We start from the raw sequence: 72,089 nt of genomic DNA, 5'->3' as shown, positions 1-72,089 counted from the left end.
CCTCTTAAAAACTGTGTAACCATTTTTACTGATGGCTCCAAAAACGGAGTGGGCGCAGTACTTATCAGTAAACAACTTCATACCATAATAGTTCCACCCAACTCCGCACAAGTTACTGAACTCGCAGCGGTAATATTAGCCTTTAAATTAGCAGATAATCAGCCATTCAACCTCCTATCTGATAGCTTATATGTTGTCAACGCTTTACATGTTCTTGAAACAGTACCCCTTATTTCTTCCACGTCCACTGTAGCTTTTTATTTTCTCACGTTACAAAACCTTATTCTACAGCATAAACATCCATTCTATGTAGGACATATTAGAGCTCATTCTAATTTACCAGGACCTTTGGCCAATGCTAATGACTTGGTAGATATGGCCACCAAATCAATTTTTGTTTTTTCTATAGAGGAACAAGCAAAACTCTTTCATGAAAAATTCCATGTAAATTCCACTACCTTGAGTAGAAAATTTCCTATCTCTAAATGTATGGCTCGACAAATAGTAAAAAATTGTCAACATTGTGCTCCTTTAATCCCAGTACAATCCTTTGGAGTTAACCCCAGGGGACTGCTACCTAATCATATTTGGCAAATGGATGTAACCCATATTCCTGAATTTGGTACTGTCAAGTATGTACATGTGTCAGTAGACACTGCTTCAGGGGTCATTATGGCTTCTGCTCATTCTGGAAAAAAGGTAAAAGACGTCATTCAACACTGCCTACAAGCATTTGCTGGCTGGGGCATACCTAAAGTTATTAAAACAGATAATGGCCCTGCTTATACTTCCAAAAGCTTTCGGTTGTTTCTACAAACATTTAACATCCAATCAGTCACTGGCATCCCCTATAATCCTCAGGGACAAGGCATTGTAGAAAGAACACATCTTACTTTAAAAAATTGTTTAAATAAACAAAAAGGGGGAATAGGAGCCTCCTACAAGTCTCCTAAAGATAAACTTAATTTAGTTCTCTTTATTCTAAATTTTTTAACCTTGGATAGGGACGGCCACTCTGCAGCTGATCGGCATTATAATCCCCATGATACTCCTCAAGTATGGGTAAAATGGAAAGACATCCTGACAGGTTGTTGGAAAGGACCGGACCCAGTCCTTCGTTGGGTCCGAGGGTCTGTTTGTATCTTCCCACAGGATCAACAGACTCCAGTCTGGATTCCAGAAAGGCTGATCAAGTTGTACAACATGCAAGTGATGCTGCTCCTCCTTGCAGTGATGAGCCTGAGCCTTCCCTCAATAACAAAAACTCAGACGGAAAGGCAAACCCGGGACCTATGGGCTATTGTTAGAACCTGGTCATATCTTTTACTTCTAACTAACATATTTTTTTTTCCTTTCCCCCCCATTTCCCACCATTTCTTCTACAGGTTTGTTAATTCTACCGATAATTTTTCAAATCATACTGTTCTTGATCGCCCAACTCGTGAAAAACTCTTTCGATAACTGGCTATTTTTCATTTCTAGACAAAGATATACCGGTCTACAGCCTTTCTTTGCCTTAACAGGAGGAACCTTTGCACTTTGCAAATGAAATTATGCTGCAGATCAGACCCAGAGTAGGACAACTCGTTCTGCTGACCTTAACTGTACCAGAAATATTGCCTTTCCTCCCATGTCAGCTTGTGTATTTTCTCCTTTTATGTTTCTGCTAACTGGTACTTCTAATAACACAACTTTTAACTGCTCACTAACCGTGTGCTATTTCTCACAATGCTGGAATGGTTCTTTTGCCTCCTGTGCAATTCCGATGCACATTCCTACCTTTCTACCAGTCCCAGTTTCTGTTACAGATACAGAATTGCCAGTGCTATTATCAAGAAACAGAAAAGACTTTGGCATCACAGTAGCTGTGATCATTGCCATTACAGCTTCTGCAGCAGTAGCATTGACACAACCATATAGTAACAACAATTACCTGGCCGAAAATACAGCTGCAGCCTTACAGACTATAGAGATCCTAAACCAGCATCTAACAACAGGCTTACCTCTTGTAAATCAAAGAATGAACTTACTACAAGAACAAGTGGATATCTTGCAAGAACTTTTGGGACTGGGATGCGTTTATTCCTTAAGAACTGTTTGTGTTACCCCTATTGTATATGATAATTCCAGCACCGTGGCTGGGTTATCTAGAAAATTGTCAGCCTATTTTATCGATTTGATGGTCTTATTTCAAAACCGAGAGCTGAAATTGTCAAAGCTAATTCTACTAGGGTGCATATTGTTTCTGTATCTAATATGGCTAAATAGTTTTTTCTATTTGTGGCTTTGTCAAACAATGGGCAGGCTTAGGAGCTATGATAGTGCTCCTCTGCCTTGGCTCCCTTCTCTTCATTTGCTTTGGCATGCACCTACAAGACAGCCAACAGAGGGATCGGATTATCTTTCATCAGGCCATGACCGCCCTAAAGGCCGGCAGCTCCCCACAAGTATGGCTCTCGATGCTGGACCGGTAGTCAGAGACGGGTAATGAAGGAGGTGGCTATGTACCAACCTAAGACAGGAGCTGCAGCATGCTCTGCAGACTCTGATGACGGGTAAGGACATATGCTGACCACTCAACCTAAGACAGACACGGTCCCGAGCCTTAAATTTATAATAAAGAAGGGGGAACTTTCGGGGTACCCGGGACTCCCAGCCTTGGGCACGGTCAAGATGGCGCCTGGCGCTGAGCCAAAAGTGGTTGGCTATACAGTATTAGCTAGTTAACAATGTGATTAGTGCATGCCTCTCTCGTGTGCCTATTCTATACCTACAGCTGTTCGCCGTTTACCTCGTGTACTCTCCCTTGATTGGTTGAAGTGTATATAAGCTTGGTAACTTCCTGGGAGGAGTAGAGTAGAAGCGAGGAAGAAGAGTGCGAGCGAGGGCGAGAGCCGAGTGGGAGAAGCGGAGTGGCCGAAGCAGGTGTGAGCCGAGCAGGAGAAGCAGAGCGACCGGAGCAGGCGAGAGTTAAGCAGAGGGAAAGAGAGCAAGAGAAAGAAAAGAGAGAAGGGGATAGAAAAGAGGGAAAGAAAGGAAGAAGACTGTGCACAATAAACTTCTAAAGCTTCAGACGTTTGTCGTGTCTCTCTCTGCGGGCAGAGGGAACGCGATACTCTCCGAGTGGGGCGTGGACCCTGCACTCGGCCTGAGGAGCTGTGTGGGGAGTGGGCATTGATCTATGCATACGTCCCGCCATCTTGGCATGGCAGGGGCAGGAGCTGGCGCTATTGGGGCTCATCCAGGCTGCGCCCTGTAGCCGGCCGCCTGCTCCCTGGACTCTGGCTCTGGCTGGACGGTGGTGGTCGGACCCCTCAGGACTGAGCTTCCCAGCAGCTCCTCCAGGTCCGTTCCCCTGTGCAGTGCCCAGTCTCACTGTGTTAGCATCCCCATCAGATGAATCCGCTGAGCCACTTGAGATCTTCAAGTAGCCAAGGCGGCCACGGGAGTGACTTTGGCTCTGCCTGCCCACCTCTGGGACTGGTGACCCCTGGGCTGGAGCCTCATCTAAGAACACAGACACGAAGCCCCCCTCTGGCGTGGCTCGCCTGGCTCCTGGGAGGCCTTCATGGCTTCCACGCCAGCTGGAGTGGACTGGCAGGCTGAGAGGTGGCCAGGATGGCTGAACTTTCACTCCAATGTTAGCACAGCCAGGGACCCAGCAGGGAATCTGAGACTCCGACAGCCCACTGATCACTCCTGGTAAGGAGAGCAGATAGAGGAGGACTCAGTGAAGGTGTGGCTTCCAGGGACAAGCTCAGCGTCTTGGTTCCATGAGAAGGATATCGTCATACCTGCCACAGGCAGGCATGGCCCCTGAAAGGACCTGCAGGCCGGGGATCGGGGTCAGGAAGAAGGGGAGGGGCGGGCTGGTCAGTATTAGTCCCTGAGGTGGGGTCCCTAGAGAGGGAGAACTGGGCTCCTGGCTTCCTGTCCACTTCTAGTGTCGACTCAGTCCTGACCGGGAGGGCCACATAAGAAAAGTGAGGCAGCAGGTCACATCTTCTGCATCTGCAACTGGGCCCCTGGCTCTTTATGAATCCTTTATTAATCCTTGGGAGGAGTCTGACATCACCCCTAGTCTGGATGTGAGGAGGCAGCGTCCAAGGGGGGAATACGGTCATCAGGTGCGATGCTGGGGTCTCACCTGGGCTCTTCTGGACTCCAAAGCCTCCGTTTCTAACCTCCGTGACCCCTGTCTGCCCCATCCCTGAGTCAGATGGTTCTGTCTGCTGAACACCTGCCCAACTCCCCACCTCTGCCTGGCCCCTCACCCAGACCACTGAATGGCTCTAGTAAGTCCCCTGCCTCCACCATCCCAGCTCTCGAGTCCATTCTATGTGAAGAGGAGTCACCCTTCAGCACGCCTTGGACCAACATCCCTGGCCCCACAGCGGACAGCCAGGCTCCTCACCTCCCCACGGACCTTGTCGTGGGGTCCAAGCCCACCAGGCAGCCCCTCCCAGACACTGCTCCAGGCTCTCTGAGCCCCCGACCCCTGGCTTCTTCCAGAACACGCGGTTTCAAGCCACGGCACCTCTGCACGTGCTGTGGTTTCTGCTGCGGATCCTCCGTCCCCGTCGTTGCCATGGAGACTTCCCATCCACACCCTGTGCAAAGGCGTGCTCTGCTCCCCATGGAAGCCTCCCCACTCCTGCGAAGCTTCCCGATCCTCCCTGCCTCTTTCTGCTCTCCCGGCTCGGTCATCAAAATGCACAGTAGTGGCACTGTAGACACCCATGTCCCCCTTGACCTGGGCTCCTTAGAACACGAACTCGGTCCAAAATTACTACCCTGTGCAGCCCTGAGCACCACTCACCAGAGGCATATTCGATTCTCCTAGGTCACAGCTGAGGGCAGGGAGGCTGGGGGAGGAGGCACAGCCTGAGAGCGAGGACCTGGGGCGCAACCAGGATTCCTTCCGGCGCCACTCGCTCCTGCCAGTCTGCAGGCCATCCCTCATGCTGCACCTGTCTGGGCCCACTCTGACCGCTGGCTCTGGGAGCCCTTGGCCGGCAGGGTGCTAGAGCTGGTGGGATTAAGGACGAGCTTGCCGGCTCTGTCTGGTGTCCCTGCAGGACCACCGCAGTGTCCCTGCAGGACCGCCGCGGGGCCAGACTGGATCGGGCTCGCTATTGTGCCCTGCAGGCTTTGGGTCACGCACATCTGCCGTCTGTGTGTCTGTGGTTGACACGCCATCCCTGCCCGCCGCTGCCCGTGAGCTCGCCGAGAGGCAGACGGGAGTCTTCTCCAGCTGGGCTCCTGCGCCAGCTGCAGGTCACCTGGCCCGGTGTGTGACAGGAGGCAGCTGCAGGTCACCTGGCCCGGTGTGTGACAGGAGCCAGCTGCAGGTCACTCTGTTCTGCCATCAGCATCAGCAGGAAACAGCTCCAGAGACACAGAACCTAACCTCAGGGAATTCTGTTCCCAGCTGAGGGACAATCCAACTTGACCCGACCCTACCCAAGGGAAAGGCAAGGGGGTGACAAGCAGACACAATGCCCAGAACTGGCAGCACACAACACAGTCCTCGCACCACACAACACACACACACACAACACGTGATGCCTGCACAGCATGACAAACAGCACACACAACACAACACAGTATGCACATAATGCACAATACGACATGCAACATGGTTTGCATACAACACACAAACAATACACATCATGTAAGTAGCACAGTACACAACACACACAAGTACACACAGACCAAAACAGTATAAACCCACAACATACACAGCCTGGTACCCACATAACATACAGAAAAACCACACAACAAATATACAATATATACAATAGTACACACAACACAGTACATGTATAACATGCACACAACATGCACAACACTCGACGCACACAACCCACACACACACACACTAATGACAGTGGTCAGTTCAAGAACACCTACAGGCTCAAGCTGGCCAGGACAGGCAATGAGGATCGGGACAGGACCAACGGCGCCTGGGTACAGGTTCCCGCGAGGCTTTGTCACTGCACTGAGAAACCCTGTCTACACTGTGTTCTGGCTTCAGCGAGTTGGAGGCTCCGTCTTTTGTGACCATGTTAGTAGAAGTGGTCCTGACCAGTCAGAGCCCCTTTTCTGAGCATGATGCAGCTCAGAAAGGAAGGGGTGCTGGAGGGCAGCCTGGGCCGAGGAAGCCACGAGCCTGAGCCACAGGCGGAGAGACGGCCTTTTGGAAAGAGAAACTGCTGATACGAGTGTCTGGGCGTTGCCACAGAGGTACCGTCACCACGGCTGGAACTCCTAACGTTACCTGGATGCGGATGGGATTGCAGCTGAGACCTGGAACCTGTCACAACCTGAGTGTCACTGTGATTGCAAAGCAGGCTCAGGGCCTTAGCGGCGGTGGGTAGCACACACTGGCAGCTGAGGCAGCAGCCTGACCAGAACGTCTTCCGAACACAAGGAGAATGGCACCTACCTCCACAGCCGGCTCCCACCTTAATCCACGCGCTGGAAGGTCAAGCTGACGTGTTCAGCTCTACCTGTCAAACTCGGGTCTGGTTCAGGTCCTGGTCCTGGTCCTGGCTGTCCTGGCAGTTGAGAGATGTGCCATCTCTGACACCCGCACGCCGTTCTCCGCTTCTAAGACAGGTGTCCATAGGAGCCACCCCTCTCAGGCGAAATCCACTCATTCTCCTGCTGCTTTGGAATGTGAGGCATGTGGAAGGGCGTAGGGATCCTCCAACACGACTCCTCCTTTCTGTCTCCGAGGAAATGGGGAGCCAGGATGGATGCGGCAGGGCTCAGAGACAGCATTTAACCTCTGTAGCAGTGCTCCGAGAACCCAGACTCCAGATGGCAGAGCCTCCCCAGCCTCCGTCTCTACGGCAGGTGCTCTGCACTCACCTGATAGCCACCTGCGCTTCAGCCTTGCCAACCAGGCGTCCGAGGTGGCTGTGGTCCAGTAAACCGCCCTCCCAGACTCTGGGCAGCTACAGCAGCTGGGAGACCTGTTCCTGCCAAGGAAATGCAGGTGGAAATTTCCAGGAGAACTTTCTAGAAGCTTGGCGTTTTCAAGCCTTTGCTCTCTGTGCCCTCCTGGGCTCTGTTGGCTTCAGGAAGCTGGTCTGTACTCATGGAGCCAGAGGTTGTTTCTGGATCTCCTGTTACACGTAAAGAACCCCAGCGCCTGCCTGTGGACAGGCTCCTGATTTTTGACACCTTTAATGAGTCTGCTTCGCCTCTGTTTGTTACCAAAGTTCTCTCTTTGGCTTCACATATTTTAGCATAGACTTCTCTTGATTGTCAAATCTGTTGGTTGGACTGCCTCATCTATGACATTCATCTATGACATTGTTTCATTTTCTTTTTGGCTGGATAAAACTTAGTTGCTCTTATATGCCACATTTTGTTTTTCTATTTTTTATTTTTAATTTTAATTCACTTTTATTGTAAACAAAAGGGTTACATGTTGTTTATGTTTGTACATGGAGTAACAGCATACCATTTGTGTAATCATTCCTTTACATATGGTAATGATGTTTGATTCATTCTTATATTTTTTCCTTCCCTGCCACTCCTCCCCCACTCTTTTCCCTTCTATATAGTCCCTCCTTCCTTCAGTCTTGCCCCTTCCACCCCCCGTTATGTGTCATCATCCGCTTATAAGGGAGATCATTCGTCTTTTGGATTTTTCAGATTGGTTTATCTCACTTAACATGATATTCTCCAATTTCATCACTTGCCTGCAAATGCCATAATTTTATTATTCTTTATAGCTGAGTAATATTCCATTGTAAATATATACCACATTTTCTTTATCCATTCATCAATTGAAGGGCATCTAGGTTGGTTCCACAGTGTGAATTGAGCAGCTATGAACATTGATGTGACTGTATCTCTGTAGTATGCTGATTTTAAGTCCTCTGGGCATAGGCTGAGGAGTGGGATAGCTGGGTCAAATGGTAGGTCCATTCCAAGTTTTCTAAGGAATCTCCACACTGCTTTCCAGAGTGGTTGCACTAATTTGCAGCCCCACCAGCAATGTATGAGTATACCTTTTTCCCCACATCCTCTCCAACACCTGTTGTTGCTTGTATTCTTGATAATCGCCGTTCTAATTGGGGTGAGATGGAATCTTAGTGTAGTTTTGATTTGCATTTCTCTTATTACAAAGATGGTGAACATTTTTTCATATGTTTGTTGGTTGCTTGTACATCTTCTTTGTGAAGCATCTGTTCATTTCCTTAGCCCATTTGTTGATTGGCTTATTTGTATTGGTGGTGTAGAGTTTTTTGAGTTCTTTATATAGTCTGGAAATTAGTGCTCTATCTGAAGTATTAGTGGCAAAAATATTCTCCCACTCTGTAGGCTCTCTCTTCACATTGCTGATAGTTCCCTTTGCTGAGAGAAAGCTATTTAGTTTGAATTAATCCCAGTTATTGATTCTTGCTTTTATTTCCTGTGCTATGGGAGTCCTGTTAAGGAAGTCTGATCCTAAGCCAACAAGTTGAAGATTTGGACCTACTTTTTCTTCTATAAGATGCAGGTCTCTGGTCTGATTTCAAGGTCCTTGATCCATTGTGAGTTGTTTTTTATGCAGGGTGAGAGATAGGGGTTTAGTTTCATTCTGTTGCATATGGTTTTCTAGTTTTCCCAGCACCATTTGTTGAAGAGACTATATTTTCTGCGTTGCATATTTTTGGTCCCTTTGTCTAGTATGAGAAAATTGTATTTATTTGGGTTTGTGTCTGTGTCTTCTATTCTGTACCATTGATCTTCCTGTCTATTTTGGTGCCAATACCATGCTGTTTTTGTTACTATTGCTTTGTAGTATAGTTGAAGTTCTGGTATTGTGATACCCCCTGTTTCATTCTTCCTTCTAAGGATTGCTTTAGCTATTCTGGCTTTCTTATTCTTCCAGATGAATTTCTTGATTGCTTTCTCTATTTCTGTAAGGTACATCATTGGGATTTTAATTGGAATTGCATTGAATCTGTAGAGCACTTTTGGTAGTATGGTCATTTTGACAATATTAATTCTGCCTAACCAAGAACATGGGAGATCTTTCCATCTTCTAAGGTCTTCCTCAATTTCTTTCTTCAATGTTTTGAAGTTTTCATTGTAGAGATCTTTTACCTCTTTGGCTAGATTGATTCCGAAGTTTTTTTTTTTTTTTTTTGAGGCTATTGCAAATGGAGTTGTTGTCTTCATTTCCCTTTCAGCTGTTTTGTCGCTTGCATATAAAAATGCTTTAGATTTATGCATGTTGTTTTATAGCCTGCTATTTTGCTGAATTCATTGATGAAGTCTAGAAGTTTTCTGGAGGAGTTTTTTGGATCCTCTAAATATAGAATCATGTCATCAGCAAATAGTGACAGCTTAAGTTCCTCTTTTCATATTTGTATCCCTTTAATTTCTTTAGTCTGTCTAATTGCTCTGGCTAGAGTTTCAAGGACAATGTTGAATAGAAGTGGTGAAAGAGGGCATCCTTGTCTTGTTTCCAATTTTAAAGGGAATGGTTTCAGTTTTTCTCCATTAAGAATGATCTTGGCCATGGGCTTAGCATAAATAGCCTTTACAATGTTCAGGTATGTTCCTACTATCCCTATTTTTTCTAGTGTTTTGAGCATGAAGGTGTTTTGTATTTTGTCGAACACTTTTTCTTCATCAATTGAAATAACCATATGATTCTTATCTTAAGTCTATTGACATGAAGGATTATGTTTATTGATTTACGGATGTTAAACCATCCTTGCATTCCAGGGATGAAGCCCACTTGATCGTGGTGCACAATTTTCTTAATATGTTTTTGGATACGGTTTACCAATGTTTTGTTAAGGATCTTTGCATCTATATTCATCAAGGATATTGGACTAAAATTTTCTTTCCTTGATGTGTCTTTTCCTGGTTTGGGTATGAGGGTGATATTAGCTTCATAGAAAATGAGTTCCTTTTCTATTTCCTGAGAAGTATTGGAATATTCTGAGAAGTATTGGGATGAGTTCTCCTTTGAAGGTCTTGTAGAACTCGGCTGAGAATCTGTCTGGTTCTGGGCTTTTCTTGGATGGTAGGTTTTTAATGGCTTCTTCTATTTCATTGCTTGATATTGATCTGTTTAAATTGTGTATGTCCTCCTGGTTCAGTTTGGGAGAAGCATATGTCTCTAGAAGGGATATACTATTACCCTGATTGCTGCTATGTTTATGAATTAAAAATTTTTTTGTCTCAAAATCTGATGTCTTCTACTAGCATCCAAGTGACGATGGCATTCTTGCTTAACTTGTGAATAGGATAAATTCTCAAACCCTCAACTCTTGACAAATGCCACTCAAATCCCCTCTGCCTCACATTCCACCCCTCATTCAGCCCCGAGTATTGGGCAGTCTTTGGCTCTCTAGGCAGGAACAACCTGACACCATGTTGCTATGCCTGTGTTGTGTACTTCTTTCTTCCTGACCTGGGACTTCTACAATATTCCCTTGCAGCCAGAATCTGCTCAACTTGCATGCATGCACAGCTGGTGTTGCGCAGGAGACCAGCAGGTGGAGCCAGAGCTAAGCAGACATGGATGTTCCTAGTCCAGAATCTTATGTTCTTGCTTGTGAGGATTCCAGGGAACAGGAGACTTAGGGAAAGAAAGAAGTGTTTTAGAAGGGATAGAGCAAGAGAAAATGGGGACACCCCCCAAGAGAAAGAGTGGATCCACTTAGGAAAAGAGGTACATAGGACAGTTTCCAGTGAGTTCCACTAAGGTCCACCTCAACTTCAGACAGACAGTAGGATTGCATCAGACTTCCTACGCCCCACTGGACGTGGTTTGGAGAGTTGACAAGTGAGAAATAAAAAGGCTACAAAGAGGCAGCAAGTTTCCCTCTGAAAATAGAAGACAGTCATGGGCTCAATAGCATAAGTTTTAAAGTCTTAATAACTAAAAAGCAGGGGACATGGAGGATTCTGTGCAACTTGATAGTTTCACAAAGTGGGCCTAGAAAATGATAAAGGAATGAGTTTCCAGCATGGCCATTGAGTCAGCTTTATTGTTGAGGGTAATCTCAGTTTTGTTTTTGCCCTCGACTTTGTGAGTTTGTCTTCCCCTATTTTTATTGGTGAATTATATTTATGAATTTTAGTGGCATTCATTGTTACATACTCTTACATACACATGATATAACAATGTAATTTGGTCAATATTCCTCCCTGGTATTTCCCTTTTCCCTCCCCTATCCCTTCCCCTGGGCCCTGACTTCTATTCGAGTAATCTTCCTTCCTCTCTCTTGAGATCCCCTGCCCCTGTGTTTTTCATTTCCCCCCCTTTTTTTTCTCTAACTTGTATATATGAGACAAAACATATGACCCTTTATTCCCTGAGTCTGGTTTACTTAACAAGGCTTTCAACTTCTATTCATTTTTCTGCCAGTGACACAATTTCATTCTTCTTTACTGCTAAATAAAACTCCACTGTGTATATACACCACATTTTCTTTATCTACTTATCATTGATAGATACATCAGTTTATTCCGTGATTTGGCTATCATGAACTGTGCTTCTATAAACTTGGCATGTGTGTAATGACACAGTATGCTGACTTTAATTTCTTAGAATAAATAACCAAGGGGTCCTTTAGCTAGGTCACATTGTGGTTTCATTCTTAGTCTTTTGAGTAAATCCCACTGATTTCCACAGCAATTATACTAATTAACATTTGCATCAACAGGATAGAAGCGTTCCTTTCCCCCACATCCTCTCCAGCATTTATTTTTGTTGCTACGCTTGATGAAATCTCAGTGTGGTTTTCATTTGCAAACGGCAAATCAAATCTAATCAAATTAATTGCTAAAGATATTGAGCATTCATATATATATGTTAGCCATTTGTATTTCTAATTTTGAGAAGTATCTGTTTAGCTCATTTGCCCATTTATTGATTGGTTTATTTAGCTATTTGGTGGTAAATTTTGGAGTTATTTATATATTCTGAATACTAATCCTCTGTCATATATTTCTGGATATTTTATATGATAAACCATCCTTACATCCTCAGAATGAAACCAATTTGGTCATGATATTCAATCTTCTTCGTATGTCATTGAATATGTTTGCTCGTCTTTTATTGAGAATTTTGACATCTAATTCCATCAGGACATTGTTTTATAGTTTTCATTCCTTGATGTGTCCTGGAAGAATTTAACAGAAAATCCATCTAGACCTGGGTTTTCTTTGTTAGGCTTTTATTACTGCTTCTATCTCATTGCTAGTTACTGGTCTGTTTAGGTTTTTCTATGTCCTCTTCATTGGATTTTGGCAGGTTATATATGTCTACAAATGTATTTACTTCTAGGTTTTCCCACTTACTAGAATATAAATTTTCAAAGTAGTCGCTAATGATTCTCTGGATCCCTGTGACGTCTGTGGTGATTTCTTCTTTTTCATCTCTTCTTTCTTAAATGTGTTTGCTCATCTGTGCAGAGAAACAACTCTGTATTTCATTTATTTCTTTACAATTTTTAAAATTCTCTATTTCATTGATTTGGGGCTCTTATTTTACTTACATCCTTCTACTGGGTTTTTAATTGGTCTGTTGTTGTTTTCCTTGAACATTGAGATCGTTATTGAGATCTTCAGATTTTTTATGTTGGCACTAGATAAAAATTTTCCTCTTAGAGCCACCTTCCTTGGGTCCTAGAAGTTATCACTATTACCGTTTGACTCTAATTTTAAAATTTTTTGCACTGATTTCCTCCATTTCCCATTCATTATTCAAAGTGAATTGTGCAATCTTCATTGTTTTTATAGCTTCTGTAGTTTTTTGGGGTGTTGATCTCTAATTTCATTGCATTATCTGATGGAATGCTAGAAATTGTATCAGTTCTTCTGAATTTACTAAGAGTTACTTTGTAGCCTAAAATATATCTGTTTTGGGAGAGGTTTCCATGAGCATCTGAGAAGAAAGTAAATTCAGCTGTTGTTGGATAAAATATTCCATAGATGTCTGTTCAGTCCATATGAGTTATAATTTTTGAATCTGAGTGGTTTTTCCTGAGTTTCTTTCTGAATGACATATCTATTAAAGCAGGGTTGTGTTGAAATCACCCGACACTATAATGAGGTCAGAGTCTTATTTAGGTTGCATAGTGTCTGCTTTAGCTGTTTAAATACACCAACATTTGGGGGCATAAATATTTACTATTGTTATATCTCCTTGTTGGATTGTTCCCTTTATCATTATGAAGTGACCTTCTTTGTCTCCTGTAATTAATTTTGGCTTGAAGTCCTCTCTTTGGATATGAGAATCATTATTCCTGCTTCTTTGGAGGCTCCATGAGTAGCTATTCCTGCTTGTTGGGGACTCCATTTGATGGGCCTATCAATTTCCATTCTTTCACTTTGAGCCTTATGATTTTTATGCCTGTGAGGTGATTTTGTGCAAACAAAATATAGTTGGCTCTTATTTTTTAATCCATTTTGTCAACCTATGTCTCTTAACTGAAGGATTGATAACATTTATATTTATGATTAAAGAGAGAAGTTTATTAATTTGTGCCATTTTGATTATGTTTAACTTGGTCCTGTTTCTCATTTGTTTAGCTACACTTCAATTGAGATTTGTCCATTTGTGAGCTCTGGAGTTTGGTTTTGATTTCTTCTGTGTGTACTATTTCTTCAATATTATTCATGAAATCTTTCAGTTTCTGCTTATCTTGGAAGTTTTTATTTCATGTTCAAATCTGAAGATAGCTTCTCTAAATGTAGCAATCTTGGTCAACAGCTATTTTCTTTCAGGTCTTGAAACACATCCTTCCAAGTCCTACTGCATTTTAGTGTTTGAGATGAATAATCACAAGTGATTCTGATTGGCCTGCCAATTGAGGCACATTTGGAAGGACACAGTTCTGAGGTTAGGTAAGAAACAAAATGGAGTTGAGAATAGAAAAAGGAAAGAGAGGGATACTATTGAGACTAGCAAAATCTGATAAGAGCATCTTGGTTTTGATGAAAAATGTAACATTTTTGTGTGTAGTCCTAGAGATGGAACCATGGGAAGTCTACTACTCAGCTATAGACCTATTCATTTTTATCTTTTATCCTGAGACAAGGTCTCACTGAGTTACCCATGTCAGCTGGGAACTCGGAAGCCTCAGACTCCTCTGAGTTGCTGGGATTACATGTGTGTGTCACCACACTTGATTTAAAAAATAGTTCTTGAGCACGTAATGTTTTCTAGGCTCTGTGCTAAGAGCTATAAGTGAATTATTTGATTGAGTATAATTATTAGAAAAAATCTAGTCAGAGTGGGACAATTAAATTTAGAGAGGTAGTGTAGCTTACTTAAAGTCACAAAGCTTGAAAACAGAACTAGAGTTAAAACTCAGTGTAACTCCAGAAGCTATATTATTACTACTCATAATAATAACATTATATTATTATTATAATAAATGCTGTATATTCATTTCAACTTTTGGGGAAGACCTCTTGTTTTAGTCAGCTTTTGCACTATAGCAAATAAAGGATGTGACTAGATCAATTGTAGAGGATGAAAAGTTTATTTGAGGGTTTCAGAGGTCTTAGTCCATACAAGGTCAGCTCCATTTCTCAGGACTCTAGCTGAGGTAGAACATCATGTCAGAAGAGTATGGCAGAGAACCAGTCCAAGCAGAATGAGACTCCACTCGCCAAATACAAATATATAACCAAAACCACACCCCAATTCCCACCTCCTCCAACCATACCCTACCACTTCAGTTACCACTCAGCTAATCCCTGTCAGGGGATTAAATCACTGATTGAGTTAAGACTCTTATAACCCAATCATTTCTCCTCTGAAATTTCTTGCATTGTCTCACATATGAACTTTTTGGGGACACCTCATAGCCAAACCATAATGCTTCTCCACTTCTGCTAAGTGGTCAATCACGTACACATTCTACACAGAGTCAGGAAGTTGTGATCCATCCTGATGCTTTATAAGGTTCATGACTGACATTTCAATAACAAAAGACAGGTGAACAAAAGAAATGCATGACAAATTTTACTTAAAGTTTTGTATTACACAGAAGTCTTCAGCTAAAGATCCAAAAACCCATTTTTACCCTTAGGTTCAATGAGCATCGACAGGTGTGTTGGAATGTTATTGGATAGAAGAATATGACACAATGGTAATCCACCCAGGGGGGAATCCCAGCAAGGCCTGTTGTTAGGTCCATTTGGGATGCAGCAGAGAGTCCCTATGTGGGGAAAGAGGTGGGTCTTCCATATAATTCTCTTTTCTGTTTTGAAAAGTTCCCATATAGTCTTTCATTATGGATGTTAGGGCTCAGAAAATGAATCCCAGAGTAAGCTGTGTTAGTATGGTGAGTACTTTGAAGAACAGAAAACCAGAAAGCCCTCAGGAGCAAGATTTATCTGACCTCTCTCACCCTTCTATCCCTGCTTCCCTTCCCATCACAAATCAGTTATAAAAATAAAAACCCCTCTTCCTCAAAATTTAGGCATCCACCCTGGAAATATTATTACTCTAACCTTTAGAACTTAGGTCACTTGTGATTCTACTGGTAGGGGATTAAGGTAGATCTCCTGGTACCCTAATTTAGTTATGAGAGAGCATTATTCTGAAAGGGAAGCTCAGTCCCTCCTGCTTCCTCTGGTTTCCTTTCTCAGTGCCTCAGCCTATGGGTTTCATTTGTTATGTGGGACTGGGGATGGAATCCAGACCTTGCATGCATTAGGCAAGTGCTGTACCACAGAGCTGCATCCCCAGCCTGCCTCACGGTATGATTGCTCCCTATTATGTGTGCTCCCACCATGCTGTGGCTATCCACCATGAGGACTTAACTACTGTCCAGATCTTACATGTCCCCAATGATTTTGATGGACTCCTCATATCCAAAGCACAGTAGGTCATCATTGATGACCCACTGTCCTCCTTTCCTGGGTGCTTTTCTCTTCCTGGTCTTGGGAGGATGCCAGGGCAAGTCCTTCAGTCCTCATGATCCCAAAGTTATTTCAGAATTGCGACCGGAGGGAGACATGTCACAGGCATGACCAGGTTTACCACTGGTATTACCCAGAGGTGAGTATAACAGCTACTATGTACTAGATGCACACAGGACAAGTCACTAGCACATGTGGGGCCTAGGTTACTTCCTAAAGCCTCCTATGTCTCAGTGAGACACGCATATCAGTGAGAAAATGGAAATGATTGGAGGTTCAGAGACTTGCTTGTGGTTGCACAAGTGGGGACCAGGGAAAGAATTTTAAATTCATTCTTTTTCAAGTCCATGTTGTTGGACTCCAGATGATGTTGTTGTTGTTGGTGGTGGTGGTGGTGACCCTAAACTTTATTGGAAGTAATGCTAAGAGAAGCAACTGTGATTCCAGTCTGTTTCCATGAATAGACTGAAATCAACTTAAAGCATGTGTCCATGGAAAAAGTTTGGTTTGGGACTCAGAGAAGCTCAGCAGCAAATGCTGTTCTGCTGTCCCATGTGAGTTATTGGCTAGTTAACTCAACATTTCTAAGGTGCCTGAGTTTTCTCATTTATAAAATGGGACCCATTTTGATTTCCTTCCAAGTTTATCACCAAGAAGATGAGATGTCTATTGAAAATACAACAAGCACTGTGCTTGGTGCATAGTTCTTCTGACTTTGGGGAATATTCCCCTAGTAACATTGGATGCCAGGAACCAGGATTGATTCTTTTCTCAGTCCTAGAAATGTCTCAGAGTGCCAGCCTGTTCAATGCACTCAGTGAATGATTCTTGGCTTTACTAATCCTGAAAAACTTGTCAGCCCACTCCTGGGCTGCTTGTGACTGATTTGGTGCCCATGGCATGAATGGCATGGTGACAGAATATGAGAATACAGGGGTAACTTCATGGTAAAGTGCCTTCCCTGGGGCACATGACTCTACAGGGACAGGAAGAGAACCCATATGCTGGGACCTGGGCTTCCCTTCAGAGCACTTAGTACATAAGGGGAAACACAAAGTGAGGATTTGGAGAAATAATAAAACTGGAAATGTGAACAAAAGTCAAACCAACAGGAGACTTTGAAAGTAGTTTTGTAAAGAAAATCAGTCTTTTCTAAAGCATACATTACTGTAAATTTTAAAAATGTTAAATGAAGCTGGACCCAGTGGTGCACACCCGTAATCCCAACAAATTGGGAGACTGACGAAGGAGGATTCCAAGTCCAAAGCCAGCCTCAGAATTTAGTGAGGCCCTGGCTCAAAACAAAACAAAACAAAAAAAGAAGTTAAATCAATGGAAAACTGAAAACAACTTCACTAACTAACTCATTTGAAGTGAATGGAAGCTGAAAGTCTGCAGATAAGACAAGTGGCAGTTTTAGTAAGAACTGAAGAGCTTTACTTAGGAACAGAAATTGGAAGTGTCTTACAATTTCCTTCTTGCCTTCGGTCTACCATTCTCAGAATACTCAGTTTTTCTCACCCATTTCTAGCTCCTTTTCATTTTTCCTGCTTTTTCAATGTGAAGAAGGGAAAGGGACAGGAGATGATGTAAGGAGGGGACTGAAATGGGCAGGCCCGGCTAATGTTGGTGACCTGAGCCAGGGCTGAGGGTCTAGAAGAGGGGTCCCAACCGAGTGCCACTATTGAGTACAAGCAACATCACAAAGATAGCATTGTAGTATGCTGTACCTCCTTTCTATGAGAAACACACTTTTCCCCTTCATTTTCATAATTAGTAGTTTTTCTTATTTATTTGAAAACATATTTTCACTGTACAAATGTATATTGTAGAGTATTATAATTTGATGCACGTACAATTTATAATGGTCAAAGCTCCTTAAATCAATTTTAAATCATTTAAAATCAATTTTAATGAACAAGTAATAATTTTTCATGTTTATGGGATATGATATTTTAATACAGGCATATGGTAGGTATGGATCAAATTGAGGTGATAAATGCTTCCACCTTTTTTTTTTCTTTCTTTCTTTTTTTTTACTTTTTTGGTACAAGGATTGTACCCAGAGACCCTTAGCCGATGAGCCACATCCTCAACCATCTTTTATTGCAGCTGGGAATTGAACCCAGTACCTTGTCCTTAGGAGGCAAGCACTCTACCAACTGAACTATATCCCCAGCCCCCAACCCTTTTTATTCTTTTTTTGAGACAGGGTCTCACTATGTTGCTAAGGATAGCCTTAAACTTGTGATCCTCCTGCCTGAACTTCCTGAGTCGCTGTGATTACGGGCAGGAGCCACCATGAGGAGCACGTTTCCATCTCTTTATCATTACTTTGTGTTTGGAGCCTTTGAGATCCTCTGAAAAGAGATTTTTGAGGATTCTCACCAAACCCATGGTCATTTCAGCTAGTCCTCACCAGCCCAGCTCATGGTCCCAGAAACCCATGGTGGTTATAAAGTTCTGGTTTTGTTTTGTTTTCTTCTCTGGTGCTGAGGATTGAACCCAGGCCCTTGCACATGTTAGACCAGTTCTTTACCACTGGTTTACATTCCCCAACACTTTTTAATTTTTATTTTGAGGTAGGGTCTCACTGAGTTGCTGTGGCTGGCCTTGAATGTACGATACTCCAGCTTCAGCCTCCTGAATAGATGTGATTGCAAGCATGTGCCATGGTTGTGAATTTTTGAATGGTGGTGTGATTTCATTTCTGACTGCTCATCACCATAAAGTCAGCATGCTGTGTCCCTTGTCCCTGTGATGGTTCTCAAATGGCCACAGGGACAGATGTGTCCTAACCATGCCTGCCACTCCAGATGTGCTTCACCAAGGGCTCCAGGCTGAGGGACTATCATCTTTTCTTGTCACAGGGTATAAGTTCAGTGGAGCATTTGTGTCCAGGGTAGGAGGGGGAAAGTATCTTTGAAGGTCCTTTCCTTTAGACTTCTCTCTCCTTTTTCCATCTGCCAACTGCAATGAAAAAATTTCAGGTTCCTGCTAACCCTCTGTCTCTTACAACTGTTTAGGTGTGACTTTTCAAACGGTTGAAAGTATGGCTGTCATTAAATACAAAGCAAACATGGGGGCTGGGGAGATAGCTCAGTCATGCTTGCATTGTAAGCACAAGACCCTGGGTTTTATCCCCAGCACCGAAAAAAAAAAAAAAAAAAAAAAAAGAAAAAAACAAAGAAACTAACATGGGTGAGAGGTTTCCTCAAGCTCTTCATTGATAAGGAAACCAATAATATGTTCAGGTGAATGCAAAGGAGAATATGAAGAACAGATATATAGACATTAATATGAATATTAGAAGAAATTTATTATAAGTTATTTCATTTCTGTAACATTGTTTTATAATGTACATAAATTTTACATATACAATCATAGTAATACAAGAATATTAATCTTCTAATCATATCAGGGGTATCTATATGGGCCCAAGGTATTGCTATGGACAATAAATATTTCCAAAACTATCAGCTTTCTCCAAGTAGATTTTAAAGTGTTGAGTGGTTTTCATTGTACTCATAGTATATTCATACCACATTTTCCAAAATATTTTTACCACTCCAATATGTAATATATTAAATCATGGATCCCAGGTGAGTGTATGCATATTTGTAAATATCACTAAATCCAATCTTACACTTCACCCTTCTTGGTGGAACACTCTAGAATTCACTCCCCTACCTGATCCTCAGCTGATTCCCAACATATCTCTGTGGACAAGATCCAAGTGGCTCAGGATATGATCTATTTCTCCTTCCCCATTCCCTGGCTACCTTCAATCCTGCTGCTGGACTCTGCTGGGAGTTCTCTTATGCTGCTCCTGGAGTCAGTGAGGTGCATCTGGGGAAGATCTGGAGAACAGGCATTCACGCAAAGTCCCTGGTGAAGTCGCATGAGGGACTCCTGTAATAAAGGGAAATTTCCTCCAGTGGCATGGAGAAGCTACCTTGTAGGCAAAGAAAGCTGAGATTTGGCAGTCCAGCTTTGTCTGCATCTGACCAAATGGTCTCTTCACAAATCTAAGGTCCTACTTCTTCCCCATCAGGGTCCCCATCTTTGCAGAGGAACTGATGAGGTTCAGCATGTCCCCCTTGCAACTATTTTCTGTAGGATCTGAAGAAGACCTTGTGTGTCCTGCGATTATGAAGACAAGGAATTCTTTGAATTTTGCCATTTGGTGAGCTTCACATGAGAATTAATAGTTCATGTTCACTTGTTTCTCTGTAACACTTCCACAGCACATGGGAACAGTCATCTAACTCCACGATCTTATGTGATGTTCACTGTTGCCACAGAGATCATGCTGAACAGCAGCAGGGACCCTGAGGCCTCGTCCTCCATCCACTGCTTCTCCTGCCATCAGTGCTAACAGGGTCCTCCTGCTGCTGTGAAATGGCATGGGCTACTAGCATTCCTTCTGTTCCCTACACAGGCACAGACACGTGCAAAACCCAGCCAGAACGCCACATTGAGGAACTGTGGTCCCTCTTGCTATCAGCCAGCGCTAGGCAGCAAACAGAATCTTTCTCTGAATGTTGGAACTGATGTGCTGTTGATCAGCTGTGAGCAGGATTCAGGAAGCATCTGTATTCTTTTGCTGGGACAGCCCTATCAACGTCCCACAAACCGGGAGGTTTCAACACAGAAGCAGCATTGGAACAGGCTGGACGTCTGAGATCCAGGTTGGTTCCTTGTGAGGGTGCTAGGCAAGAACTCCTCCAGGCCTTTCTCTTAGCTTCTGGCACCTCTTGGCCATATCTCCAATCTGTACGTGGCATTCTCCCTGTAGGTCTGGCTGTTCAAATGTCCCCTTTTTGTAAGAACCCCTATCATACGGAATTAAAACCCACCCTAATAACCTCATTTTCAACTAATTATATCTGTAATGACTCTATTTCCATTAGGTCACATTCTGAGGAACTGGGGTTGAGGACTTCCACACATGGATTTTGGGGGACAAAATGCAATTATACCATCAAGGGTTGGTGAGCCCTCACAAAGGAGTGACAACACGAAACTGTCAGCACCTATGCTGGATGCTCTCCATCCCCTGCTCCAGCTACCCTCTCCAACACTCTCCACCTTGCTCTGTGCTGGAAGGCTGACCTCTGAAAACTGCATCCTGGAGCATCCTGACCTCCCATGAGCTTCTGTCAGACTTGAGTAATAGGAGACATGGGCAGGAGACTGCAGGGTGGGAAGAGAGGAGTCAGGCTGTACTACCCTATGCTCCTCTTCCCATCCCCTCCCAACTAATTTTCAAATTCCTGTCTTTCCATGTGTCTTTCCTATTGAATATTTGACAGATAAAACTGAATAATTTTGGAAGTATGGGTGAATGTGTATGAATTGCATCAGAAGCTCATTCAGGAATATGAGCTGATGTTCACAAGTGCCTTTCCTGCATCTCAGGTGGTTCACTTGGGAGCTTCCCAAATGTGCCTTCAAAGAAATGATGTTTGAGGTGATGGATATGCCAGTTATCCTGATAGTCTCATTACCCATCGTATAAATGTAGTGGAATCTCATTCAGTGCCCCATAAATATGGAGAAGTATGATGTGTGAATTAAAATAAATCTTTAAGAAAGTGTGCTAACAAGTCGGAACATAATTGTTTTTATTTTTCATGCTATTTTTGGGAGATCTCCAAAATGTTCTTTAAAACCCAAACACACTTGGTTTACTGGTTTTCATTAGTGCATTCTGTCCTTCCTGAGATAAAGGGCTGTGGGCTGGTCAACCCGCAGCTTGGAGAGCAAGAGGTCTCTTCCCCAGGTCCTTCCTCCACCTCTTGGAATGAGGTGTGTAGGGGCGACTCCTGCCACCCTGAGCTCTTTCCCAGGAGCTACCACCCTGGGGTTGGAGCCGCACAGCTGCCCAGGGGCTCCCCGCGATCTGTGCGGGCAAGGGAGGGAGGGAGGGGACCTGGCAGCGGGATCGGACCTCCTTCCTCCATTTGGGAACCCTGAGTTGGGCCGCCAGGATGCAGAAACCCGCCCGCACAAGGCGGACGGGGAGGGGGCGGCCTGGGGTCCGGCCGCCATGAGGTTAGGAGGGACGGGGGCGGGGCGGCGTGCGGCTGCGCGGGGTGCCGGAGGCGAGCTCCTCCCACTGCGCTTCCGGAACTGCCAGCGCTGGGCACCTGCGAGTGTGCGGTTCTCGCCCTACCGCTGCCACCGCGTCCTGCCGAGCCAACTGGGCCTGGTGCCGTTGATGGCTGGGGGATGTGAAGCGGCTCCCCACAGTGCAGCCTGATCGCCCCTGATGTGGCTCAAGCCGGAGGAGGTGCTGGTGAAGAACCCTGAAGCTCTGGGTGGCCCAGAAGAGCAGCGGGTACTTCTTGCTACTGCTGCGCCGCCGGCAGGGCGAGGGAATCGGTCACCTCACCGGTAAGCGGGTAGCGGGGGTGGGCCGGGCCTAGTGTCTCGCTCCCTGCAGCACCTGTCGTTCCCAGCCCGGGGTTGGGACCCGGAAATCCGGGATGCGCCTGTGCAGTCGGCGGGGCTGAGAGGGGCTCCGGGGTGCTGCGGACGCTGCCTGGGCGGCCGGGCGGGGTGCGCGGGGCGGGGCCGGTGCGCGGCTGCATGAGGTTTTCTGGGAGCGCTCCTCCTGCTGCGCTTGCGGAAGTGCAAGCGCTGGGCACCCGCAGATCTGCGTTTCCCGCGCAGCCGCTGCCGCCGCTTCCTCCCGAGCGAGCTGGGCCACGTGCGGCATTTGCCCCGCTACGTGAAGCGGGGCACCAGAAGAAAGGGAAACAAGCCCGAGGAGGTGCTGCTGAAGGACGCCCTGAAACTCTGGGTGACGGAGAGGAGCAGCGGCTCCTTCATCCTAGGGCGGCTTGGCGGGCAGTCGAGGGGGGCGGTGGCCTCAGCGGTAAGGAGCTCGCGGGGGGGGGGGGGGGGGGTGGCTGGCCTCAGCCCCCAGCCCGGGGCTGAGTCGCAGGTGGGGATTTCTTGGGAGACACGGGGTCAGGATGGACTTGCCTCGGGTTTGTTTCCTTTCTTCTGCATTTCTCTGGCTTGTCAATGGTGTCTACTCCGCGCCATCCACCCCACCCCACCCAAAAGCCGGCCTTTGCTGGAGTGTTGGAAAGCAGTCCTCATGTCAGAGCATTCTGCCCTGCAGCTCTGCTATGCTTCTTAGTTCCTTAAGTTTTTCTTGATTCTTTCCTTTATTTTTCTAAAGAAAAGCATGTCATCTTTGAACAAAGTTTTATTTCCTTCTCTCTCTGTATACTTTGTCTCCTCTTTTTGTCTTAGCATATTAGCCGGATCTTTCAGTGTGATGTTGAATAGGAGTGATAGGAGAAGTTGTCTTTACCTTGTTCCTGGTTATCAGGAAAGTGTTGAGTTTCTACGTAAGTATGATGTTAATTGTAGGGTTTTGGGGTGAGAAGGTAAATGATTTAATGAAGATAGACAAGTTCTTGATTCCTCGTTTGCCATGTTTTTTTCCTTTAATCATGAATGGTTGTTCCATTTTTGTCAAATGCTTGGTGTATCAATTGGAATTATTTTGTGATTCCCCCCCCTTCTATTTTGATGAATTTTCGAATGCTGGACCATTGTTGCGTACTTGGAGCAAGTTCCACTTGGTCATGAGGTATAATTTCTTTTATATGTTGGTGGATCCTGTTTGCTGGTGTGAACAATTGAAGTCAGGGAGTTGGGCATACTAGGCAAGCACTCTGCCACTGAGCTACATCCCTAGCCCCACCCCTTTCCTTTTCCTTTGTGTGGCTGTGACATGGTTTTCTTGTGGGCCTTGGTTTTCTTTTCTTCCTTTTTTTTCTTAAATCCATTCTGAAAATCCCTGGGTGATTTTGGTTGGTGTATTTAGGCCATTCACATGTAAAGTGTTGTCATTGTTAGATGAATCTGTACCAGGTTGGTAACTGTTTTCTATTCCTTGTTCTGTTCTTTTACTTTTGAACCTCTTTTCCTGACTTCTTTAGCAGTTGAATGCTTGGTGATGCCATTTATCTGTTAGCTTGCCAACAGAAGTTTGAAAAGAATTTGTAGTATATATTTCTGGTTTGGAACATAATTTCCAGATTAGTCTGTGTCTACCTTCAAATATTATGCTGTTTCACATGAAATGTAGATTTTTTTTGTGTGTGTGTGTATTTGGGATTGAACCCAGGGACGCTTAAGCACTGTGCCATATCCCCAGTCCATTTGTAACTTTATTTTGAGACAAGGTCTCAGAGTTGCTGAGGCTGGCCTTAAACTTGTGATCCTCCTGCCTCAGCCTCCTGAGCCACTGGGATTGTAGGTGTGCACCACCATGCTTGGTCGACATGCAGAAATACTAGTATTCCCAGATCCTGTCTCATCTTTTCTGACATTGTCATCCATTTCACTTATTTACATAGTGTAATCACTCAATAAGTTTTTTGTTAACCCTTCAAACATTTCTTTTCAATTGCTTAGGGATAGGAAAAATAAGAAATTTGAATCTACCCTCATTCATTTCCTGAGACACACTTCTTCTCTTTACATAGCTCAGAGCTACTGACCTATGTGTCTTCTTTCTCTGACGAATTTGATAGTTGGTCTGCTGGAAATGGACTTCCTGTTCTTTTTCAAGAAAGTCTTTTTTTTTCAATTTTGAAGGATAATTTCACTGGACACAGCCTGGCATGGTGGTCCTTACTGGTAATCCTACCAATTTGGTAGAAGGAGGCAGTAGGATCACATCTTTGAGGTCAGCCTTAGTAATTTGTTGAATACCTGTCTCTAAACAAACAAACAACTGGGGATGTGGTTCAGTGGTAGAGCACCCCTGATTCAATACCAAGTATCTCCTACCCCCAAAAAATCCTCACTTCATTTAGATTTATTGGTTTGTGATTCGTTTCTTTCAACACCTTATGTCAACTCCCTTGATCGCATGCTTGCAGAAGTCTGCTATAATTATCGTGTTCTTCCTAGGCTGTCTGCTTCACACCCCTCTTCTTTAAAGATTTTCCTTTTGTTTCTGCAATTTGAATATGATATACCTCAGTGTAGGTTTGTAAATATTTTTCCTTTGTTTTTTTTATAATTTTCTGTGTGGTGTTCTCTGTACTTCTTGGATCTGTGATCTGGGGTGTGTCATTAATTTTGGAAAATTCTTGGTCATTATTGCTTCACATGATTGCTTTCCTCTTCTCCTGTTTTTCCAGTTTGGGATCCTTGTATCTTTGAGAATTATCCCCAGCAGTCAGATATTGTATACTTCCTGTGTCTCTGTCTCTCTCTTAGCTTTTCAGTGGGTTTGGGGGTTTCTGTTGATCTGTCTTCAAGTTCACTGATTGTTTTCTTGACTGTCCCATCTACTGATGAGCCATGAAGGGCAATCTTCATTGTTTATTTCTATTTGTTTTGTTTTTCATTTCTTAGAGTTTCCATCTGTCTGCTTTCATGACCTAGTCTTCCATACTCTATACCTTTTCTTTAGAGCCCTTCACCTATAAATCACACTTATTTTAAAAGTTCTCTCAAAGTACCAAGGTCTGTCATATCTGTGTGTCATTTTGATGCATGCTTTATCTTTTCCTTTTTTGGGGGGTTCTGGGGATCAAACCCACGGCCTTGTGCTTATAAGGCAAGCACTCTACCGACTGAGCTATCTCCCCAGCCCTATCTTTTAATCATGTGTATTTTCTGCCTACTGGTATGTTTTTCTACATATATATAGAGAAAACTTATTATGGTATATAAACAACTTATTATTTGTACATGTATATAAATACTAACAAGTGAGGAAATCATCTTCCGTGTGTGTTTTGCAACTCTGCTGGGACTTGGCTCTTTGCAGTTTCCTGTAGCTGAAGGTACCAGAGGCCTCACATTCGTCCATGTCCCTGGTTGTGTCTCCCCTCTGTCCCTGGGTTAAGAACTTCCCAGTCTCCCTGCACTTTGAGCTGTCATGTGCTCTCATTTATCCTGAAGCTTTTGTTGTTGGCAAGGGGGAGGGTCCTAGAATCATCAATCAATCTCAGTCATCAGTGGACATGTGACCCTTACCTGTGACCTTCCCAAGTGTTTTCTAGCCACTTCCTCCCACCCCTCTGGGGACAGGAAAGCCAGAGGGGACACAGGAGCCAGAGAAGGCCTTTTCCCAGCTGGGGTGAGGCCCTGAGGATGCTGCATGGCCTTATTTTTCCCTTGTCCAGAGAGCTGGGCAGGTGTCCCTAGGGTCTTTCAATGGGAACTGGTGGGGTTCTGGTGAGAACACCTGTGCTGCCTTGGGGTCCCTTAAGATTGCAGCACTAGGGCTTTCTTATTCTCTTTCAGTCAGGCCCTCGCACAGTGAGACTCAGGACTGAAGTGTCCTGCAGTTCATGACCTCAGCACTGGGGGAGCAGGTCCCAGCTGTGTTCCTCGGATTACCTGTGAAGCTTTAGCTTTGGGGGTTATGTTTTGACCCGTGACCTCAGTTCTCCGATGAGTCCAAGAAAAGCCTGTGATTTGCAGTCTGCTTGGCCTCTGCTTGTATTTATGGGAGGGGTGCTTCCCAAGCTCTTTGCATGCTGGAACTGAAACTGGAAGTCCCCTGTGGCTTTTTGATTGCTGCCCTGCCCACCTGCCCACCAGTTGAAGGGTCCGGATTGACACAGACCTCCAGACCTTTCCAGAAGCATGTGAGAGAAATCCCCACTCTGCCTCAAAATTCGGCACCCCTCTGTGACTGTCCAGGTGCTGCACACCCTCCCTGTTCTCTTCTTTCCATGTCACCTAGAGTCCCCCAGGCTGCTATTACAACATCTGCATGGGTTCTGTCAGAGATGTCTGAGAAGCGCCTCCTGTGATAGCCTCCTTTCTAGTCTTCCTCGGTGTCTCCACCAGGATTTTTTATCTTTGCTAGACAAACATGGCATTTCACCGGTCTTTTGAAAACTCAGCCTTAAGTGCCTTTACCCCAGCCTGCTGTTTTCTTCCACTGAGCTCTGCTAAGCTGCCTGTGGGTTCTGTATTAAGTGTTAGCTCTCATCCAGCATACAGGACAGCCTTTCTGTCCCCGCTTTGTCATCTGACACCAAATAACAAACCGTTAAAGGGTCAGGGAACTAGCCAAAGAATAATTGCTGTAAAAACACACATGTCCTTCCGTCTGCTGGGGAAAGTCATCCCGTAGGGCACGTGAGGGTGGTGTAGGTGCCGGTCATCTAGGAAGAGGTTGCACAGGGTGAGCAAGGTGTGTCTTGGGTGTGGAGGTTGGCAGCAAGAGAGGCTTGATGTGCAAGTAAATCTATCAAGGGTGGTGGAGGCTGGGCTTCTCTGTTGGAGAAAAGAGCTATGAACAAGGAAAGCAGTAAGAATAAACATGGGGAGTGGGTCGCAGGAGGCATTGGTGTGAACTCAGTATTTCTGTATGTAGATTATGTATACATACACACATTGCATTAGAGATGTGTATGACTCTGTGCAAATACATGAGTCATACGTATACACACAGACCCCGTTACCCATGAGCTTTCAGATACCAGGTTTTTATTTTTATTTTATAGCAGGGATGGAACCTAGGGCCACATACCCACAGATCCACTTCCCCAGCGCTTTTTATTTTTTTTATTTTGAGCCACTATTGTGCTAAGTTGCTTAGGGCCTCGCTAAGTTGCTGAGGCAGTTGTTGAACTCACAATCCTCCTGCCTCAGCCTCCTAAGCCACTGGAATGCCAGGTGACTTTTGTGTAGCAATCCTCTTGAAAAGAAATAGAATTTCTGGGAAAAATGTCCCATTTCGGGGCTGGTGCAGGGAAAGTACAAGACGATGTTGGAATATTTTATTGTGGCAAAGACTATGAAAAACCATGAGTACATATCCAAAGGACACAGAACACAGCTTGAAGGGATTCCTACCAGCCAAACCTGGGACAATTAAATCATCCGAGTAAATAATAGTAATGAATTCTTACACTTTGAAGAAAAGTAGGAAAGATGAGACCATACCAATAAAAGTGAATAAATTGAAAGTTTGATTAATGGGAAATTTACATAACTACATTATTTCTCTGTAGGAGGCTTGTGAGTTACAAGGGAAAAAGGAATAAGTTCATGGTGCAGAGCCCAATCAGCCACTAACTTAAGAGACCAAGTGAACATCACCAGGAGTGGAAAAAGTTGAAATTAGCGTCCACCTGAGAGGATGTGATGCGTAGCATTTCTTCTGTGAGGCTGACCAGAGACTTTAACCTGAATCTAATCAGCATCAGGCAAGCCAAAACTGGGATTTGCTGCTGAAGAACTGGCCACTAATCTTTGAAACCGTCAAGGTCAAGGAAGTCAAAGGTGTGTTGAGAGATGGGACGGCTGAAGGTGATTCTGAACAGGTCCAATATGGTAGAGTCACAAGACAAGCAGTTCTCAACTCCTGTGGGCTGGATTAGTGCCTTTGTTTCTACAGTGGTGCAAAAGCAACCTGTGTTCAGTAGAAACCATACAAGCATTTTTTTTAAATAATGTTTTTGGATGTTAATAGACCTTTATTTTATTTGTTCACTTTCATAGGGTATTGAGGATGCAACCCAGTGCCTCCCACATGCCAAACAGGTTCTGTGCCACTGATCCCCAGCCTGAGTCCCCATATATGCAGTTTTGAATTTGGATCTTTTCCTGGGGATGTGCCCTAGTCCTCTCTGATGTGGGGCAGGCCCCAGCCAGCCTGCGATCATGAGGGCCGTCCAGTGACAGAGTGCCCTGCTGCCAAGGCGGGAGGAACAAGTGGATACATCCCATGCATTTGCGAGTCCTGTGTTTTTATCCCCTTAGGACGGGTTTGTGAGGCACTTGGAAACTGGCGGAATCTGAGGAGCAGAGGGTAGGAATGTCCCAGCGTTAACTTTCTGAGTTGTAGGGTGCGCTATTGTGTTGGCACATGTCCCTGCTGGTGTGAAACATGCTGCACACTCTGGGGTGATGGGGTGGCAACTTGGTGACATAGTCCTTAATGATTCACATTCCTTTAACATTGGGATCTTAAACCAAAATAAACTCCTCACGCCACTCAGGGCCCTCTTGGGGCCTAGTAGTGAAGGAGCATGGGCAAAGGAAGGTGTAGGCCTTCAGCTCCTCCAGGGAGGAGGGAGTGGGTTTGTTCACCTGCCAGTGATTCAGGATGCCATTCATCACAGCAGAATGCCAGTCCTTCACCTGCTACCTGTGCCTTCTTTCCTGCGGGGTCTTGGATGTGTTGTCATATTTCTCAGGGTACCGTTCTGGAGTAGAAAGGGATTATTCTTCCATGTGAGATGTGGATATGATGAGGATCCTAACGGGCAACACTTACCTGGTGCTTGAAGGGCCTGGCAATAGTCTAGGTACTTTGAATGAGGACTTAATTTCCATAATTACCCTTGGAGGCATATCGTGTTTGCTTTATCTTCCAAAGAGACCAGGGCACAGAGAAATCAGGTAACTTTCCTAAGGCCACACAGCTTGAAAGTGGTAGAGCTGGGGTTCCAGTCGGGCAGTCTGACTCCAATAGCAGGTGCTGGGGAAATGGGTGTGAGGAAGCTAGAACTCTGGGCCCCATTGGAGCTCTTACTGTGCAGGGTGTCGGAACTGTGCCTGGGCTTTCACCAGTGACCATGCTGCTTCCGCATGTGGGAGTGGCAGCTGCACACTGGCTGCGGGTCTGCCGGTCCCTGAGCTCACAGGTGTGTTTGCTTCTCTTTTGCCTTGCAGGTGGCCTGGTGGGTGCTCTGGAGGCAGTGCTAGATTCCAACACCAAAGTCGCTTCCTTTCAGTTCTGCTTCAAGTTCCCAGCTCACAGGTGTACTCTCCCATAGCATGTGCAAAGTTCCTGGATGGATCCGACATTCACTGGGCCATAGCCACTGGTTAGTCTTGTTCCTGTTGGAATGTTCCAGACCCTAAGGTCTGAGCATGCGGAGCATCTGCTTGTTGGTGAGCCTGCCTGGGGAGCCTCACCTGCTTTCAGGAGCTCTGTGCTCTCCTCCAGGTGTCTGTCTCTTTCTTAGTGATCAGAAGCAAACTGAGCTGTGAGCATGAGTGAGCCAGGCTTCTGAGGGGTATGTTTTACGCACTCACGTGTTGTTGGGTATGAAGTGGCTGTTTCCTTTACGGTCTTGGTGTCTGATTAACAGGGGTTTTCCCACATGTGTGTATGTGTGGTAATAGCTGGGAGCGAAGTGCAAGGGCTGTGTCTAACTTGGGCAGTCTCCTCCCCATGTCGCGTGTCTGTACCAAGAGACTGCATCACTGGGCTGCCGGGTGCTGAGGAAGTTTAAAACTCCCCTCCTCCTGCACCTGAAGGTTCTGTTCCTTTCGGGCATTAGCTGGTAGCTAGTCATGTTCCTGGAATTGTCACAGCCCAAGAAGCCCGTTCTATTATAAATAAACCCAAAACCATGTCTTCATTTTGCCTACACTTGTAATAAGTGTTCACCTTCCAGAGAGTAAAAGATAGGGAAAAAAATCATCTGTAATCCTTTATCCAGTTTTAAAGTGTTTACCCATCTGTATAAAGTTAAAAAGGGTTTTATTGATTTATTTATCAACTTACTTTATTAGGTACCATAAACTTCCAATATCACCTCCTGTCTATAACAAAATTTCCCCTGGAAAAATACCGAGCATAGGAAGAGGAGATTTTTCATTCCCATCCCCCATCCAGTCCTAATCATTGTTCACCTCTCCCTGTTTCTTTTTCAGTCTATTTTTTTTTCCTTTCATGTTCCATTTTAACTGTTCCATTTTACCTGAGATTCATTGCTACATATTCATACATGCACATAATGTAATGTGGTCAATTTAATTTCCAGTACCTCCCTGTTTTTAATTAGGACAAATCATCTTATTTTTATCTAAAGTGATAAAAAATATGAATGCTCATTGTAAACATAGCAACATTGAAAAGTAGAAAGAAGAAAATATCCAGTCCTGTGTGGTGGGACATACCTGTAATCCCAATGGCTTGGGAGGCTGAGACAGGAGCATCCAAAGTTCAGTGCCAGCCCCAGCAAAGTCGAGGTGTTAAGCAACCCAGTGAGACCCTGTCTCTTATTAAAATATAAATTAGAGCTGGCGATGTGGCTAAGTGATCAAGCACCCCTGAGTTCGATCCCTGGCACCCCACCCCTGCCTACTCCAAATAAAAGAAAATATCTGTTGCCACAAATCCTAACCATCCAAAGTAGCCTCAAGGGTAGTTACAAAGATGGGTAGAGATGCTCTTATATAATGTAACTTGTCTGCCAGTTCTGGTTTATATTAAAAGTATTAGGTTTAGTCAATTTTCAATAAATGGAAAGAAATGGAAGTAAAACAAAATTAAACTTCCAATAAATGTTTAATAGAAGAAAGATTCTTTTTCTAAAAATTTCACATGAGGTCAAGGGAAGAGATTTTTGAAAGCATTATAATGTTAGCATCGCGGTATTTGAGACACAGTGCTTCGGGTTTGACTGTGTTCTTGGACATTCCCATGCTACAGGACCTGGGTACAGCATTCTTATTCTCCTGCTTCGACCACCTCTTACCTTACAAAATTATTTTACATTGTAATTCTCATTCTGTCCTGTAATGGTGTTTTCTGTCACTGTCTCAGCTCTGCATTTACATGTCTTTCATGCTTCTACTCAGGTATGGTTCTCTCAATGCAGAATCTTTTATTTTGGTTCATCTCTTAACTGACTGGATTCCTGTGTTTTTTTTTTTTTTTTTTTCTTAGTGGTGTCATGAGTGTCCTGTTCTCTGAATGTTTTCGCTTGCGCTAATGTCTGCCCCTTGCTTTTGGACTTGAGTGATGCCTTGGCTGGGTGTGGTTGTGGTGGGCTACGCTCTAGAGCTCAGTGGCTGTTGCTCTGGGGTCTTCCAGGATGTGAGCCAGCTACATGGGGATCATCAGGCTGCTCTCTTGGGCCTCCCCCTTCCCTCCAGCTTGTGGCGATGTGCTTTCACTGCATACAACTGCCTTTGTCACTGCCCTTTGGTACCTTGATCAGAATCTGTTACAGCCACAAGCTTGTGTTAACATTTTCTGTGACTGTGCTGTGGCATCCTGCAGTTTGACTTCTTTAATCATTTTCTCATGGGAAATTTCTTACGTCTTTCTGCATGTGTATTATAGTTTACATTCTATTTGTTGGATTCTCCATTTAAAGACATTTTTTGTTGGCTAGCTCTTCTTTGTCTTTGCTTTTCATCTGTACTATCCATTCTGTACATAAATTTATTGAATTAGTAATACAGCTTTCAACATTATTTTCTGTACCTCAGTATTAACTTAGTTACTAGTTTTGTCAGATTGTTTTGATCCTTAGTTCATTGCTCTATATCTTTTCTTCCTTTTTTATCTTTTATTTCCTCATTTCATTTTTGAGTTCTTGTTTGGTTGAATTTATGTTCTTAGTTGATTGCTTTGGAGCACAAAGCATTTGTGAGAATTTCCTTTTCTTCTTGGAGTGTTGACTTCCTTCTAGGTTGTGTCTCATCTTCAAGACATTTTGTCTCATGTTTCTGTTCTCTTGCTGTTCATTGTATGCTTCCTGTGCTGCATGTCCTCATCTTGGCATTTTTATTTCAGACATTATGGAAGCAGGAATGTGGTGGGGGCACATTTTTAACTTGGGGGCAGAGTAGAACTATTTAACTTGGGGGGACTGGTCTACTGCTGGTGTAGGAATGGGGTGTGGTAAGGAAGTGGGATCCTCTCCTTGTGTTTTTCCCAGACCCACTCTTACGTAGGCAAAAGAGTTGATTTTGCTCTGGATTTGGAGCTCTTGATACAAATATGTGAATTTTTGTCTCCTTGCTAGTTTGGCTTCTGGGGAGTTGGCTGGGTGAGGAGTTAGTGCTATCTCTGCTGTGTTCCTAAATCCACCCCTTCAAATGCACAGCCATGCAATGTAGTTCTTGATGGCTGCATAGCATTCAACCCTCTGGCTGTAGGTCGATTGACTCATCTGGTTCTTTAGTAGATACTTAATTGGTTCTGATTTTTCAGTTCTTTCAAAACAACCAAGCATCTATTTACATCAAATTTCCAGGACACTTGCCATCCCCAAAGACCATTCATTTGAAAGGTTTTGTGCCTGCTGAGCATCAGACATCGGCTTGGTGTTGGGGATTTGGTCTTCTTCCTCTCTCTAGCATTACATGTCCATGAAGTAACAAGTCCAGGTGGAAGAGGGCTGGGGAACCCAGAGAGCACAGGACCTTGAAGACAGAGCAGAGAATGAGGAGTGGCTGTGTGGAAGGGCTGTGCACCTGTTGCCAAGGGGACATCAACAGACTGGCAGATTGCCTGTGGGGGTTTGCTCCAGCTTCCCAGGGGCCCACGCCCAACGCACAGCAGTTCTGGGCAGGTTTAGTCCCCAAACTCTTTCTTCTGAGCCAGGCTCTGCTTCCTGCAATTGTCACTTGGCTAGATTTTGGCCTTGGGCCGACAGCCAGGCTTCCTAGTGGCTTGCTTTCTACCATCATCATGCCCACAGAAGATCCTGAATAATGAGTTATTCTTTTTAGAGTTCTCTTCTGGCTTTGAGAATGGGAGCCATAGGTGCATTCTGTTCTAGGGCTTGTGCTGTTGACTGAGATACTTGGACTTGTGCAGGCATTACTCAGGCCATCTTCCATGTCGTTGACTCGCCCTCATTCTTCATTGTGTGCTGAGCATTGAGAAAGGATCCCTGCCCAGGAATTTGGGTCACGGATAAAGTACGAACAAAAAGTGTAGGAAAGGCTCTGGGTGGAACCAGAACAAGGGTAGGAATGGGAAGAGCAGGCTGTGAGGATGATCCTTGTCTTTCCTAGGCTCCTGTGTGACAGGACAGGGAAGTACAGGGGGGCCTTTAAGAGTAGTTTTTTTTTTTTTTTAAACTAGGTGGAGGAGAGAGTTAAACTATTTCATGGGTGAACTGTGTTATTTGGCAAAAGATTTGTGGATAACAGGTTGGAAGGGAGACAAGTTGTTATTACTATTTTAATTTCACATGGACCAAAGTCTCTCCAGGCTTCCTAAAGGTGCCTCGCTTTAGGCAGAGAGAGAAGTTGTGAGCATTGACTGAGTGGCTTGGGGTTGTAGACAGAGGAGCATGCCCAGTCCTTCAGGCTAGAGCTCAGACATCCATTGTGCTGACTCCCTGCTGATGCTCAGATCACTGTCATTTACTTCTTTCTTCCCTGCCTTCTTCATGGAAATAAAAGTTCTACTGTCTCTCTGGCTGCTATCCCTCCTGTGCCCAGGACAGCATTGGGCATGTAGTCAGTGCCCAGTAAAGCATAGTGGGTAGATATCGGGGAAGCATGCAAAAAAGGTGACCGAGGCCCGTTGTTGAAGATTTGTAAGGCGAAGGAAAGTGACGTGTCCAGATGGCCCCCTGACTTGACTTTTCGGTCATGTGGAAGCATAGCCATACAAACCTTGGACTTTTCACTTTGGCATAGTATGCAATAAATTACATGAGCTCTTCAACACTTTATAATACACAGGCTTTGTGTTGGATGGTTTTGCCCAACTGCAGCAACACTTGACCTGCCTCTCTTGTCCTAACATGAACTGTAGTGGTTCTTTTCTCGAGGTGTTTCCCTTACTTGGGAGGAAGGAAATTGATTTCTGCTTTGCTGTTTCCTGAAACAGTTCTGTAGGAGAAGGAAAAATGTCCTCTCCCTAGGTTCTGTAGTTGAGGCCCTAGAAATGACATCGCTATACAGCAGATGAGCAAGAGAGAAAGAGTTGATTTGAATGCACGCAGAGTGTATACACGCGGCAGAAACTCAGCCATGTAACTGGTAGGGTGGTTAGAATCGACCTTGCACAGCACCTTAAGGGAAAGCAACCAGTTGGCTGAGGACTGAAGTGACAGGAAAAGGGTTCCAGCTCTGGGGTGGCTCAGGTTCGGGGAGGAAAACATGGGGGAAACTAATGGAAGGAAGGGTTGTCTCTGTGAGGCTGTGTGAGCCCCTCATGCTGCAGAGATCAAGAGGTCAAAGGTGTCTTCCCAGGACAGAGGGGGACACAGTGTGCAGACGGTGGTGGTGCACAGCACTAGTCTTCTCCAAATCCTGCAGTTGGCTTTACACTGACCTTTGTGAACCTAAAGAAGACATTCCTTGGTGTTTTAAAGAGACTCTTAGGTACTAGTTGCATCGTTCTTTGGGGCTGATGTGAGTTCTCACACCAGAGCTAGTGACTGGGTTTCGTGTCTCTTGTGTTGGTTCGCTTTTCATCGCTGTCACAAATACCTGAGATGACTGACTTAGGGAAGGTTGGTTTGGCTCCCAGTTCTGGAATCTCCAGTCTGTGACTAGTTGGCCACCTTGCTTGTGATCCTGTGATGGGACAGCACATCATAGCAGCGGCTTATGGCAGAGCAAAAGTGTTCACCTCATGTCGAGGCAGGGAGCAGAGAGGAAGGGGCTGGGGTCCCACTGTCCTCTTCAAGGGCACGTCCCCAGTCATCCAAGGACCTCCCGCCAGACCCCACCTTGTGCAGTTCCATCACCTCCCAATACACTAGCTGGGAATCAGGCCTTTAACACATGGACCTTGGGGAGGCATTGAAGATCCAAACTGTAGCATGAGTGTAGGGAGGATTTGGGAAATAATTGTGAATTAAAATTCTCAAAACCTTAGAAGTCAGCTGATTCAGCCACAGCTTCAAGGTCAGTAAGTGACTGAGAGACTTTTCCTTGTGTTTTGCAACCTTGTGATGGTTAATCAATCCCTGCCTCCCCGCCCCCCGCCTCCGCCTATGGCTGTGGCTTTTTCTGGGTAGTGGACAGGGGTGGTTGTCATGGAAGCAGCAGAGATTCGTCAAGTGCCTGGGTGCATCTGTTCTTCCTGCTTCCTGTCGCTTGTGCTCTCTTCCTTCCCTTTGCCCAGCTCCCTGGATGAAGGCCCTGTCTCTTGTGAGTCAGGGTCTGATTGCTTAAGAGAGCAGCAGCAGGCTTGCTGAGCAGGAAGAGGAGTCCAAGAAGTTCTGAGAAGCGGCAGTGACGTTGGAGGCCAGGTTCGTCCTCATCGAGGCAGAGGAGGTGGTCACCTACTGCTCTTGCTGCTGCTGTAAGGGCCGGGTGCTGCGCCAAGGCTGTCTGTACATCAGCATCAACCACCTCTGCTTCTACCCCTTCTCCTGGTCAATGAAGTCATGTGAGGCCAGTATCGGCATGTGCAGTGATTTGGTCCTTCAAGATAAAATTGGCCCTGGGGTTGATTGGCATGGCTCCTTAGAGAAGCCATTAAAGGTTAAATCCCACAGCAAAAGATTTAAGTGGGTGGTTGAGATAACAGCAGGTGATACTGGATTAGTTTCCAAATGATTTGTGCAGATAATTAAGTTTAATTATATGTGCTACAACCAAGGAGCTTGATTTTTATTTATTTATTTATTTTTTTGTTTCTTGGAGACAATTCATGTTTCTGCTATTTTCGGGAGCATATCTGTGTAGCTTATTTAAATAGCTACTCAAGACCTTTTACCACCATAGACCATGTTGAAGGTATAGTATCATATCTGATGGGTGACTATTTCTAAAGGAGTAGCATGTACTTCTTCTTAATGCAGAAGGACATCTTTGAAAACACCCATCCCTGAATATCAGGACTGTTGACTATGCAGAATGCTTTACCTGGGTCCACTTGAGATCCAGAAAGAATTGGTGGACATCGCACCAGCAGATGGCACTGTCCTCGGTACTGGCATTCCCACAGGGAAAGGCAAGGCCACACGTGTCAGTTGTGTGTGGAAAGTTTCAAAAGCTATTGCCATTGAAAACACTTTCAGAAGCCATTTCAAGAGCCTGTGCTGGGTGGCACGGGAGATGCACACGTGTGTGTGGTTTTCTTCATTTATTCTCCAAGTGCAGCCAGTGGGAGGCCTCCTCCTGAATGTCTGCTGTGGCCAGCCTCCTGCACATGCTGTTTTCTCTTTCTGTTTCACCAGCCTTGGTTCTGATGCCTCAGCACTCTGCTCTGTGTGCCCAGTCCTCTCCTGACCTTGCTTGGAATGGTCCCCAGCCTAAGCTTGGCCATCTTTCTTTTCCTTCTTTCTGAAATGCTTTTCAAAATGAACACCCTGCTTTCCTTCTGTCCTTAGCCTCTTTAGAAACTCCTGTTTGTCCTTCAAAACCCAATTCAGATTGGTCACCTCCACCATGCCTTGGACCCCATATAATGCACACCATGTCTGTTTCTGGGCTGGGTTCCATCAAGTTGGTGTTGCTTATTTGCTTGTAGGTTAGTTTTTCCTGTTTGTGCTGCTTAAATGCAGGGCTCTTCACACAGCAGTCACTTAATGAACACAGGTTGGCAGTGTAGACAAAACTAGTGTGGGCAGAAGAGCTGGGATAGCTGGAAAAGAGTAGTTCCAGGCCTGACATAGAAATGAGGCCGTTTAACATTCTAAAAGCCTTGAAAACGCTATTGCTAAATAAGTGGAAGGAAATTTGACAATATGACATTCATTCTCCACTTTGATGTGAAAAGGAAATGTTCTAATTTGGGACACTAAGGATTGTCACTAAACCTAACTGTGTTAGGATGATGATATTTGGGAAAAAGTAATGATTGCTAATATTTGATGATGTTTTTCAAATTGTTATCTGTGTGATGGATCAGCTAACAGAAGATTTTATCTTCTCCCCCTTTCCTCTGCATTAGCCTACTGCCTATCACTGTATCAAAAATAACTCTCTGTTGGGTACTGTGGCACAAGTGTGTAATCCCAGCATCCCAGGAGACTGAGACAGAAGGATGGCAAGTTCAAAGGCAGCCTCAGCAAAGGAGAGGCACTAAGCAACTCAGTGAGACCTGTCTCTGCATGAAATACAGAATTGGGCTGGGGATATGGCTCAGTAACCAAGTACCCTTCACTTGAATCCCTGGAACACCCGCCAAAAAAAAAATCTGGGTCTAGCATATTGGAATAAAAATGTATCACCTGCATTGTATTATATTATTTTTATTAGTAGCAGTAGTACTGGGGATTGAACCCAGGGCTCTTAACTATTGAGCCCTGTCTCCTGCTTTCTGAGACAGGGACTTGCTAAGTTCCCTCCTTGGCAAGGAGGGATCCTCCTGCCTCCTGGGTCACTGGGACTATAGGTGTGTACCACAGCACCTGACTATCTTTCTGGCAGTGCTGGGAATCAAACCCAGCGCTTCACACGTGTTTGGTGAGTGCTCTACTACTGAACTATGTCCCAGCATCTGCTTTCTTTTCCTTAAGTGAAGGGGTCTTGCTTTGTTGCCCAGACTGGCTCTAAAACACTGGTATCAAGACACGCACCTGCCTCAGGCTTGCAGGTAGCTGGGAGTTGCACACACAGTGTGCCTGACTATACTGTATTACCTTAGCATTTCATAAAAATGGCTTATACTGTCTTCTGAGCATAATAAGAGTCATGTAACACTGACTGGATGTTCAGCCCTTTTATGTAAAGGAGACATGAATAACCCCCTTGCACACTTCTTTTTCTTCTACCTTGATGTGTGAGTGTTGTTTTTGAACTAGAGTTTGTGTGATTCAGAAACTTTTGCATGAGTGTTTAAATATTCTTGGAGATGTATGCTGTTGGATTCCAAAATGTTGGTCCTTGAAAGTATGCAGTAGCCAGCACCCTGGGAGATGACACTTAATTCTTTAAGAAAACCATTGACTCATGAGTTGGGTTTCACCAGCAGCTGTCAGGCAGTTGTGTACTCTTCCCCTGCACAGGCTTTGAAGACTTTTGCATTTTAACTGAAAAGAAAAAATAGAATTTTGGATTGTTATTTGCTGATCCTTGAAGTTTGGCTCCCACTTTATGGGGGATCTGAATTTGCATCTTTTCTCTTTCAGTTCAACTTGTAATCCCTTGGGTTGATATCCAGAAATTGGAAAGGACATGCAACTTCTTTCTGGCGAACACCATCCGGATCACCGCGCAGAATAAGGAGCATGAGTCCTCCATGTTTCTGATCCTGGATGCGGTCTTGAAGATCATGGAGCAGCTGGTAGATGTGATGCTGCAGAGGCTGCTGGATAATGAGGTCTGGATGAGGTCTGGAGCCAGATGTGCAGGAGCGAAGCCAGATCACCAAGAGGTAGAACTTCAGTCCCATGGTGTCCCTCAGCTGCTTGACCTTTTCATGCGCTTTGGTTAGCACCTTCTGGTTGAGTTGTGCTAGAAATTGAAACATGTGTCTCACACACTTCAAAGTGAAATTGGACGACTTTCCAGGAGGAAGGGAAGAACGCAGGCCTTTAAGCCCTTCTGGGGCTTTTGTTCTTGTAATTTGAGGTTTCTGGCCTCTGGTTACCAAATGTGCCCAGAGGGAGTGTGGATGCTGGGTGTGGAGCATACCCATCTGCTCTGAGACCACAGAGAGGCCTCAGTTGGTGGCTGAGGTAGTGGGTGAACTGAGAGGAGACTGTTGTTCTCAGTTGCCTCAGACACATGAACACCATATAATTTCAGGACTTGTGTGCAAAATAGATAGCAGTCCTCCTGCCCTTAGTGCTCAGGTCGAGCTACTGGGATTTGTGCTCATTACTGTCTTGGTGTGTCTTGGCCTCCACTTTCTCCTGAGGGGGAAGGGAAATGTCCCACTAGGGAGGAATTCATTGGCACCAGAAACACGCTTGCGCGATGTGTGTAAGGAGTAAGATGTGTGTAATGTGTAAGCTTGACTTTAAGTTCCTCAAACCAGTGTGGCCAGCATGTTTTGGGGACGAGGATGTCAGTTTTCCAACTCATTTTATGTGTATTATGTAAATTAAATTTCTTCTTAACAGATACATAAAAACCTAAGGATTATACATGTCAATGGGGAACCCTAGGGTGTTCTGATGCAGGTACACTTTGTGTGATGTTTAACTCGGGTAAACCTACCTGTCTGCTCAAACATCATTTCTTTAGGATGAAAATAATCAAAATCCTTTCATCTAGCGTTTTGAGTATTCGGTGTGGGATTGGCACCTGTAGTCACCTGCTCTGTGGCAGCACCCCGGAACTTCCTGCTCCTTCTCTCACTGGCTCAGAACCCATTAGGCAACCTCTCTGGCCTCTGGTTTCCACCGTTCTACCTTCAACTGTATGACAGCAACATTTTTAGATTTCAATGTAAACGTGTTGGGTGTACTTGGCTCTCAGCGACCTTGGGGTTCCCCTGAGGGACCTCACCTTCCATTCTTGCAGTATGTGAACTTCTTTTTATTTGTTCTTTGTAGATATACTTGACCGTCATGTGTACTTTGACATGTCCTACATCCATGGAGTACAGCTTCCCTTCTTGTGGTTGTACAAGATGTGGAGCTACACCAGGCATATATTCATATTCGAACGTAGGAAATTGTGTGATTCAGTGTGTGAACCTGCGCAGTGCACTTGGCTTCCCCTGGCTCCCTGGTCCTCCTCTGGAGAAAAGTCAGGCTCCCTTTTGGATATCCACATATGAACAATTAACCTTTTCAATGGGTAGTTCAGGTTTTTACAAGAATCACAGGACCACACAATCATCACCACAGCCACAGAACCTTTTATTACCCTCCAAAGAAGCCTCACGTTCATGAGCAGTCACTCCTTATTTTTGTCTGTCAGCCTTCTATGTGGACATTTCATGTAAATGAACCTGGCACCTTGTGGTCTTTGTGTCTGGCTTCTTTCACTCAGCCTGAGGTTTCCAAACTCTGTCCATGTACACTTTCTGTTGATGGCTGAGTACTATCTACCCTGCTTGAGGGGATGTGCCACATTTGCTGTGTCCATTCATCAATTGGTGGATGTGGGGTAGTTTCCACCTTCGACTGAATCTGTTGCTGTATTTGTGTGCCAGTTAGTGGACGTCAATTCTCAATTGTGTTGTGCACATTCACCTGGGAGGGAATATCTGGGTAAACACTGCGTCCACTTTCAACCTTTGAGGGCTTCTGGCTGTTTGCCAACATGAGTGCGTCATTTGGCCTTCCACGAGCAGCGTGTGAGGGCTCCACCTTCCCCATGTGTCACCCATGCTCACCCCACTTATCATCTGACCTCCACACATGGCCTCTGCTGCCATTTTTGGAGTACTTCTCACAGTTACTCCAACCAGGATGGAATGCTTATTTTAGTTCATGATTTCATGAAATTCTTGCTGGTGGGGACAGCAGAATCTGCTCCTTGCATTTGCTCCCAAGGTCGACCGTGGGTCTGGATGGACCATGGGTTTGACTGGCTCTGGAGGGGCATGACTTCTTATTTCCGTCTCTAAACTATCAGGTTGTGCCAGCGAGTTCAAAAGTGTTTTCCTTTGGAATTTCCTTTCTGTAGACCTTTCCATGTCTTCTTAACCTCTCCAACCTCTCACCAGGGACCTTGAAGCCAGAGCACAGAAGGAGCTTTTCCGAGGCTTCTTCAGGCTGCCAAGAAAGGAGAAGCTGCACGCTGTGGTGGACTGCTCCTCTCGATTCCCTTCAATCACTCCCACACTGCGGGATGAATGTTTACTTCTGACAGCTCCACCTGCTTTGCCAGCAGAGAAGTTGGCTGCTGTAATGTTGTCCTTCTGCTCAGAGAGGTAGACCCTGCCCCTCACCTCTGCTTGACCTGCTGTGCATACTCTGAAGCAGACTTTTGTCATTTAACCCGTTTTGTTCAGTCCATTTTCTGTTGCTAAAACAAAATGCTTGATGTCAGGTTTACTTATTAACCAAGAAGAAAAACAAAAAGGAATAACATGGTGCTGGGTCAGCTCCAGTGAGGCGTTGTGGTGGACAGTGTCCCTGTGGCAGGAGCTGCGTAGATGGAAACATCATGTGTGAAGACAGGAAGCCAGGGAATGGGGAGGGACCACTGTGTTGTAACAACCCCTGTTGTGGGAATGAAGCAGGTCCCATGATCCCTACTGAGGGCTGTTCTTCCAGTGACCCACCCACCTCCTACTAGTCCTCACCTGTTCAGGTTCCACCACCCTTTAGCTGCCCCATTGGGGATCAAGCTTTCAACACAAGTACTTTTGGAGGACACACTCAAACTCTATCTGAACCAGAGCAACTTGGGCTGTGAGATGGGACACATGGGGTGTGGGACATTTGCACTGTTTTGTCCTCTAAAGAGGGACATCTAGATGGTCTGCGTTCAGGAAGGAAGCATGACCTGAATTACACCATTAACCAGTCAGCCTTCATTTTTTCTGTTTTTGCTGTGGCAGCTGAAAGTTGCCTAGAAGTGATTGGTAAGAACAGTATATCCTAACCTCACACTGTTGATAAAGCTGTCATTCATAAGTACATGCCTCGCAATTCAAGCTTTTCCTACAGCTCTTAGGAAGGGATCCTCCCCTTTTGTTGCCAAAAAAAAAAAAAAAAAGAAAAGGCAAAGTATAAAAAGTTTTGCCTTTAGAAAACACGTGGCAAATCGTTTGGCCTTTATACTTCTCTGGAACTTGTGAAAGATTTAAAAATGCCTCCTTTTGTGAGGATCAGGTCTCTCCTATAACTCTGATTCTCTTGTTGGAAATGAGGGGGTGGGCAACCTGAGTTTACTTCTGAATGCAAGCAGCTCAGTCCTTGATCTCAGGCATCTCTGCTGAGGGGGTACCACAGCTGTTACACATCAAGACCTCTGAGGTCTCGCTTCTCTTAGCATAGGTCCTGAGCCTGATTGTTTAGGAACTCAGTGTTTTTCCTCGTATGATTTCCCACCTCCATGCCCTCCTTCTCCAATAGATGTCTTCATTTTGCAAGCATTATTATCAGTGGAGCAAGAAAGCGACATGATGACCTACATACCTAAAAAATTGATTTTGGAATTATGCATAGCATCAATTGACCTTGTAACCATTTTGTAAGTGGAATCCTACAGCATTGTCATTTTGTGACTTGCTTATTGCAACACACAATATCCTTAATGTTGATCCACTTCTTATCTGTTAGAATTCCCTTCCTTTGGAAGTCTGAGTAATATTCCATGGTAGCCTAAACCATAGTTCCCTTATCCATTCATCTGTGCATGGAAGCTTGGGTTACTTCTACCTTTTAATGATTGTGATTGATGCTCCCTTGCACACTCTTCAGCCTTTATACCAGGTCCTTGTTACCATTATTCCATGTTAGATTAACTTCTTAGCATGTTCGTGGAGGTCTGCCTTCCTTCTTTTTTGTGGTCCTTACTGTGATTCAAATCTTTTTATTAGTGCCTTGCAATTAAGCATAGCAGTGGGATTCATTGTTCCATATTGGAACATGCACATAACGCAATTGGTCAGTTCTGTTCTCCAGTACCTCCCCTTCATGTGCCGTCTTTGGCATCAGGCAGTGAGCATGGAGAAGATGGAGGACACCAGTCTGCTGCCCAGCCCCATTCTCATCAGCATCAGGAGCAAGATGGCCTTCCAGTTCATCGAGATCAAGGATAGAGAGACCTTGGTGGAGACCCTGCTTGAGAGACTGAAGCAGGTCCACGCCAACCACCCTGTGCAGTATGACACCTCAACCAATGACAAGGACATGGTAGGAACCTGTGGCATGGTGACTTTCCGTGACGTGACAGTCCCCCCTCACCACCTCTGTGTCAGTGGGCTCCAGAGGGCATGTGTAGGAAGGTGACCCCCTTGGGCGTGAGGACACAATGTGCTAGAGATGATTGGGCCTCCAGTAGTTGGGGGTGTCAGTCCGGTGTCACTTCTGATGGACTGGGTGTCCCGAGTGGGCATTGAACGCAATAGAGGGGCTGGTCGGGAATCACACCACTGCTTGGAGGGGTTGAGCGGGTGCCCCCCCAGGTTCGGGGGACTGGTGGTGTGCTCCCTGGGTGGGTGTGGAGCAGACACGCCCCTCTACGGGCCAGAGGGATTGTCGGGCACCCCCACCTTCCTCACAGGCTGAGGTGCCACCACACCCCAAGGTTGCAGGTGTTGATGCCCTTTGGAACAGACAAAACCCACTGAGAGAGATGCTCCCTCATTCTTAGGGTTCGATGGCTACAGAAAAGGACCTGGGTCTGCTAGGGCCTCACCTTCGAGAACTTTCTTTGACATATACTTTTAAAAACACATTTTAAACTAATACTTAATAATGGTGCATATTTTCCTCTTACTTTTTTTTTGTTTTCTTTTAAAGGCTGGACACACATCACCTGTTTTGTATTTGACAAGCATGTGCAGTGACCACAAGTTTGGGGATTTTGAAATGTTGTCCTGTCACAGCAGCAAGGAGCGTGAAGACAAGAGCCCACCTCTGCACCCCGGACCCCTGACTGTCATCCTCCAGCCTTTGGGCAGCCAGAACCCTGACTCCCGCCTGGTTGGTGAGGCCACTCCTTCCCTGGTGTGCCATGGGCACTGGAGGCTGGGCAGTGACCATGGAGGGTGTGGCACCTGAGCACCAGCTCCTCTGGACCAGGGGGGAGAGGTGGCCGCAGACCTTGGGCAGCAAGGGCTCTCTTGAGGGCTCAGACAACAGAGGGGGAGCCGACCTTTCTTTCCCCTGTCCGTTAGTGGCTCTCGTGCCATTCCTGCTATGTGACTTAGTATCTTAAAAGATGAGGTAACTTATATGAAAATCTTAAATTAAAACTTGAAATGGATGCCCAACATATAAGGGATGAGTTTTTTCATGAACGAGAATATTTAGAGTTTAAAATTAATGAACCCCTATTAGCTAAAGAAGAACAGGGCTGTGTAATAGAAAAATTAAAATATGAGCCAGAAGATTTAAAAAAAACAGTTTTTCTGTACTATAGAAGCACATAACAAAGAAGTGCAGAATCTTAAGGAACAAAATCAAAAAGAAATATTAGAACTAAATGAGACAATTTTGTCAGGTTCAGAAAAAGAAAAATTAACATTAATGTTTCAAATACAGGGTCTTAAGGAACAGTGTGAAAACCTACAAGAAAAGCAAGAAGTAATATTAAATTATGAGAGTTTGTGAGAGATTATAGGAAATTTTACGAATAGTACTGGGAGAATCTGCTGGGAAAATAAGTCAAGAGTTTGAATCAGTGAAACAACAGCAAGCATCTGATGTTCATGAACTTCAGCAGAAGCTAAGAACTGCATTTAATGAAAAAGATGCTCTTCTGGAAACTGTAAATCGACTCCAGGGAGAAAATGAAAAGTTATTATCTCAGCAAAGATTAGTACCTGAACTTGAAAATACCATAAAGAGCCTTCAGGAAAAGAATGAATTGTACGCAGTTAGTCTCAGTGAAAGAGATACCATGTTACAAGAATTAGAAGCAAAGGTAAGTTCTCTTGCTGAGGAAAAAGATGATTTTCTAAGTAAAATTAAAAATTCCTGTGAAGAATACATAGTGTCCTTAATAAATGTGAAAGGGAAGAAAGCTTAGCCATAGAACTTAAGGAGAGAGTAGAGCAAACTGCCCAATACAATAGTGAACTAGAACAAAGGGTAAATAAATTAACAGGAACACTAGATAAGACTTTAAAAGAAAAAGATCAAAATGACCAAAAAATAGAAAACCTTATGGTTCAAATCAAAACCCTCTCTGAAAACCAGGAAACATTTTCATCCAAAGCAAAGTCTCTTCATGAGGAAAATAATAGACTAAACTCTGAAAACAACCAGTTGAGTAGGGATTTGGAAGCTCTTCTGTCTCAAAAAGATTTTATTCTAAAAGAACATATTACTGAATTAGAAAAGAAGCTTCAGGTCATGGTTGTAGAGCAAGATAATTTAAATAAACTGTTTGAAAATGAGCAAGTCCAGACATCATTTGTCAAAACCCAGGTGTACGGTTTTCTTAAGCAGATTGGGTCAAAGATTTCAGAAGAAAGTGACGAGGAAGATGTTGAGAATATCCTACAAACTGTTAATGAATCCTTAACAAAAATAAATGAAGAAAAATACAACTTGATTTTTTTCAATATGGTGAAAGGTTATTAGAGTTAGAAAAAGAGATTAAGTGCCTTCAAGAAGAGAATGTTGTTCAGTGTGAAGAACTTAGGTCTTTATTGAGAGACTATGAACAAGAATAAGGTCTCTTAAGGAGTTAGAAGAAACATTGTCAGAAAAGGAGGCACTACAACTTGATCTTCTAGAAATGAAGAATGCTAATGAAAAAACAAGACTTGAAAATCAGAATCTTAATTCAAGTTGAAGAAGCGTCTCAAACATTACATAGCAAAAATGAAGTCCAGTATGAAAAATCTTATATAACGGAACATGAAAGTCTAAGGCCATTACTAGAACAAAAAGAATGTGAATTGCAAGATGTGAGAGCAGAGTTGATATTATTAAAGGTACTATTACTTTATACTTTATTGATTCAAATAAATTCTTAGTTCTGGTCATAGACTATAGAAAATGCATGTATTAATATGTTTACACTTTGAACTAAATTTTTCAGCATTTATGCTCAAGTGGCAGATTTCTGAAAAATGCTTTAAATATTTAAATGTATATCCTGTTTATTCTTACATTGATCTTTTTTGGGAGGATAGATATTTTAAAACTTTGAACTTAAATAAGATTAAATGATTAGGGCTCCAAAGTTTGTAACTAGTCACTAGCAAACTTTAATCATGAAGATACTTGAGTTTTATTCTTAAGTGTAGTATCTTTCTTAAAGAGCAGTATTGAGCAAAAAAGTGGGCAGTTTCACTTTGGCTACATTTTTAGGGTTTTCTTTAAAAATGGTGATGTAAAAACTGATAAACTATAGTCATCACTGATCATTTCTTTCTTACACGTATATTTGATATTTGACATGTTACTCTTGCCCCTGAGTACTATTAGTACTTATAGTAAATGCCATATACATAAGGTTAGTATTACCTAGTCTGTCAACAGAAACAGATCATCAATTTGCTTTTTTAATTATGGGAAAGTAAGTAAATTCTGTTATTGGTTTTTGTTTTCCCCTATAAAATCTAGGAGTCCATAGAGAAATCACCTTCTATAAGTAATGATCAACTCTCTTCAGTAAAAGAGTTGGAAGAAAAAATAGGTAACTATGGTTTTATATGTTGTCACTATTAGACAGATTCTGGTTAGAATACATCAGGAAATTAAAAAATATAAAAATATAAATTTTTTTTAAAAAACAGGATAGATCAAGAAATAAAGTAGCTAAGTAATGAGTTGTTAAAAACATAAGTAGCTGCCTTTGCCTTGAACCTTCATTGCCCCCTGCTGTTTGCCTTTCCTTTCAATTGTCACTTTCTATTTAATCCAACAAAACACTTACGTGACATCATTTGTAAATAGTTACATGATTATTTGGGGGATTTTTTCATTGAGAAAATATTATTTGAATGTTCACTCGTTCTAGACACTGTTAATAGAAAGGTCATTCAAGAGCTCACTGCATAGGGGAGCTTTATAGTAGTCTGAGGTGTGAACAAAGATATAATACTGATAGCACAGGAAGTTGCCTGTTGTAAGTTATGAAAAATATCAGAGAAAAGGATTTTCAGCTAGTTCTTGAAGATTGGGAAATATGACACAAGAAGAAAGGTATTGCAGCAAGAAGGAACTGCAGGTGTTTGTATGTTAATATTTACAAAGTCAAGGATCAGACCAGTAAGTTCCTGGAGATGTAGTGGCCTGATCATAAACGTGCTAGTGTAATGTGCAGAGGAATTGAGACTTCATACTTATTTTTTTATTTCATATGTTTTACGTGGGCTAACTCTTTTATTCCCATTTAAAAGTGAAAATTTAGAAGTGTATAACATGCTCATGATTCATTAATTTAATAACCCATTTGATTAAGGTAGAAGGGAAGTTGAAAGAGTTTAGAATAACTCCCAGTTTCTGTGTTGGGTAACTGGAGCATGATGGGTTGTTCAATTTTAGACTAATTTTAAATACCAATTCAAGTGAAGATGTCAGATAGAATGCTAATGTAAATCTGAAGTTAAGGGGAGAAAACTAGGCTAGAGATAAATATTTGTAGTTAAATAGCAGGCATTAAAAACCATAGAAATGGAAAGTTGTACCCTATTTGTGTACAATGAATCAAAATGTGTCTGTAAAAATAAAAAATATTTTAATAAAAAAAAACCTATGTGATTCAAATCACCCAGCAATATGGAAAAAAGAGGATCGGAGATAGAGAGTTCCCTGTTTTTAAATGCTGAAAGCGAAGTTGAGAAGGAGCAACCAGTGAGTTAAAAAAAAAAGGAACAGAAAATTTCTTGCGAGTAAAGACAAGCACAAGTAAAAGAAGTTGGGAAACATTATCCATAGCAAGTTCTGCTGATGGGTCAAGTAAAATGAGCACTGAAAACTAACCATTAGATTAAACAATGTAGAGGAGTCACAGGATGTGCTAGTATCTAAGCTTAATTGCAGTGGATTCAAGGAAAACAATGGGGGAAGAGAAATTGGAAAGCAAACTCTTGGGAGAGTTTTTCTATCAAAGCAGGGCATGAGTTTTTTTTTTTTTTTTTAATGGGAAAAATAACATATTTTGTATGTTTCACCTAATTGTGTTCTCTCCCCTGACCTCTGTAGCTACCTCACTGTTTGTTCCTGATCTTGGTTTCTTGATATTTTTCTTGTTGCATGTTTATAAACTGTTGGGGGGAAATACACTAGGTGAAATTGCTGGTCTAATGCCAGAGTAGGTGAGATGGCATTGCAAATGAAATGCAGAAGTAGAACAGTTGACCTTTGCTGCACTCTGTGGCACAGGTGCACACCGATGAATAGGTAAGGACAGGAATACAGATCATTAGTAAAGATATCAAAAAATAGTGCTCAGTGGTGGAGCACTTGCCTAGCATGTGTGAGGTCCTGAGTTCAATCCTCAGCACCACATAAAAATAAATAAAGGTATTGTGTCCACCTACAACTAAAATATATATAAAGATACCAAAAAGTAAAGTCCTGAGCACCAGAGTTCATATAGGAAAAGTAAAGAGCTTAAGGGGAAAATAATTGGGTAGTTCTAATATATTACATGTTTAGCTGTGAAACTCAAATCCACCAACCAAAAGGAGGACTGTACATAGATACTTATACATATCTGTTACCTTTTCTACTCAGTCCCAATTTACAACCACCACTGAAAGTCCTAGCATACCACATTTCCAGAAAACCCAACATAAAGGAGTCTTAACTTTTCCAAATCCAAGATTATTAAAAGTGTACTGTTTTAGAGAACTGAAAAAAATGGAGATTTCTTACTTTTGCCTTACTTAGATAATGAATGATTAAACTTTCACTTAATGATGATATTGATGTTTTGGCTATTTTAACTTCAAACTGAAGATTTTGTGTTCCAAAATAAAAATGAGTTTCTAGGGTTAAAATAAGCAAGTAATTTGAATGTTTTTTTCCGTTTGACTTCATGTATAATCCTTTCATTTTCTGATTTTAGGAAATCTGGAAAAAGAATCCAAAGAGAAGGAGGAAAAAATAAGATAAAATTAGTTACTGTGAAAGCAAAGAAAGAACTCGATTCCAGCAAAAAAGAGGTAAGCCAATTCAAAAACACAAGATTCAAGAATCTTACATTTTAGAAAATCTACAGTTTTTCTGTTCATGAAAAACTCTTAAATTTTACTGTATATTTATAATAGGTCAGACTTTGAGGGAGGAACTTGAATCTGTTCGTTCAGAAAAGGATCAGTTGTCTGCTTCCATGAGAAATGTCATTCAAGGGGCAGAAAGCTATAAGGTAAAACAGTTATTTTATAACAAGTTGTATTCATAACTAGTAAGTTCAAAAAAACTGGAAAGGGCTGGGGATATGGCTCAGTTGGTAAGAGTGCCTGCCTCGCAAGCACAAGGCCCTGGGTTCAATCCCCAGCACTGCAAAAAAAAAAAAAAAAAAAAAAAAAAAACTGGAAAGCTAGGTACAGGGGCACACACATGTAATCCCAGGGACTCAGGAGGCTAAGACAAGTACATCACAAGTTTGAGGTCAGCCTTGGCAACTGAATAAGACCCTGTCTCAAAAATTAAAGGGCTGGGTATGTAGCTCCATACTAGAGTACTCCTGGGTTTAATTCCCAGAACCATCAGGGGGAAAAAAAAAATTGAGGAAAAAAGAGATGGAAGAATGGAGGAAGGAAAGAACTGAAAATCTGGAAATGTAAAAAACAATCACTATAAAACAATCACTTTGTATTTTTGTGCTTGTTAGTAAATCTCTTTTGTCCCCCGCTTTTTTTGTTTTTGTTTTTGTTCTGCTTTTGTACATTGTAGTGAATCCTAATGTCAAGATTTTAAGTGGTTAAAACTTTTTTTTTTAACTCTTCATTGACTTTTTTTTTTTTTTTTTGGTGCTGGGGATCGAACCCAGGGCCTTAGTGCTTACAAGGCAAGCACTCTACCAACTGAGCTATCTCCCCAGCCCCTCTTCATTGACTTTTAAATTTTTTTAGTTTAGATGTTATTTATTTTTATGTGGTGCTAAGGATCAAACCCAGTGCCTTGCACATACAAGGCAAGCACTCTACAACTGAGCCATAGCCCCAGCCCTGGCTAGCCATTAAATAGTGCCTTTATCTACTGTTTTCTAAAAGTAAATTCTGTTTGGAGATTTCTTAATAAAAACCAGTAAGAAAAGGATGTCTGTTATTAGTATTACTATTTAATATTGTTCTGACCAAGTTGAATGAATGTGAAGCTTAACACGAATTGTAACAGGAAAGTGGAAGTATTGTTATCTGGAAGTTATATGCTTATCTACTTTAATAAAATGTCTCTATTTTAAAAATAAAAAAAAATAAAATCCAACAAAATCACCAAATGCAATATAAATGTCATTACATTTCTTCATGTATTTATTTGTTCAGCAAATATTTAGGTGACTGGACTGAATTCTAAGCTCTGGACCTTATGGTGGTCAACCAAACAGACTACCACCAACCAAATAATCCTAAATTCCTGACTTCTTAGGACTTAAATTCCAGTAGTAATAATGGGCAAACAGAAAAAAAAAGATGCAATACAGACTATGTAGCAAAGCAAGGTGAACAGGAAGAAATGAATGAGCAGTAATCAAATAGGATTTAACAAAAAGAAGAAAATCCCATAGTAGACAAAAAATAAAATTTTGAGAACTTTAATGAGCATTTGGGCACTTAATGAAGAAAACTTCAAAACTTGTGTAGGGCAACTGAATATTATTTGAAATACAAATTCTCAAATTGTTTATAAATTCAAAACGATTTTATTAAGAATTCTAGGGGTTTTTTTTGGGGGAGGGGGGGCTGTGATCATAACAATTATTCCAAACTTTAAATGGAAAATAACTTAGCAAGATTAGCTAATTTTTCTGGAAATGTAAAAGGGAAAGTGACCTCTTTACACACTAATATTTTTTTTCTATCAAGCTATAGAAATATGGTAGAATTCTAATGTGAGAATCAGATTAATCTAACAAAAGAGACAGAGACTTCTGTATAACAACAACACATACTTTTATGCCAGGCTCTCTTCTGAGTGCTTTACATGCCTTAGTATGCTTAATTCTCAAAACAAGTACAAGAAGTATGGTATCAGCATCACCAGTTCATAGGTGAGAAATCTAAGGCATAGAGACTCCAGGTCACAGACTTAAAGTTCTTAAGATACTTTAAAATCCCCAAACAAATAACATAGCAGAGGTAGAATTTTACCAACTATTCCATATCTATTCTTTCACCAACTAAGCTATACTATCCCAGGAAAATTTAAAAATAGAAATCACTGCCAGGCATGGTGGCACACGCCTGTCATCCCAGCAACTTGAAAGTCAGGAGAATCACAAATTCAGAGTTAGCTGAGACCCTAAACAATTTAGTGAGACCCTGTCTCTAAATAAAAAATAAAAAAGGGCTGGGGATGTGACTCAGGGTTTACGTGCCTCTGGTTAAATCCCTGATACCCCCGCCCCCAAAAAAAGGAAGAAGGAAGGAAATCACTGAAGAAGGAATTATAAACCAGGCACAGTGGCACATGCCTGTGATCCCAGTCCAGTGACTTGGGAGGCTGAGGCAGAAAGATCCCAAGTTCAAGGCCAGCTTCATCAATTTAGCAAGACTCCTCAATAATAAGGACTAGGGGTGTAGCTTAGTGGTAGAACACCCCTGAATTCATCCCCAGTGCCAGAAGAGAGAATTAGAAAACTATTTGAGAGGATTTAGTTAGCTTTTTATTTTATTGCACACACCAAAATAATTTTGGATGAGTTAGGATTTTTGAAAAGTATTTTCTTTAATCTAGAATAAAATACTTGATCCTTTAGCAGATTCTTACATACGGAAGACTTTTCTAAATTTAAAAGCAATTTAAGTAGTTTCTTAAATTGAACTTCATAAAATTCATATACCTGGTCTTCCTCTGGAGGAAATTAATGGATTAGATTATAAGGTCTCATAGAATAAAAAGGAACAATCTCCAGTGTAACTTGCTCACGAAAAAGAATAAGCTCATTTATAAATTTTAAATTGGGGTTTTTTAAGATCTCTTTAAATATTAAGAATACTAATCTTTTGTCATATTTTCATGTGTAGATTTATATTTTCATTGCCATATTTTTGTATATAAATATTTAATATCTCAAATGGACTTATAAATCTTATGTCAGGATTGCTTGATTATACAATCTGACCTGTTGAATGAATAATAATAACCTAAAGTTAAATATTTGTGTCTTTTATTGAAGAATCTTTTATTACAATATGATAAGCAATCAGAGCAGTTGGATGTGGAAGAAGAATGTGCTAGTAATTTTGAACATCAAATAGAAGATCTTTCTAAACAATTAAGAAATTCAACTTTTCAGGTAATTTCAAATCGAGTAAATTCAGACATGAAAATTTTAATATCTTTTAATCTCCAATACTTTTTGCATAAAAAAATTAAAATACAATCAGGAATAGGATTTCTTTCTTTCTCCACCCTCTCCCCACATACCCCCTGCCATTAGGAGATGAATTTAACAAAACAACTATCCTGTCTTGCTTATTACTCTAATCTCAGTCCCACTGGATTTGTTTTTGTTCCTGTTTTTTTTGTTTTGTTTTGTTTTTCTCTTTTGCTCTCTTGGGGGTGCATCTGGTCTTTTACAAATTTTACCATATAAATATTAACACTGATGGGTTTTGAAATTTAACACTGTCATCCTGTGGAATTTATTTTGAAATCTTCATTTTTCACACTTTGCCAATATTCTTGTTTATGTACCTTTTCTTCCTCTCTTGAACATATTTTCTTTATGTTTACAATAATGAACCATTTGTCCTTCCAGTGTGAAAAACTAAATTCTGATAATGAAGATCTCCTGGCTCATATGGAGACACTACAGTCTAATGCCAAGTTATTAGAATTACAGATTTTAGAAGTCCAGAAATCCAAAGCAATGGTGGACAAGGAATTGGAAACTGAAAAACTTCAAAAGGAACAGAAGATAAAGGTAAAAATTATCCTGTGAAATGATTCACATATGTATAGACATATTTTTATCAAAATATTATTTGAGGAAAAGACTTATTGAAGGAGCGTTTGTGCGTTCATTAATTGCTTAATATATGCCAGCTCTAAATTTGAGAATCTAAGGTGTGATATTTGGATGTATATTTCTTAAATATTGAAAGGTTACCAAATTTTTTGAGTCTTTGGGTCAGATTTATTTTATAACCTCTAACACAAGTACTTTTCTTAACATTGGTTGAGTTGTGAGAGGTTTTATTTTTAATTTTAGGAACATTCCAGTACCATGAAAGAACTTGAAGAACTTCAGGTACAACTTCAAAAGGAAAAGAAACAGCTTCAGAAAACTATGCAAGAACTAGAGCTTGTTAAAAAGGTAAAATAAAACACCAAGAGTGAAAACTGATGTCAGTGTTCATATTGTGAAGCTATTTTATACTTCAAAAAGGAATATTTTAAAATGTTGTGTATAGTACTAAAATAACCCTTATAAATTTTCAGCCCCAGTAAATTAGAATTTTAATTTATTTCTCTGACTTTTCAGAAGAATCTAGGCTTTGAATCATCAGTTTGATTTTATATATCATTTTCTATACATGAGTGTTATGTGACTTATGAAGATTTAGTTAATGTCAAAAGAAAACTACTGTAAGACCCACTTAAAATATTAATATTTCATAAAAGCCCTCACAAGACTAGAACTACTAGTTGTGGTTAATGAAAGTCATAATGAAATACAGTAAAGCTAAGAAAGTTGAGCTTTTAAAATATACTTTGATTTTACAAAATTAAAAATTTAAGTATCCAACATCTCATTTCTTCGTTACTATTTACACTGTTCTGTATTATAGAAGAGCAGAACAGCCTGTGAATTCCTATGGCATCATGTCAGCAATCTAACAAATGAAATTAATAACTGAATCCTTTGTAAAATATTCAGGATGCCCAGCAGACTACATTGATGAATATGGAAATAGCCAAAGATGAACATATGATGAAAGAACTAAATCAGAAGTTAAATAATAAAAACATTAAGATAGAGGATTTGGAGCAAGAAATAAAAATTCAAAAACAGAAACAAAAAACCCTACAAGAAGAAGTGAGTGAATAAAACAAAATTTGCTTTACCTTAAAATTGTTTCATTGTAACAGGTTTGGGGGAGGGGGCCTTAACAGGCATTTTTCATCTCCTTTAGGATGAGTCTGGCTTAGCCTTTACTTACAGGTCGGGTGCAGCCCACTACTAGGGGGCTGCTCTTCAAAGTTCTGCTGAATGCCTAGCTTCTTTTTGGATAGTTCCCATCCTATCCTAACACAGTACTAAACATTATTTAGGACCAGCAGGAATGTAAAACCATTTGCCATTATGATTTTTATAGTCCATGTTGGTGCTTGATGCATTCTTTCATGTTTGTTATTTAAGTATTTGTTATGTGAATAATAGGAAGATAAAAGTAATCTTTGTCCACAGTTTGCTGATTGTCAACAGATTAGGAAATTTTGAATAGTAGTAAAGCATTTCTTTTTTAATGTAATTCTATCCATTTTATCTATATATATTTTTTTGAATATAGGAGTTAACTGGGGGTTGAACCCCATAGACCCTCTACCACTGAGTTTTATTCCCAGCTCTTCTTATTTTTTGTTTTGAGACTGAGTCTCAACAAGTTGCTAAGGCTGGCCTCAAACTTGGAATCTTCTTGTCTCAGAAATAGCTGTTATTACAGGTGTGGGCTACCACTCCTGACTCCATAAAATATCTTCTGTTGTTAGCAATGAAAACTATCACGTTCCCTTTAGGCTTTTTTTTTTTTTTTAGCTGTCATTTTATTTTATTTATTTATATGCGGTGCTGAGAATCAAACCCAGTGCCTCACACGTGCTAGGCAAATACTGTATCACTGAGCTACAACCCTACCCCCCCTTTAGGCATTCTTTAGCTACATCTCTGAAATGGGTATGTTTTATTTTAATTCAATTCAAAATATATATTTTTTTTGTACTGGGAATTAAACCCGGGGCACTTAACCACTGAGCCACAACCACAACCCCAGCCCTGTTTTTTTGTATTTTATTTAGACACAAGTTCTCAGTAAGTTGCTTAGAGCCTTATTAAGTTACTGAGGCTGGCTTTGAACTCTGATCCTCCTGCCTCAACTTCTGGAGCCACTGGGATTATAGGTGTGTGCCACCATGCCTGGCTACATTGCCATTTTTGTTTGAAAATAGTTGTGGGTTTTTTTGTTTGTTATTTGTTTTTTTGGTGTCAGGGATTGAACCCAGAGGTGCTTAACCACTGAGCCATATCCCTGGCCCTTTTTAAAATATTTTATTTAGATACAGGGTCTCACTGAGTTGCTTAGGGCATTGCTGAGTTGCTGAGGCTGGCTTCGAACTCACGGTTCTCCTGCCTCAGCCTCCTGACCTGCCGGGATTACAGGCATGTACCACCACACCCAGGAATTGTTACCTTTTAAAATAGAAGTCAGGAAACTATAGCCCACAGGCCAGCTGCATGATTTTGTAAATAAAGGTTTTACTGAAACAAGCCATGTTCATTTGTTTATAGTGTCTTCAGCTGATCTTGTGTTATAACACCACAGATAAATCATTGTAATAGAGACTAGTGACTGGCAAGACTATATTATTTTTTATTCAGCCTATTAAGAGAAGTTGACCAACCCCTATTTTAAATAAATTAAAAATTAGGAATTTTTTTTCAATATTTAGCCATTTCTGGTGTTCTTTGTTCTTTCATGTATATCCAAATTCCACCAGGTATGCGTTTCCTTTTGTTGAATAGCTTCTTATATCTTAAGTATAAACTACTGTCAATTAATTCTTGCAGCTTTGGTTTGTCAGAAAAAGTCTTTAATTTGCCTTCATTTCCAAAAGATGTTTTACTGGGTATAGAATTTTATGGTATATTTTTCCTTTTTTGTATCCTGTTTGTGTTTATTCAGATTCTTGGATGTGTAGGATTTTTATAAATTTTTTTTCAAGTTTGGTACATTTTGGCCATTACTTCCTTTGATTTTTTTTTTTTTTTGGCTCAACTATCCCCACCCATCCGAGGACTCTCATTAGATATATTAGACCACTTGATATAGTTCCATAAGTCAGTGATACGCTATTCCTTTTATTCTTCTATTTTGTTTTCTTGCTTGCTTACTTGCTTGCTTGTTTGATTTTTGTACTCTCCTAGCTTCTTTTTGAATAGTTTCTATTACTGTCTTCAAATTCTCTGATCCCATGCAGCAAAATATCTACCTTAGATATTGCATTTTTCATTTCTAGGAGTTCTATTTGGTCATTTTTTTTTATATTTTCCCTTTCTCCATTATATGTTTTATGTTTTCCTTTAAATTCCTGAACATATTTAATAGCTATTTTGATGCCCTTTTTTGCTAATTTCATCCTTTTTATTTCATGTGTTTATTTGTGTTGATTGGTTGATTTTTTTCTTCCCTCCTTGTCATAAGTAATATTCTTCTGCTTCTTTGTATGGGAAAAAAAAAGTAGATGTGAATTTTTCATTGTTGAATTCTAGATATTTTTGTGTTCATTTAAAAAATTAAACTTCAGTAAAGTTATTTGTCTATCAGTTTTGTACTTTTGTGAATTATTTTTCATCTCTTTTAGGATGAGTCTAGAGTAGCCTTTACTTACAGGTCGGGTTCAGTCCACCACTAAAGGGGTGCTCTTCAAAGTTCTGCTGAATGCCTGTGTACTTAGCAAAGTGTCTTCACTCTGGCTGGTGGGGAATCAAATGATTTATAGCCCTGGGAGTTGTCCAGATTACAACTCTCTATTTATTGTTCTTTCCACAGCAGTTCTTTGCATTTCAGACTACCAGCTCTATTTCAGATTCTCATCCCTGCACCAGTTCAGAAATTGCTTCCATACAGTCAAGACAAGTAGCATGTTTGTAAATGACCTTGTCTCAGAGATCACAATCCTACACTGCCATTGTCCAATGTCAGAAAAAGTTTTTTGCATGTATTTTGTTCCATTTCCTAGTTTATGACTGGAAGGTAAGTCTAGACTGTTCGTTACTTATGGCCAGAAGCGGAATTTCCATAAAATAATTTAAGGTGGCTACAAAGATATTACCATGCAGTAAGATTTTAGATATAAGTGATGAGGAAGTAGCCTAAAAGAAAATATTGAGATAGGTCTCAATAGTAAAATCAGATAAAAGATTAAGACATAAAGTGTACATCTTACATATTTTGCTAGAGGTCTCCTATAAATTTTACTTTTAGCATCCCAGAAGCCAGAGGAAAGGCAGAAACATCAGTTACAAGATTTGTAGTATCTATAGTAAGAAAGCAAGCTTGTGAAGAAACAACTTTTCTTGGTACCAAATCATGTGAAAGAACATTCTCTCAGATTTTTATAAAGGGAGGATTGTTTGATGTAGGACTCAGACCTGACTTGTATATCACACAGTACCTGAAGAACATTGTTAGAAAACCAAGCCACATGTAATAAATGATTCAGAATCTTAGAATAAAGGGAAATCTTTTGTTTGTAAAAGCTTCATGTGTGATTTTGAAGTTAATGTTAGTTTAGGAACCACTGATAAATTAGACTGATATTCTCAGCAATGTCCCTACAATTAATAATAGCAAATCTTCCATGCTTAGCCAGTGACCAAATCACAGCTCAAGAAAGGCAATTCCATGAGTGAACAAAGTCCAACTGCACAGAGTTCATCTGCCTATATCCAGGGATAAAAATTAGACTACCTAGATAATTAAATACCTGGATAATTGATTACATGGTTTCCAGACAATACACCATGCATATACCATGTTTTCCAAGAAAGTTCTTTGTGCAAATTAAATGGCAGAACTCTAGGTTATATTCCTGCAAGCAAACATTTGCTTTTGTGAATTAGTAAATTCATATATTTTTGACAACCTGCTGAAAGATAAGCTAGATACTAGATACCTTGGAAAAACTGAAAAGGGGTGCTTATTCAAGAAGACCTCCCACTTCTCACTGATAAATACCTAAATACAGAAATGAATGGAACCAGCAGGAAATGTTGAATTCAGAGGAGAGTGATGTTCTATAGACTGGAATGAGTAAAGCTGGGGTTGAGTTGTGTCTTAAAGATAAATTTGGAAAGAAAAAGAGGATTAGTGAAAGACTTTCTGCAGCTATAGTGTAAGCAAAAACTAATAGAAATACTATCTAAGGAGTCTTAACTAGTTGGAGTGAAAATCTTCACCTATAAAGGAAAAGTGACATATAATTAAACTAGGCATTACGGTTGGTATCCCAGCCACTTGAGAGGCTGAGGCAGGAGGATTTGCAAGTTCAAGGGCCAGTCTCCACAATTTAGCCTGACCCCATCTCAAAATAAAAAGAACTGGACTTGTAACTCAGTGTTAAAGTGCTCCTGGATTCAGTCTCCAATTCCAAAAAGGAAAAGAAGGAACATAATTAAAAATGTATTTTTGATCTTGTTCATGAAGGATCTGAATAATGGGGTGAAGTATTCAGTTTACTTTTAAAGATGGGGAAGATTACTGTCTGCTGTATCAGAGAATTTAGATGATAGAGAATCTGGGAAAAGTCTCCACCTCATGGCAGTGAAATCCTTGAAAGACTGGAGTAAGGACTTGTGGTAGCAAAAGAAGCATTAAGATTGTGTTTCACCCAGGTGTAGTGGTGCATGACTTTAATCCCAGCGGTTGGAGAGACTGAGGCAGAAGGATTGCAAATTCAGGTTCAACCTCAGTAATTTACCCAGGCCCTAAGCAATTTAGGAAGATGCTGTCTCAAAATAAAAAATAAGAAATGCTGGGGATGTAGCTTATTGGCTAAGCACTCCTGTGTTCAATCCACAGTACCAAAAAAGAAAAAAGAAAGTGTTGCATTAAAAAAATAATGTAATTTGCTCACTCTGCCTTATAAATTAAGGTAGATACATCTTAATCTCAAACCCTTCTATCATTTCCCATCTAAATTTTCAATTTAATTCTCATTATTCTCACAGCTTCTAAAAAGGGCTGTAAACCTTCTTGAGACATGGTGTTTTCCACAAGTGTATATTTCATCTACTGTGTTTCTTCCTTTCATGACCTCCTTCTCCTCATTATTTCTTTCATGTCCATCCCCACAGAACAGGAAGCATTTAAGACTGAAATCCTGATTCTAATCCTAAATGCTTCCTTTTCTGTGAAACCTCACTCGTAGTTTCACATAAAGTGAATATAACCTTTAGACATGGAACCACGTAACCGTTTTTCTTTTCTAACTTTTAAATAGTGCTATCTTGCTTTTATAACTCGTAGAGCACTTTGTAAGACTTCATGTGTAGTTTGGCCTTTATAAAATACTTTTCAGAACTAGGTAAATATTTGCCAGGAAATAACTGAATTAGTTTACTACAAGAGTATATAGTTAAGATACTCCTGTTCCTGTTTGCCAAATAATGTAATCTATGTGTGTGAGTTTAAGTTTGTCCAATTAATCATTGCCTCTGATTTTTCAGCAGCCCAACTACATAATGTCTACATAACTAGTCTAGATCAGGAGTTAGGCACCTTTTTCTATAAATGACCAAATTGTAAATCTCTGCAGCTTCAGAGACAACGAAGTCACTGTCATATAGTCTTGGTTTATTCTACAACAGGCTGCAGTCAGATTTGTCCTGCTCATTGCAGAGACTGCCTGTGGACTGCACAATGAATCCACTTATTCCTACTTGATATTTGCTTCTTCTTTGCCTCTGTAAGCAAGAAGGTTTTTTCTTTATTAAGTTTTGATTGGCTCCTTAGTGTGCTTTCATCAATAATCCCTCTCACAAAAAAATTTCTGAGTTACTATCAGAAAAACAGATTACCAAGTGGGTATGTGCCTCTAATATGTAGAATTGTAAATACACAGACTCTCTTTTGAGGTACTTTTTAAAAGTAGATTTCTTATCTTTTAGAGATAGGGCAAATATAGACATACCTTTACTTCAGAGATATACACTGAATATTTACAGATGAATTGATTTGCTTTAAAATAATTCAGTGGGGATTCAGAGAGTAGTTAAGGTATAGGTCAGGGGTTGACAGACTTTCTCCAGAAAGGGCGGAATAATAAGTATTTTAGGCTTTATGGGCTACACGGTCTCTGTGGCGATTATTCAGGTCACTGTTTTAGCACTAATGCAACCATAGACTGTTTTGAATGAATGAGACTTGCTGTTATAGTAGAACTGTATTCACAAAAAGAGCCTGTGGGTTGTACTTTGCTGAACTCCTTGTCTGGGTGAGATAAGGTTGGGTGCATTGGTAATTGTTCAGCTGAATGATGGGTACACTGGAGTTTATTGTACCTTAGCCACTGCTGTCAAGAATGTTTGAAATATTCCATAATAAAAAGCTCAAAAAGTTCATATGAAGGTAAGTTAATACAAAGAAAAGACTCATCATTGGCATATTTATATTCACTCATTAAAACCTGTTTCATCTCTTTCTGCTGAAATTACTTCCTGTGCTAGCTTCACTACAGTCTTCAGTGCAACAGTATGAAGAATAACCACCAAAATCAAGCAGTTGGTTGTGAAAACCAAAAAGGAACTAGCAGATTCAAAGCAGGCAGTATGTTAATTTCTTAATTTTATATTTTAGTACTTATTCATAGTTTATTTATGAATAATTTCATTTTTTAATTTAATCAAGATTCTCATTCTGTAGGAAACTGATCATTTAATACTACAAGCATCGTTAAAGGGTGAGCTGGAGGGCAGTCAACAGCAAGTGGAAGTCTACAAAATAAGGTTCTTTGTACTTTTTAAAAGACTTAAAAAAAAGTTCTATATAGAAATGAGTTATTGGGGCTGGGTTGTGTGGCTCAGTGGTAGAACGCTTGCCTAGCATGTGTGAGGCACTGGGTTCAATTCTCAGCACCACATATAAATAAATAAAGGTCCACTGACAACTAAAAAAAAAGACAAAAGAAATGAGTTATCTTCCAGGTATTTTATTTATCCTGTAAGGAGTTACCCTTTAAGGATATTCAAAAGGTTTCCTCAACATTTTGAGGAAGTAGAAGCAGTAAATCAGGTGGTATATAACCATGGTATACCATTTAGCTCAGGCTACAGTATTTTCATGCATTTGAAGATCCATAATACACTGTAGAATAGTTCAGAATAAAATAAATATGGCCCCAAACCTCATCTGAATCCTCTGAATGATACTACATTCACATAAAGCAATTCACAAAATAGTTTTATGTATTTGTTTAAAATGTGTGTGTGTGTGGACGGGGTGTGTTTGTGTTTAAAATGTCTTGAGATATTAAATATGTAGTCTGGGATTTTGAGGGATTGATTTTTTGATTGATGTTGGTTTAAGAAAAAGTAAATCAACAGCATAAAAATATTCTTTTCATATTGCTTTGCTTTTTTAATAATAACAAATAATACCTAAAATTTTTCCTCTACTTAATTCTGTCACTTGTATATACTTATCTCAAATCTCAATTTCATGTTTTAAGGAAAATATCTTTAACCAGTGAAGATAAGGTTTACCAGAACTAAGCTTAAAGCATTTGCCTTTTAGATTCAACTGGCTAAAATAACATCTGAGAAACAAACTTCACGAACACCTGAAGACCTCTGCAGAGCAGCACCAGCGCACAATGAGTGCATACCAGCAGAGGGTGTCTGCACTGCAGGAAGAGAGCCAAGCTGCCCAGGTGTGTCCTTCAGATCAGAAGCCTCTCCCAAGGGGATTTTATTAACTGCCAGGGAGCAGTTTACTCAGGGCTATGATCTCCTTTTTCATTGTTTTGCAGTTAAAAACACTTACTAAATGAGCTCTTGGTTCAGCTCAACCTTCTCTACCCAAAATGCATCCTCACCTTAAGAATCATTTTAGTAACAATTTTTGCTAAAAGGAAAAACATGCACACACATTGTTTCTATTTCATCCTTGTTTTGTAATTTATGTGTGAAAGAAAATCACTTATTTATAAGAACTTTTTCTTTTAAAAGTGTTTTGACTCTGAGAACAAAATGTTTATAAAATGACATTGTAATAGAATGTTCATAGAAACCTACTTTTTGTCTACAACATACAAAACAATTGGAAATGATCCAGTAATTTTGTAGAGGTGCAGCTTTTATCTAAGTAATCTTGGCAGTAGTGTTGTAAAAGTTTACAGATCAGGTCAGGAAAGTAGATGATGTAGAATTTAATTTGTACCACTCTTGAAAACTGAAGTTCAAGTAACTTAATGTTTTTGAAAATTAATTTTTCTTTTATTTATAAAAAAAATCTTTATAAAGTTACGAAAGCAAAGAGTGTATTGCAAAGTTTATGGGTAGTCAGTAAATCTAAGAATTTGTCAGACAAAATTATATTCTTGAAACTCTTAAAAAGTGTAAGACTAACAGAAGTGTACTTTTTGTGAAGTTAATTGGGGCTAAAACGAATGTCAGCTATTAATTTTCAAAAATAGATTTTCACCTTAGTTTGTTAACCTCTGCAAGAAAATTAGATCATGTTACAATAAAAAATGTTTTCTTTTAAATATTATAGGCAGAACAAGTTGCTATAACTTCTGAATTTGAGAGCTACAAAGTCCAAGTTCACAACGTTCTCAAGCAACAGAAAAATAAATCTGTATCTCAGGCTGAAACTGAAGGAGCTAAACAAGAAAGTTAAAGTTTATTTAAAAGAAACATGCAACACAGGTTCTTCACAAAGTAGGTTGAAAATTCTATTTCAGTTTCTTTCAAGTGTTAATTTTTTATGTATTGTTACCAATGAAAACAGTTGTTTGGCATCACTGTGACTAATATTTGATGTTCTCTTAATAGAATCTGATCATAGTAGAAATTTAGGCAACAAAATTACATTATGATTAGTTTTTCCAATTTTGAAAATGGAGGAGTCAAAGGAAAAAAGTGCTTTTTAAATATACTTCTTCACCATTAATTAGGTTAAACAGAAGTTGCTTAAAAATGGTTAATTCAAGAAATTTTAAGTTAAATACCAAATTTTGTCTAGAAATAAATTTTTCTGAAATTTATGACCATCTCAATTCCATTAGAGAAGTGTATTTTTTAAAGCTTCTTTGAAACTAGCATGCAGATCCCTTTTGTAAGGTACTCAAAAATACAATGGGAATAAGAAATAAGGGTTTTCTCTGGCATGCGTGTTCAGTTTTTATAAGTAGAGGTTCAGTATTCAAAGCTGTTTTATATCTGACTCTTTATTATTCTAAACAGGACTAATGATCCTGTGGTGTTTGTATGTTTATGTTCCTGTTACTTTTTGTTTAAGACTCTATTAAATAAGGAAACTATGATTGAAGCATGATGAGATATTCTCTTTACTAGTACTTCCTGATAAAGCTGAAGTTGATTTTTTTTTATTAGATCTTTATAGTTACACTTGGTAGTTTGGTTCATTCCAACAAACTCATATGAATGGAAATTGATTTCAGTTCTTGATCCCCTCATTTTCCCTCCCACCCTCCCTCCCCTTTCTCATTCTCCTTCTTCTACTCTGCTTGACTTTCTTTTTCTAGTCTATTAATTTATATTTGATTGGTTCTTTATATGGCCCTATCCTTCCCTTTCCCTTTCTTTTATTTTACTCTAACTTCCACATGAGACAAAACTTTCGACATTTGAGTTTCTGAGTTTGACTTATTTGACATAGCATGATATTCTCCATTTTCATCCATTTACCAGCAAATGCCTAATTTCATTATTTTTTTATGGCTGAGTAAAACTCCATTGTATATATGTACCACAGTTTCTTAATCTGTTCATCTACTGATGGGCATCTGGGTTGATTCCATAATTTAGCTAATGTGAATTATGCTGCTATAACATTGAGGTGGGTATATCTGTAATATGCCAAGTTGTTTTGGGAAAATAACAAAGAGTGGAATAGCTGGGTCATATGGTGGTTCCATCCCAAGTTCTTTGAGGAATCTCCTTACTGTTTTCCAGAGTAGTTGTACTAGTCTGCAGTCCCACCAACAATATACAAGTGTTCCTTTTTTCCCACGACCTTGCCAGCGTTTATTTGTATTTTTGACCATCGCCATTCTGACTGAACGGAGATGAAATCTTAGTGTAGTTCCGATTTGCATTTCCCTAACTGCTAGAGATGTTAAACAGCTTTTCATGTATTTGTTGGCCATCTGTGTTTCTTTTGAGAGGTTTCTGTTAGTTCTTTTGTCCATTTATTGATTATTTGTTTTAGGGGATTTTTTTATGTTAATTTTCTTGAGTTCTACATATTAATCTCCTATCAGAGGAGCAGCTGGCCAAGATTTCTCCTGTTCTGTAGGCTATCTGTTCATGCTCTTAATCATTTACTTTGCTGTGCAGGAGCCTTTTAGTTTGATGGCGTCCCACTTATTGATTCTTGGATTTATTTCTTATACTTTGGGGTTCTTACTAACAAAGTTGGTGCCTGTACCAATATGATAGAGTGTTTACCCTATGTTTTCTTCTAGCAATTGTAAAGTTTCTGGTCTAGTTCCTTAGTCTTTGATCCATTTTGATGGAGTTTTTTGCAAGGTGAGAGAGGGGGGTGTAACTTCATTTTCCACATATAGCTATACAGTTTTCCCAGCACCATTTGTTAAAAAGGCTGTCTTTTCTCTGAGATATATTTTTGGTGCCTTAGGAAAAGTGTCACCATTTGCAAGTGCCATTTTTGAGCATACCTTAAAATTGGGTTCAAACCATTTGAATGTAAATGTTTTACATTTCTTCTACTTTCTTATACAGTCAATAGTTTTTTTTTTAATTTGGGGGGGTTACTGGGGATTTAACTTGGGGGCACCCAACCACTAAGCCACATCCCCAGCCCCATTTTGTATTTTGTTTAGAGATAGGCTCTCACTGAGTTGCTTAGTGCCTCACTGTTACTGAGGCTGACTTTGAACTTGTAACCCTCCTGCCTCAGCCTCCCAAGCCACTGCAATTACAGGCGTATGCCACTGCCCTGGCCAGTTAATACATTTTAAAAAATGAAATGAAGAGGTCTGGGGTTGTAGCTCAGTGGTAGAGTACTTGCCTTGCACGTGTGTGTCACTAGGTTCAATCCTTAGCACCACATAAAAACACATCAATAAATAAAGGTACTGTGTCCACATACAACTAAAAACAGTAATTTAAAAAATGAAATGAATATTGTATGCATTGTGTCAAAATTATGGATTTTAACTATTTGTTTTCTCCTAGATTTTATTCTAAGTCTAAAAAGAACTGCATTTCTTCAGGTCTTGTCTTTCACTATAGCTTATTCTAAATATAGTTCTCATAATGGTTAATATAGAACTAGGTGGGTTTTTTTTTAACTAATGGCGTAATCTATAACATAAATACACTATTTTGATGTCATTTAATGTTCTATTCCACTATATAAATTTTTAAAATTCAGAGATGACTTTTTTATTTTTTTAGTTGTTGATGGACCTTTATTTTATTCATTTCTTTATATGTGATGCTGAGAATCGAACCCAGTGCCTCACACATGCAAGGCAAGCGCTCCACCACTGAGCCATAACCTCAGCCCGAGACTTCTTTTTTTGTAAATATGTAGCACTGAGGTTTAAAATCTGACTATAACATCTTTTTTATTATATCTAATCCTATAGTAATTGAATAACGAATCCTTACAATAATTATATTTGCTTTAGAATCATTCATAATGAGTATGACATAGAAAGATTAAATGATTAAAATATACTGGAAGCCACAAAATGGAGTTTCACCTCTTTAATGTTTTACAACTATTTATTTCTATTTTAGGGAACACATGGAAATGTTAATTGACCAACTGAAAATCAAATTACAAGAGAGCCAAAATAACTTACAGATCAATATATCTGAACTTCAGACATTGCAGTCTGAGCATGATACTCTGCTGGAGAGACACAACAGGATGCTGCAGGAAACAGTGTCCAAAGAAGCAGAACTGCGAGAAAAGTAAGATTGCTGGCAGCACTAGTGCTATTTGTACGAGAGAGCTGTGTTTCTTTGTTAGAACTCCTGATGTGTTGTTCCTTGGAGTAAATACAGATTTAAAAATAAGTAGACATTTCTAAAGTCTTAATAACTTTGCTTCATTTTCCTTTATGCCTCCCTCTTTGGATTGTTTTTTGTCATTTTTAGAACATTAATATTATTAAAAGAGTTACTAGTGTATGGTAGGTACCACCAAGATCCTGTCTCAAAATTAAAAAAAAAAAAAAAACAGAGAGGTCTAGGGATGTATCTCAGTGGTAAAGTGCCCTTGGGTTCAATCCCCAGTACCACCAAAAAAAGAGGGGAGTGGGGATACACACACACACACACACACACACACACACACACACACAGCTAACACAAAGGACAATTGATACCTCTTAAAAAAAAAAAAGAAGAAAATGCTACTTTCCAACCCAAGTGTCAAATCATAAGTGTTTTTCTTCATTTCCAAGGGAAAACATTTAAACAACTGTTGACTAAAAATTAAAATGCAGCTAACTTTTGCAACTCTACTTTCAACTTATCATATTTTGTTAATCATTACATTACAATATTATACATTAGGAATATAGGCAAAATAAATAGTTTATTGCAAAGAAGAAACTTTGGCCTCTTACAGTAGGAAGTTGGGTGGTAATATTTGTTGTGTCTTAAGGCCCTGAGAAATAGTTCTTTGAGCGTATTTCCTCAAGAGTTTTAGAGTACTTTACCTGCCTAAAGTGTGTTTATAGTATATACATAATCTTATACTAACCTGAAAAATGAAAGGGGTTGATTTCTTGACTTACACTTTTTTTTTGTTACCAGGAATTGAACTCAGGGGCACTCAACCACTGAGCCACATTCCCAGACCTTTTTATTTTTTATTTAGAGACAAGGTCTCACTGAGTTACTTAGTGTCTCACTGTTGTTGTTGAGGCTGGCTTTGATCATGATCCTCCTGCCTCAGCCTCCTGAGCTGTGGTATTACAGGCATGTGCCACCTCACCCAGGAACTTATAATTTTTAAAAAATGTGTCATTTATACATTAATCATGTAAACCAAAAGTTTCAGGGAAGTTCTACCAATGTTCTAACTACTGTCAGTAGAGTTTCCCTTGAAATTAGCTTATAAATAGTAACATTTACTTGATATGTACAGTACTTTTTCAACACTTTTTCTTTACTATAGGAAAGTTATTGCAAATTGCATTGCTAACCAGGTACAGTGGCACACACCTGTAATCTACAGAGTCTGAGGGAGGAAGTTTGCAATTTTGAGGCTAGTGTTGGTGATTTAGTGAGACCCTGACTCAAAACTTAACAAATAAAAATATCTGGGGGTGTAGCTCAGTGATAAAGTGCCCCTGAGTTCAATCTCCTCAATCCCCAGTACCAACACCACCACACAAAAAAGAACATATATATTCAATATTGCTAACACAAATAAAGTACAGTTGATAATTGATGCTTCTAAAGTAATTTAATGATTCATTGAATATTTTGAGTACCTACTATGCTCCTTTAAGTACTAAAAACTGACTTTCCTGCCTCCAAAATGACTTTCTTTGTGTGGTCTCTGTTATTTAAAATGTTTGAATATTCATACTTTTTCCATATGAAATTACAGAAACAGCTCCAGAGCAATGTGCAAATTATGCCAGCCAGTTACTTACATTATCCAAGGGTCCCAAGTAACAACTGGAACAGGAAAGTGAACTTCCACTAGCACAGTCATCCCAATTACATAAGAGAGGGGTTTGATCATCTAGATTTCAAGTAGGTAAATTCAGAAGTGTCATTGATACTGCCTGAAAGCTAGAAGCCTTGCCTGGCTCTTAAATGTTTCTTTATCCTGCTTAGGAAATTGCAATTGCCAATAGTTTTTCCTTTATTTTCTTGTGACCCTGGTTTTGATCCCTAATACCAAAGAAAGAAAAATACCAAAAGGAAAAAAAAAATTAACCAAAACCAAACATAAAACTTCAAAACTACAAGTAAAACATTAAAAGTAGCTGTTCCAGGACTGGGGATATAGAGCTCAATTGGTAGAGTGCTTGTCTCACATGCACAAGGCTCTGGGTTCAATCCCCAACACGGCAAAAAAAAAAAAAAAAAAAAAAAGGTATTCCCAAATTGTAAGGTCTTTTAACTAGTGTCAGGTTGAGTACATTAAAATTACATGAAAAACTACTTAAAAGTTGGCAATTCCTAGAGTGAATTGCTGGAGATTCTGTTTCAGTTTCAGTGACTATAGTGTAAAAACTAGATTAGGGAACTCCAGCAATTCTGATGTGCACTCAAATTTGGAAGCAGGTACAGTAAACCAAGTCTTTGTATTTAAGTTTCATATTAATTCACTCAAAAATTAATACTTTACTTTTAAGACTTTTGTTATGGGAAGTATCATCTTTCACATTTTCATGGTAATAGAGAAAAGGTAGATTAATCTTATATTTATGGAAGCTGCCCCATAAAATGACCTGAAAAAATGGGTTAATAAAAGTATAATTATTTTATGCTCTAAATATAATCATATTTTGGGCTGGGGCTGTAACTCAGTGGTAAGGTGCTTGCCTGGCACATGTGAGGCACTGGGTTTGATCCTCAGCACCACATAAAAATAAATAAGATAAAAGTATTGTATCTACTATAACTAAAAATATTTTAAAAATTTAAATATGTATATATACATATATATAGGTGTATATATATATATGTATATATATAGTCCTATTTCATGATGAACCATGAAGAAAGTTCCTTGCCTAAATCACCCAACAGAGTCTCTGAACCAAAGTTCTTTATCTGAGCTATAGAACACAGAAAAAGAATTCTAACTAGAGGACAACTGGTCATCTAGGCTTTAACACAGCAGTACATTATAGATGCATCAGGGACAAGTTGGTTCATACATATACTCAGTAGGTGTCCTAGGGATTCTCTTATAGAACCAGTTGAGAAAGGCTGAGTCAGCATATGAATTAAGTTCCTTTCACCCTTCAGGTTATGTTCAGTACAATCTGAGAACCTGATGCTGAAGTCTGAACATGCCCAGACAGTAAGTCAGCTCACATCCAAGAATGAGGTCCTCCGCAACAGCTTCCAAGATCAAGTGTGACATTTGCAAGAGGAGCACAGAAAGACAATGGAAACTTTACAGCAGCAGCTCTCTAAGGTGAAAGCTCAACTCTTCCAACTCAAGAGTGAACCAACACAAGAAGTATGTATGTACCCATGGAAGTATTATTTGTTCATGTTTTTCACATATTTATGTCACTCGAATACACTGTTCCCAAATTCACAAGAAACTTAAAATTTTACTAGATGGCAACCATTGTCAGTTCTTTGATTAATGAATTTTGAATTTGCTGCTTACTGAGAACATATTTTAACCATTTGAACCCTTCTTGGTTATACTTAGAGCAGGCAGCCTGTTTAACCTCTTAAAATACTGATTCTCATGAATTTATTACCTATTACAAAGAGTATGTCTTGTATTGGAGTATTATCTTCCATGTAAATGAGTATTTCTTTTTCTGAAGACATTCAAGACATACTCTTTGTAATAGGAAATATTCTAGTTCTAGGATTTGCCACTGGATACTTCATGTTCTTCATTATAGATCATCAAATATGCTTATTTAGCTGAAAACATTAGAGAAAGAGCAAGGGGCTTTAAAACACCCAAGCTCATAGAATTGTTGGCCAGTGCAACTTCTTTTCTTTCTAATTTTTAATTAGTTGGAGTCTTAACATCCTACATTCTACTCCCAGGAAGAAATGGGAAAGTGTCAACCATCATGATGCTGTATTTGAGTCATAAGTTCATTTTGTTTGTTTCCCAACAGATAATGTTGTCACCGTAACATGACAGCTACAGGTCATTTGTCAGGGTCAAAAACCAATTTTAGAGACTTTTAACATATACTAAGAGTCAAAATAGGAAGTAAGTAGCCAGGAAAAACATAGGTCACACAAGATATTATATTCTAGGAATCAACAAATAAGCAAAGGGCAGCCAACGTCTTTGTGGCAGACACCATCCGGGTCACCACACAGAATAAGGAGCATGACTCCTCCATGTTTCTGATCCTGGCTGCGGTCTTGAAGATCATGGAGCAGCTGGTAGATGTGATGCTGCGGAGGCTGCTGGATAATGAGGTCTGGAGCCAGATGTGCAGGAGCCAAGCCAGATCACCAAGAGGTAGAGCTTCAGTCCCATGGTGTCCCTCAGCTGCTTGACCTTTTCATGTGCTTTGCTTAGCACCTTTTGGTTATGAGGTATTCGCTGTGTCCCTGGGCATTGGTTCGAGGGCCTGTGTGCATAGCAAACCCCATGAATGCTCAAGTTTCTTTCATAAAATGGCATGGTATTTGTATAGAAACCTTTTTTTGGTTTTCTGGTGGTGCTGGGGTTGAACCCAGGTCCTTATGCATGCGAGACCAGGGCTCTACCACCGAGCTACACCAAGTCCTCATCTTTTCATCTTAAATCACATGGTAAAAAATGTTTTCAGGGCAGCTGAACTGATTTCGATACCTTTGTCATCAATAGAGTAAGTCAGTATTTTGTATAATTTGGCCCACGGCGACACCAGTCATGGAGACTGTCAGGCTAGTTGCTTGCAGTGTCACTAAGGAATTCAGCTTTATCATCTGAAGTTCAAACCCGGTGTTTGAGCTGGAATTTGATTTCAGGTTTGCAGATCATAACTGGGTAACTAACTACAGCTCTGATGTCAAGGTAAACCGTTATGAAAGATCCTATGAGAGACCACAGAGTACTGTCCTGGATTCAATTTTTGACATACTTACAGAATCAGGACTGATCAAATACTACTAGTCATTAAACAGAGTTTTTTTTTTCTTTACTTTGAAATTTATATAACACAGAACTCCCCATTTTCAGGCATGCAGTTCAGTGGCATTAAGTATGTTCACACTGATACATGACCATCCTCACTGCCCATTCCAGGACTCTTCTGACTTGATTAAACTAAAAGTCTACCTACTACACACTACCATCCTGTTCAACCTTGCCTCACAACCGCCATTCTGCTGTCTCTAGTGGAATCAGCTGGATCCCTCACGTAAGTAGACAACACTCAATGTTTTGCTTTGGGCTTATTTCACTTAATATAATGTCCTCAAGGTTCATCTCTGTCACAGCATGTGTCAGAATGTCCTTTCTTTTCAGAGCTGAATCATAATCCATCGTATGTACATACCCCACTGTGTTTATCCACTCGTCTGTCCATGCACGCTTATTTTGCTTACACTTTCTGGCTATTGTGAACAATGTTGTCGTGAACTGGGCACACTAATTTCTCTGACACCTGCTTCCGATTCTATGGAGTATTTTTACCCAGAAATGGAATAGCCAAATCATATAATCCTATGTTTAATCTTAAAAACAGCCTTAGTCTTTTACTTCAAAATTGTTTATCTGTTTTAATATTCCTGTATTTTGTTTTTGATTGACGTTTCTTTATAATATCCAAGGAGATGAGTAAACCATAGCTATAATGCCTTTGCTCATGAGGCAGTTTAGTACCTCAGCATCTGAAACTCTTGTTTGGTAACCGAATTTTGGAGCAGTTTTTATTTAGATTTTTTGAATTAGGGATGCTCAACTGCTAAAGTTTACATAGATCTTGTAAAATCTGAAAAACTCTGAAAATTGAAACTCTTCTGGTCCCAAGCAGTTTGAATAAAGCAGACTCAACCTGTAGTGAATTCATTCAAAGCCATGAGGTCTAGTGTTCAGTGCTAATACAAGGAAAGTCATCTTGAAAACAGCAGATCTCTTCCTCCTTACACATGCTCTTTCTTCTCACTGTCTGGTAGGGGTGCATCTTTCTCAGTGGTGATCCTTGAACAGC

At 40.9% G+C, this 72,089-nt stretch overlaps 1 protein-coding gene and 2 pseudogenes across 2 annotated transcripts; all 3 read left to right on the top strand.

Annotated features, from left to right (window-relative positions):
- The first annotated feature begins 22,174 nt into the window (after positions 1-22,174).
- Positions 22,175-44,271, top strand: LOC124973715 (TBC1 domain family member 8-like; annotated as a pseudogene).
- An 86-nt stretch (positions 44,272-44,357) lies between these two features.
- LOC124973714 (GRIP and coiled-coil domain-containing protein 2-like) lies at positions 44,358-54,460 on the top strand (annotated as a pseudogene).
- Positions 54,461-60,540: 6,080 nt separating this feature from the next.
- Positions 60,541-69,663, top strand: LOC124973651 (GRIP and coiled-coil domain-containing protein 2-like). Of its 2 annotated transcripts, none has more exons than XR_007106693.1 (6): positions 60,541-60,820; positions 60,917-60,999; positions 61,787-61,922; positions 62,768-62,934; positions 66,007-66,183; positions 69,211-69,663. XR_007106693.1 is itself a non-coding variant. In XM_047537459.1 (6 exons), exons 3-6 carry the CDS (start codon positions 61,866-61,868, stop codon positions 69,323-69,325), a joined length of 471 nt encoding a protein of 156 aa, XP_047393415.1. In that variant the 5' UTR covers positions 60,541-60,820; positions 60,917-60,999; positions 61,787-61,865; the 3' UTR covers positions 69,326-69,663. The 2 variants fall into 2 exon arrangements, 1 of the variants encoding a protein (XP_047393415.1); XM_047537459.1 differs by having other exon boundaries at positions 62,768-62,889.
- Positions 69,664-72,089: the final 2,426 nt, after the last annotated feature.

The sequence above is a fragment of the Sciurus carolinensis genome, unplaced genomic scaffold (assembly GCF_902686445.1).
Source record: "Sciurus carolinensis unplaced genomic scaffold, mSciCar1.2, whole genome shotgun sequence".
NCBI classification, from domain to species: domain Eukaryota; kingdom Metazoa; phylum Chordata; class Mammalia; order Rodentia; family Sciuridae; genus Sciurus; species Sciurus carolinensis.
The sequence above is the reverse complement of the archived record's forward strand: the minus strand, read 5'-3'. Positions and strand labels throughout refer to the sequence as shown.

Coding starts and splice junctions, on each gene's coding strand:
- LOC124973651 (XM_047537459.1), top strand. CDS start 61,866: ATGAGTGCATACCAGCAGAGGGTGTCTGCACTGCAGGAAGAGAGCCAA. Junction 61,923..62,767: donor AAGAGAGCCAAGCTGCCCAG/GTGTGTCCTTCA, acceptor TAAATATTATAG/GCAGAACAAGTTGCTATAAC. Junction 62,890..66,006: donor GAAGGAGCTAAACAAGAAAG/TTAAAGTTTATT, acceptor TTTCTATTTTAG/GGAACACATGGAAATGTTAA.